At 52.3% G+C, this 69780-nt stretch overlaps 12 protein-coding genes across 12 annotated transcripts; 4 read left to right on the top strand and 8 right to left on the bottom strand.

Annotated features, from left to right (window-relative positions):
* Positions 1-7441: 7441 nt before the first annotated feature.
* On the bottom strand, positions 7442-8760 carry MIND_00405400 (uncharacterized protein; the record flags this gene model as incomplete). Its single annotated transcript, XM_037360878.1, has 2 exons — positions 7442-8355; positions 8412-8760. 2 exons carry the CDS (start codon positions 8758-8760, stop codon positions 7442-7444), a joined length of 1263 nt encoding a protein of 420 aa, XP_037223763.1.
* Positions 8761-10965: 2205 nt separating this feature from the next.
* On the top strand, positions 10966-12202 carry MIND_00405500 (uncharacterized protein; the record flags this gene model as incomplete). The annotated part of the gene is made up of 6 exons (XM_037360879.1): positions 10966-10991; positions 11044-11270; positions 11323-11539; positions 11592-11786; positions 11835-12043; positions 12090-12202. The coding sequence occupies 6 exons, from the start codon at positions 10966-10968 to the stop codon at positions 12200-12202; spliced, it is 987 nt and encodes a 328-aa protein (XP_037223764.1).
* A 7497-nt stretch (positions 12203-19699) lies between these two features.
* MIND_00405600 (uncharacterized protein) lies at positions 19700-20786 on the top strand (the record flags this gene model as incomplete). Its single annotated transcript, XM_037360880.1, has 3 exons — positions 19700-19854; positions 19905-20695; positions 20749-20786. Exons 1-3 carry the CDS (start codon positions 19718-19720, stop codon positions 20784-20786), a joined length of 966 nt encoding a protein of 321 aa, XP_037223765.1. The 5' UTR covers positions 19700-19717.
* A 192-nt stretch (positions 20787-20978) lies between these two features.
* On the bottom strand, positions 20979-21793 carry MIND_00405700 (uncharacterized protein; the record flags this gene model as incomplete). Its single annotated transcript, XM_037360881.1, has 6 exons — positions 20979-21000; positions 21048-21122; positions 21176-21431; positions 21488-21501; positions 21559-21587; positions 21641-21793. 6 exons carry the CDS (start codon positions 21791-21793, stop codon positions 20979-20981), a joined length of 549 nt encoding a protein of 182 aa, XP_037223766.1.
* Positions 21794-23022: 1229 nt separating this feature from the next.
* MIND_00405800 (Peptidylprolyl isomerase) lies at positions 23023-23635 on the top strand (the record flags this gene model as incomplete). The annotated part of the gene is made up of 2 exons (XM_037360882.1): positions 23023-23141; positions 23191-23635. The coding sequence occupies 2 exons, from the start codon at positions 23023-23025 to the stop codon at positions 23633-23635; spliced, it is 564 nt and encodes a 187-aa protein (XP_037223767.1).
* Positions 23636-27526: 3891 nt separating this feature from the next.
* Positions 27527-28429, bottom strand: MIND_00405900 (HTH CENPB-type domain-containing protein; the record flags this gene model as incomplete). The annotated part of the gene is made up of 2 exons (XM_037360883.1): positions 27527-27974; positions 28416-28429. 2 exons carry the CDS (start codon positions 28427-28429, stop codon positions 27527-27529), a joined length of 462 nt encoding a protein of 153 aa, XP_037223768.1.
* A 1954-nt stretch (positions 28430-30383) lies between these two features.
* MIND_00406000 (HTH CENPB-type domain-containing protein) lies at positions 30384-30833 on the bottom strand (the record flags this gene model as incomplete). The annotated part of the gene is made up of 1 exon (XM_037360884.1): positions 30384-30833. One exon carries the CDS (start codon positions 30831-30833, stop codon positions 30384-30386), a length of 450 nt encoding a protein of 149 aa, XP_037223769.1.
* Positions 30834-35438: 4605 nt separating this feature from the next.
* MIND_00406100 (uncharacterized protein) lies at positions 35439-36321 on the bottom strand (the record flags this gene model as incomplete). The annotated part of the gene is made up of 2 exons (XM_037360885.1): positions 35439-36106; positions 36156-36321. The coding sequence occupies 2 exons, from the start codon at positions 36319-36321 to the stop codon at positions 35439-35441; spliced, it is 834 nt and encodes a 277-aa protein (XP_037223770.1).
* A 575-nt stretch (positions 36322-36896) lies between these two features.
* MIND_00406200 (uncharacterized protein) lies at positions 36897-38181 on the bottom strand (the record flags this gene model as incomplete). Its single annotated transcript, XM_037360886.1, has 3 exons — positions 36897-37091; positions 37140-37805; positions 37852-38181. The coding sequence occupies 3 exons, from the start codon at positions 38179-38181 to the stop codon at positions 36897-36899; spliced, it is 1191 nt and encodes a 396-aa protein (XP_037223771.1).
* A 4645-nt stretch (positions 38182-42826) lies between these two features.
* Positions 42827-44520, bottom strand: MIND_00406300 (DUF3533 domain-containing protein; the record flags this gene model as incomplete). The annotated part of the gene is made up of 6 exons (XM_037360887.1): positions 42827-42957; positions 43018-43502; positions 43552-43734; positions 43788-43902; positions 43954-44122; positions 44173-44520. 6 exons carry the CDS (start codon positions 44518-44520, stop codon positions 42827-42829), a joined length of 1431 nt encoding a protein of 476 aa, XP_037223772.1.
* Positions 44521-47434: 2914 nt separating this feature from the next.
* MIND_00406400 (uncharacterized protein) lies at positions 47435-47888 on the bottom strand (the record flags this gene model as incomplete). The annotated part of the gene is made up of 3 exons (XM_037360888.1): positions 47753-47888; positions 47607-47694; positions 47435-47555 (listed from the first exon to the last, which is right to left on the bottom strand). Exons 1-3 carry the CDS (start codon positions 47841-47843, stop codon positions 47435-47437), a joined length of 300 nt encoding a protein of 99 aa, XP_037223773.1. The 5' UTR covers positions 47844-47888.
* A 13677-nt stretch (positions 47889-61565) lies between these two features.
* MIND_00406500 (uncharacterized protein) lies at positions 61566-62410 on the top strand (the record flags this gene model as incomplete). Its single annotated transcript, XM_037360889.1, has 3 exons — positions 61566-61761; positions 61811-62139; positions 62189-62410. The coding sequence occupies 3 exons, from the start codon at positions 61566-61568 to the stop codon at positions 62408-62410; spliced, it is 747 nt and encodes a 248-aa protein (XP_037223774.1).
* Between the last annotated feature and the right edge of the window lie 7370 nt (positions 62411-69780).

Raw genomic sequence — 69780 nt, forward strand, 5'->3', positions numbered from 1 at the left:
TGTGGGTGCTGGCGGGTGGACGGTGGGAGACAACTGCTCACCCATTCGGGCTGAAGCTTTCACCGTTGGGGAGCGACACATTGTTTGCGCTCGATGCTGTGGTTTAGCGTGAAACTGGCTGTGGGTGGGCGGGGAAGTCGACAGGTTGCGGAAAGCCCATATGGCGTGTGACCTTTCTTTACACAACCTTTGTACTCATCCCAAACACCTCACAACACACGACAAAGAAGAATGCGACCCGGGAACTTGTGTAGCACTGAAGCTAAGTATTTTTTTTAAACAGAGCTGCACAAGGAGGCAGCTGCCGTGGTTGTGGACGACCTGCTGTCCGATTTAGCTCAGTTCAGCAGTGTGTTAACTGGTTGAAATCCAAGGGCGACGCGCAATGCATTCATGACAAGCACAATAGGGCTTGATTTTATAAAGATTTTGGCCTTAACAAACGGTTTGTAAAAAAATCTCCCCAAAACCCTGTTTATAAACCGGTTTTTAGGTTTTATAATAAACTTCAGGCTAAGCAGCCCAACTGTGTGTTACGCCATATCATTTTCATATGTTTGTCAAGGTGAAATACCACTAATAGTGGTGCCAGGTGAGGCTTAGAAGTTTCCCTTCAATATCCACTATCTCAGCTAAATTTGATAGTGTAGGATACTTTTGATGGCAGAGATGTCACACTTTGGCTGACTGTCACACTACTGTCACATTGTTTACAAACACCCTCTTCCCAGAATGCCTGTTTATAAACAAATAAAACAGGGGTGTTTATAAACCAGTTTACAAACATCCCTATAAACCAAGCCCTAAAGCACAAGGTTCAACTACATATATGTACAGCCTGTATCTCTATTGTTTGCCATGAATCATTTTTTCATTATTTGCTGCTCATTGATACTGTGTGAGCTTACTATAGATAGCCTTGTGATTAAGCCTTGTAGGCCCCCCTGTCTACGACCTCTCCAGAGCTAATGATGTATGGTGCTGGCAAAAGCAGTTGGACTTAAGGGTCACAACAACGCAGATAGGGATGCCACCCGTTGCCGTTACGGCAATGGCCGTCGATTCAACGGGTGGCCTACGGCGATGGCCGTCTGTTTTACGGCCGTCAAAGGTCTTTCCCAGGCCCCCGACGGTACGGGACGGTCAACGGGACGGCCGTAACGGTTACGGGAAGGCCGTCAGACTGATATGCCCAAACTTCGGCAGTCAACTGGTGTTTTCGGTGGGATTCACATCAGAAGAGGTTCATTAACAGGAAAATTGTCGCTCGTACCGGGAACTGCAACCTGATGGCCCCGAAAACTGCCCAGCCTAACGGAGCCTGACAAAATTACAGTGTGTCATCGCTTCGGCACCGGGCTGATGGTGACTACAGTGCTAAATGCTGATGCCCAGGTCGCCCAGAAATGCTTCGGCGCAAGGCAGGCCGATGTTTGTGTGGTGGATCAGCGGCTAACGGCGTGATTTGATCGTAATTCACCCAGCAACCCGTTGACCCATAACGACGGCCGTCGCGGCCGTAATCCGGCGGTTGTTACGGCTCGGACCCGACCCGTAACCGTCCCATTGGAACGCCAAACAAAGTGTCCAACAGCACGGTAATGGGTGCCCGTCGACGGGTGCCGTCAAGCCGTCGCTACGGGCCCGGGCGGCATCCCTAAACGCAGAACAGATAGGGATCCTTGCACAACACTATTCCAAACATCCTGCAAAAAAAAAAGAATGTGTGTCATACGATGTAATCATTGACGACTAAGCCAACCGGCCGATTGTCTTCCTTTTTGGGGTGACAGCGGAAATGAGGAAACTGTGAAACTGTGTTTTTGCCTGAAGAATTCAAAACACTGTTTTGTAACAGTTGTTGTGAAACAGGGATTCAATCCAAAGTTAAATCCTGCACCCTATTCCAAACTCCTTTGCGACATCTGGGACGCCCTTTCCGGACCCCAGTAAGCCTGACCTGGAGGAAGTTGAACTCCGAGGAACCTGTCACACTAGTGGCCTGGCAACTCCTTAAGGTCCCAAGTCAGGCTCATAGAGTTGCTTCTCTTTGGATCTTCCCCTGCTCAGACCTTGATCTCAGGCCTCCAGGGTTGCCCTTACAGCCTCTGGGTTTACCTTTAAATTTTACAGCTTTTCTCACCAAATTAGGGCTCAAAACAATGGAAATATGAAGTAAATAAATTGATAAAGCTGGGATCAAATATCTCCATACATCCACATGACATCTGCTTAATATATAAGAGTAATAATAATTTCGGTGTTCACAACTCAATCAAATATAAACAGTGAGGAGAGCCACATATAAAGACAGGAAAATGAGGAGAAGGTGAGGATCTTTTAGATTATGAAGGGGCAGCCTAGATTTCTGATTTACCGCCGGTTGTGTGGCTGTGTACAGAGCTGAGGATCATAAAAGTATCCTTGTCCCAGGCAGCCCCGACAGGTCTTCCAGCCTGAATTGCACACCTGGATATTACCATTACTGAGGTCCGCCTGCTGCCCGCACCAGCGGGTGAGCTGGTTGGCGCGATTGAAGGTGCAGTTTGTACATTTAAGGTACTAATATAGTATTTAGCAGAGCTCAGGGGATGAGGAAAGAGAGAGAAAAAGCAAAAGGTAGATGTTGGTTGATTGTGGTCAGCTTTTCCTGACAAATTTTGGTGTGGCATGGTAGGAGTTGTCATCGACACTGCCCTGGCCTCCAGGAAAGGGGTGGAAAAAGGATGAATGGAGAATACAAAGTAAAAACTCACCCGAGAACCATTACAGGTTGAGCACATTTTGGTCAAGATTGTTCCCGGAGGTCCGCTCTGGGGCTGACGGCAGAAAAGACAGTCAGGCATGGCGGTGGCAGGCAAGCTGGGTAGGTTGGTCGAGGTTTCTGGAGCTTGGGATGAAGGATGGGAGAAGAATTGCAGTGGGCAGATGTAGATGAAATAGCAAATTAGCTGATGTGATGCTGGGAGAGAAGATGAAGATTGGTTGGACTTTTTCAGGTCTAGAGCGGAAACAATGATATGGTCAGCACCCAGCGCCAGATGCAGCGGCTAGCAGGTAGTGCAATGATGCGTTTTCACGATCTAACTCCGACCCACGCTCCCAGGCCCGTCCAAGTACCACAGCAAACCAGTGCTTGGCTCGTGACGATGACTAGTAAAACGGTGTCGCCGTGTTGGCTGTCCATTAGTTTGCAAGCAGGAATGCAGAAGGAGGACACCGTCTAGGCCGAATAAGTATCAAACGATGAGGGGCTAATGCACATTTCCTCCTCCGTCCGGCTTATCTACCGAAGAAGTGCGATCTGGCACTCGATCTTGGCGTCCTCGTCTTCGATTTCCCAGCGGGAAGAGAAATAGACCAATCAGACACTGTGGCGGGGTTATCGACGCCCACGGTTATTTCCGGCATGGGGGAGTTCACTGAGTCCGCCGCTTGTCAGTTGGGAAGGCTTCAAATGAATCAAATCAGCTGGCGATGAGAGGTGTCAAGCATTTTTAACGCACACCAAAAAAGGATGTGAGCCATCGTGTATTCATAAATATTGTGTACTTGGGATTCATCACCACTCGGACAATGTAAAGGGCAGATTTTGCCTTCCACTGACTGCTGTCCCGCCGTCCCGTTCCGCGCTCCACGAATCGCCAAACGTGATCTGCACCTGCAGCCCCCGCGGCACGGGAGCGCTCGAGCAAGTCTGGGCTGACTAACGGTCGTCGCGGATTCGGCCCCACGCGATAAATATTCATCTGGAAGCAACGAAAGGGTGTCTGCTGCTCGACGTGCCTGCTAAGGAAGCCTGTGAGGAGGGCGGGGGGAGGCGCGACATTGCAGAGGGCGATGCGGAGGTGGGTTAAATTTGGACAGAGCCGGTTGTTAGTGGACGCGGAGTCGGTAGCGTCGGCTGGAGTGGGGGTCAGGATGCGGAGGAGGGTATATATGGTGTTGGGGAACGGCTCATCCGTTAACTCCAGCGATACGAGGTTCGGAACCACAACAAGAATGCGGCGGAGGGCCGTGCCGACGTCCCCGCGCCACTGAGGATTGAGATTGAGGTTTGGAGGCAGTGGGAGAGCCAGCGAACGGAGCGCAGGCATGCGGCGAAGGAAGTTCTCTATCTCGGTGACTGGATCCATTGTGGGCGTTAGGCTCCGACTAATCGATAAACACTCGATGTCTGGCGCCGGGGGAAGGTGGCTCCAGAAGCTGGACCGGTCGACTTCGTCAATAGTGTCGTCGTTGCCCTCAGAACTAAGGAGCCTATGCAGACGCGGCAAGGTACGGCGATGAAGAGCTTCAAGGACTTTGGCCCAGTTGTGTGTCGAAGTAGCACTAGCACGACGAGGGGACCAGCGGAAGTCCTCGAGTTGCGGACATTTCATAAGGATTTCGAGGGCGTCGGGAAGTGACAGACCCATTGTTCCACTTGTTTTTCGATTCATGCTCGTACTAGTAGAAATGTCATATCCGAGGTTCAGATGGGTGAGTGCTTCCAAATTTGTGGGCAGTATTCGCAGTGGGTCGGTATGATTGGACGAAAAGTTGGGAAGAGACAAAGTGGTTAGGTTTTGCGCGACGAGAGATGTCCCCGCAATCATGTCGAATGTCTCCACTTCATTGCTATCACGATACTCTTCGAGCTCAAAAGACTCGAGCAGCGGCATTTCCGCAGCCAGGATCGCCTTCACCTCTGTCGGCGACGCCTGGACAATTTGTAGACGGCGCACGCGCTGCGCATGCTGCGCCAGGATCTGCCAGTGCACCGTAGTTTGCCGCAAGTCTGGACCAAGCCGGAGCGCTATCCAGGATTTCGGGCCGTTACGGCTTCCGCGAATAGAGAGCGAAATGGGGCAGGTGCCCGAGCGCTCCAGCCACTCTCGCAAAAGGTCGGTCCTGTCGACTAGCCCGACGAAGAACGGAAGCGGGACATGCAGACTGGCCCATAGTTGTGGAGTACTCAGCGCTATGGCGCGCCATGCGGAGTTGACTTGGGTTAGAAGGAGCGGGGCCTCTGTTATGTCCACCGCTGCATTCGTGTGGCGGGGAAGACAAGCCTGGAATATGATTTCCAAGACAGAGCGCGGGAGGCGTCGGGAAGAGAAGAGTAAGGCCGTATGTGGATCGACATATGCGCTCAGCGCTTCGCGGCGCGCGGAGAGAACGCGAATTTGTTGGTCGATATCCTGGAGCTCTAGCAGATGGGGGACAATGGCCTGGCGAATGGTGGCGGCTTCTTGGGCGGAAGGAACGTAGTTCGTATGCAACTTTTCTGCAAATGGAGATTGCATGGGGGATGAAGGCAAGAGTGGAGACGCTCCGAGTCATGTTTTACTTGACTCGGAGCACTCTATATAGTGTATTTTTGTGTGTCGTCCGACGTCGTCATAATGATGCCGCAGCCCCGTCTACAAGGCCATACCGAGGAGAGGGAAAACTTGAGCTGGAGAGTATGCCTGTGTCTTGAAGCCGAATAGAAAGCCGGGCATTTGATCGTCGTCGAGTTGCTGAAGATTTGTTGACATGAACAATTGTTGTTTGTTGAGAGGAGTGGTCCGAGTGGAGCTTTCCTGGTGGCGTACAATTAGAAAGGGCTATATATAGCCGTTGCAGCGAGAAGATACAGTCTGTTTGGGCGTGTGTGCTAGACTGGACGTTGAGGATATTGTTGTTGCAAGGAGAAACGCGATGACAGGCTGATCACGTTTCTCTCCTCTCTTTTCTACTCGACCACCATCACCATGCGACCGCACCAGCTCAGTCTTCCGTGCGTCGTCTTATACTTGTGCGTGTGCGGTATACTGACATGCATCCCCTCTAGACTGGCCACCGTCACTATTCAGGGACCATTTTGACCTCCGGTGGAGCTAGCTGCCAGGCTGCGAATCCTTACTTGCCGAGCTTCCAATCACAATATACACGTCTTTCGTCTACTGGGAGGGAGTCGAAGGAGCCAAATAAGAGGGTTGAGATAAATATGAGGCAACGACGGTGCGTGCTACCCGGTTCTTTTTGATTCTTGTCGCACGACTGAAGCAAATCTCGTTTATAGTGGTGTTTTTGGGTTGTCCTCATTCCGCGAGGCGGTCTTACTCGTCATTTGGTCGACGTCTTGTGCTACACTGAACGACTAGAAGGGAGGAAAAGATTGGGCAACGACGAATGACCCATTTTGCAGGAAAACTTGACGACGCGAAATGATACTTCGTTGCGTCCGCGAATCAACAAATGTGGCCAATATCGGAATGCGCTGTATACCTGGGTCTCGTAATACAACTGCTCGTTGTCAAAAATGGGCATTTACATCGCCATATTTCGTGTCCGCATCGTCTCGATTCTCGACATTGCCTTCCCTCCCTCTCCATTAGCTCTCACTTATACCTCCATCTGGATCAACATTCTCATCACCAATACTCTCAGCGAAAAGATGGACTTGGCGGCCATTTAGATGGATTTTGGGACACCATAGATGAAAGGGGGCTCCGCGAGATGAGGGTCGGCGGGGCTTGGGACTTTTGAAGCGATAATTCTCTCGCTTGGACACACTCGGTGCACCTTCGCAGTGCCATCTGCAGGTCAAATACGCTCAGCCATCATACCCTAAAACTCCCTCCCCCTTCAAATTTGCATCGACACTTTCGAAATTCTATAGCAAGGTCCCGTATTCCGTCCCAGCACTTCTCGGCTCGTACTATATATTATTCTCAGCACTGGCCACGCCTCCCGCCACGGTTTTTGTCGTGGTTTTTGTCAATCCGCCGATGCCCGAAGTCGTCGGTTCTTACCCGATTTGGAGAACTCTTCAAAACCCCGTTCAACGATTGGGTCAACATCCCCTGTAGTCCCTCGGACATTATACATCTCGAATCCTCCGTCTCCCCCAAATAACAGCCGATGAGGGGGATTCTCTGCCATGCAATTCGCCGTTGAAGGCAAAAGTCATGTTCTGCTCCCCATCCTCTCATGTGGCCGCTCTCGCTTCCAAAAACCCCATTCAATCTGTCCTATTGCTCCACTCCACCGCCTCCCGGACTTGTTAGCTTCGTATTCTCCCTATTCCAAATCGTCGTTGCTGTGGTGGCTGTGCTATCGAAAAAAAACGGGTGTCGTTGCCGCAATGCAGCCCATATGTACTATTACTGGCGCGAGCCCTCTTCTATAGGTACCAATTCGTCCCCTTTTTGATCGGTATCCTGTTCAGATAGCTTTTGCTCCTAATATAAGTACCCCGACTTTTTGCAAGAACAGTCGCTTAACTTGAAAAAGAATCCACAAGTATGAACATTGTACAGGGCTATTGTGACTCAGGCTGCTAACATGTATATGTGTACCGAGTTTACTGAGTTTACTGTAATTGTCGAGCTACTTTTCAAGTTCAATATTCAGACCGTACTTGTCTTGCTTAAAGATTGACTAGGATTTACAAGTATGTAACAGCAAAATACTACAAATGAGGAATATAAATACTCCAGTTGACATCGATGAAATCTCCGCCCGTGAGTCCGCGCAAGGCGGCAAATGGTAAAACCAGAGGAAGCAGTCGAATGGGGACATAAAGGAGGACGATGACCCACATCATCGTCCGATTCTTGTGGGACAAGGACATGCGAGAGAGAAACATAGCTGCTAATGGCGCGCCGGTCAGAAAGATTGACGAGATGCGCCAAAGCCATTTCTCCGCGCCGGAGAGGAAGATCGAGTTCCAGGCGGCGCAATGGATCGCGCCGAAGATGCAGGCGATGCCAAGCTCCCCGAGTACGCAGAGAGTTTCCATCTCTGCAGGAGTGTCCGACCAGGTGGCAAACCAGAATGTGGGGACACTGAATTCGGTTTCAGGGCTCCAGGCATCCTTCGTGTGGGCCAAGCCCATGAGTCGCACAAATCCGGTGACAAAGGCGTTCGCCTTGTCGGGGGGCCCATCTCGTGGGTAGGGCTCCGAGACTTCTGGGCCCGCTGTTATGACAAGCGGCTCTTGAACATCCAGTGGTTTGTCCCACCACAATACCCAGGTGAATATGTTGACGACTGCGAAGGCGAGCGTGGCGACTTCGAGCTGCGTGAAGGGGAGGTGTTGTACCAAACGTGCAATGCATTGCGCAATGAACCAGGCGCCCTGACTGAAGGCCACGGCTTTGGTGACCACGTCGCCTTTGCTTTTATCCATAATAAAGCTGCGGGTTGTTTGCTTGATGGCAAGAAGTGTAGGGGGTGCATCCCTTTGCAAAATATGTGGTTTCGGCACGCGATAGAAGCCCGAGGCACCTGTAATCTGACCCCAGGTAACAATTGGATGCCGTCCTTCGTCCACGAAGCCACCCATGCAGATGAAGAACCCGTGTGTTCTGGAGACCAAAAGTTCTTGGCAGTGAGATGTCAATAATATAGCGACTTTTCCGAGCAGCAAGTACACTTACTCTGAGAGAAATTCCCTGCCATCACCCGCTGCCTCAACGCAAAGCCCGCTATCAGCTCCGGGGCCAGCAATCCCACTAGCATGAGCTTCATTCGGGCTCGGAAGGCATATGTTCCCTCCACCAGCAACCATCGCCATCGCACCCAAAACGAGTCGCCGTCGTCCGGCTGTTGCCCTGACGGCCGCGCAGGGAGGTTTGGGTGGACCGATACCCACACGCAGGCAAAGATCGTAATGAGACAGCCCCAGATGATGTCGTACTGGGTTCGACAGTTAGCACCAGTTTCGCAGCCGTCGTTGCTAGAGCTCATGGCCGCAGGAAGTGAGAGGAGGGGAAGCCTTGAGGCCATTCGCACCGACAGCAGTGGCACAGCTATTCAGAGCTATTCCGAGCGATTGACGGGCGTCTAAAGAATGTCTGAAGGCATGCATGCAGGTATGCAGTCCGAAGACATGGTAAATGCTGATGCGCCAAACTCATTTGCAAGAGTGGCAGACCCCGAGTGGCACCGGGCTAATATGGGAAGCTCATTGGGGAGAAGCGGATGTAGTTTGCAGAACGAATAAGTAGGAGAATGAGGAGGCGAAACATGATGAGGTGAAGTAGTGATGTCACTACTTGCTTCAGCGAGGACCTCAATTGGAGGAGTCAATGTCGGACTACGGTCCAATCGAACCCGTTTGAGGGGCGGGCTCGATACATTGTACTTTGCCCGACCCATCGCAATCTTGGGAGTCACTGCGCCTTTCCGGACTGAAGCAACGGTAGAAGTCTGAAACGAGGGTCACAGCGAAGTCGCATGCCCAAAGAAAACCGCTCACAGTAGCTTCCGCATCTGGCTGGGACTTAGAAGATGACAGCTCGTCGTTATCGTCATCCGAATCTTCAGTGTCCGCCTCATCCGACTCGGATTCCGAGCAGCTATACCGCGCGCGTTTGTGTGCCTGGGGAGCCTAATCATCTATGCGTAAGTCCAGGAAGGACGGAAACAGATGACTCGGCGCTTCAAGCTTTCAACGTACACGGTAGTTCTCGTCGTTTGGGTCGTCTTCCAACGGAATCCCTTCGAAATCCTTTCGTTTGGCCATACGTTAAATCGCCCATACTTAGCTTAACGGTGGATGACGACTATGGCGGAAGACACCCACATGAGCACGGCCGGCAATAGTGGTTTTCGGTATGAGTGCGATGGAGTTTAAGCCGATGTTAGCGTCGACGTCGATTTTGCTTTTGCGCTGAGCTCGCTGTACTCGATACACCTGTTGAGCAAATCAGACTTCGAGGGACGACCACTCACCTGAACTTGGATACGTCCACTATTCTTAAGATTGGATGGGTGGTCACGGTGGTGCTTCTTGGGGACGGCCCGGGAGTCAGACAACTCACTCAACGAGGAGAGCGACGCCTGTGCAGTGTGTATGAGTTGTATGGGTGGGGGGTATGGACGTTTTGCGACGCACATGTCTGCTCAGGGTTGTCCCTGGCCATGCAGATGTTCCCGTCGTCTGCTGCTTGTAGATGCCACTGCCAGTGAACGTCCTCGGGTCGCGGCACATGGTCGACGTCGTCGAGGAAGAAGAACCGATGGACAGTGAATAAGCTCAAGCTTCCGTAGTCTTCCGTGCAGGCGGCATGCGCTGTGGATGATGCGCAGGCTTCTTTGATTTCAATCTTCCTCGGACTTTCCTCGGACTACGCAATGCGGAAGTTAGACTAAGTACTCTGTGAAGGTCAATTGAGTTGATAAACGTAGATGTTGCTGACCCAAAAGAGGAGAGTGACACTGGCACGTCAAGTGCATGGTGGTGAGGGCTCGGATTCCTAGCGGCGTCGTGAGTGGGTCGAGCTGCTGCCTCGAGCAAGATGGATGACGGAGGAGAAAGTCCGTGGCTTGGCAGCCCGCGCACGGACCACCCATACTGCACGTGCTCAAATTGGCGGCTAAGCGATCATAGTCACCGCGTGACACGCCTTCTTCCACCCTCCCACGTCGATCCTAGCGTCAACACATTTTAGCGAGGGGTCCTAGGCCGTTGGGCAGGAAGGATATGGGGGAAACATACCCAGCGGGTGGGCCTTGGCGCGCCGCGCTGCTGATGGTGGGGGTGGGACAAAATGGTAGCTCTCTGGGGTAGGAGGTACCACAGTTCACCACAACGCGGGCAAGCGGGGCAATGGTGCGTTTCGTGCGTCCTTCATCTATTCCCTGCGCTGATTGAAAGTGCCTGATCCAGGCCCTCCGCCGACGCCCTCTTACGCTTGACGGCTGGGGAATCGCCAAAAATCTCACCACCACGCGCCGGGCCGCAGCGAACGCCATGCACATGTCATCCTACTATGCGGTTTGACCCGCCCGCCGCTGCTGAGGGAGAGTCCGGGGCAAGGTCATCATCGACATGCGCTGGGAATCCATGGGATCAACCGCGTCATCCGGCTGACGAAGTCCAGCTGGAAGAAGCGCTCCTGCACGTGAGTTGCGACCTGGAGCGATGAGCACGTTGCAGGGGGTATAAATGTCGTGCCCACTTCCTGATCGCCCACTTCTTCGACTGCCATGTCGTTTATGGCAAACGTGTACCAGTGCGTCCCTTACCACCATCCACTATCCACGCATGCTAATCTGACAATGCAGGATGCTCACTGTCGATGACACCCATGTCCGAGGACTCATCGCCTGGGGCCACACTGCCGATGATTCTGCGCGGCCTGCGATTGTCATTCCGGACCCGGAGCGGTTTGCGGTCGAGGTCCTGCGTGCGGGGCAGCACCTCGCGAGGCCTATCCTACCCGCTTCGTTTGCTCGTACACTAAGCGCATATGGCTTCTCCCGCCGGACGCGGGGGGTTGCGGAGGATTGGGGTTCGTGTCAGATGACTATACCACGTGCGGATTGGAGCTGAGTACAGTCTAGTGCATCCAACGCTAAGGAAGACATCGACACGCGCGGACTGGCTGGCAGTGCGCCCGCATCCGCGAACGGGAAACCGGAAGAGTGGCAGGAGGCGCGTGGTCGCGGTCCAGGGATCGCCTAGCGAACCAGATTTGTCTTCAGACTCGGAATGGGCGGCGTCTGCTCGTTTTTGCTCGTCTAGATCAAGCTCGTCAAGCGAGGCCTCTGAGCAGATGAGGTGCGTAACCAACAGACGTTTATGCCCCGTTCTCGCGTCCATGTTTGTGCAGCACATACTCCCCCGGTCGCCAAGTTCAACCAACTTCTCAATCTTCCTTGACATCGAGCGAGCCTTTCGACATACCGCAGCCGAGCCCCATTGATGTCCTGCCGTCCCCGCCTGTCAGGACTGACGCTGACGCCGACTCTACACCGCCCTGGCTGTGCTCGATTCCTGAGTTCGGTTTCCTCCCCAAGCTGTACCAGTGCGGGTTCTCTCCTCATATTGCACACTGTGATTGATTCCCTAACAGGATGGCCCGTGAGCGCGACAATGCGCAAACCCTCGTCTGGACGGCCCGCGGCATTCTTGTACGCGACCCCGCCGCCCTATCTGCGCTGCTGGCCGCGACATTCGGCGCGGTCCGCGGGTTCTTCGCGAAGCTCCGCGCGCACGGCTTCCAAATGACGCCGGTGAGTTATGTCAACACAACGGGTGAGCGGCGGTATGTTATGCTCTGGAGTGTGTTTGTATTTTCCGTTTTCGCGTTTTGCTGACCCCGTGCCAGACAATCCGGGCCTCAAGCGCGAGCCCTCGATGCCTGTGGAGAACCTGTGGTGGACCGATGCCGCATGGGCGGCTGCGCGGGCGACGTCCGGGCCGGCGCGCGTAGATCCTTAATTATATGCAATAAACCGCGCTCTGTGTTTGGGCCTTTCAAAAATCGCCTGTGGATCCTGTAAGCACGCTGTCTTCTTTTCCTCCTCCTCCCAGGGTCCCACGACCGGCACACATAGTGACACGCGGTTTCCATCAACATCTCTGCCCACGGGCACGCCACACCGGCTGCTCATATATGGCACTCCGGCACGACGATCGGACGAACGTGTCTGCGCACTGCCCGCACCCCGGTCCTGGCCCTCCCCCACCATTGATGATGTTCCGTGTTCACTTGGTGACATCGGTGGTAGCGGGCGGCTAACCATCGCACTGCATGGGCAGCGCTCAATCAACCAGACAGCTTATAGATGCTCATGCCATCTCGCGGTTATTGCGCATCACCTTGTAAGGTGCCGCGCCGGCATCCCGCACCAGCGCAGCGGGCGCGGGATTGTCATGGCTAGTCCACACTGTCCACATTCACTTTTTGGTATTGTAGATTGCTCCCGACCTACAGAAACGGAACTGAATCACCGTTGCTCAGGTCCATCAATTTCAAGTTTCCTTGCTGCATAGCACGGGCTGCATTGCTTTGAAATTTCAGGCTCTGCAGCACCTCCTTTGTTTCACCCAGCAACAGCATGATGCCTAATAATGCGTCATGACTGCTCTTCCGCATAGCTGCACTATCACAGTGGCACCGCACATATGCGGGTCAGTATGTAACATTTGACAGATACCTACCCTCCAACTGCTACCGCAGAAAGTAATTAAGGTTAACAAGCCAGCACACACATCTCATGCATGCTCTTCCCCTCCTCCTTGCTACTGCTGTGGTGAGGGTGACCTCACAGTCCGAATCACTGGACTCAGCATGGCGTGTTCGTGCATAATACATTCCTCTAGATCATTGTTGACCATATCAACTACAGAAACCCAACATCACCACCTTACGCAAAGACAGAATCAGCCTTGCTCAAGGGGCAATATCGCAGGCAGTCTCGCAGTTTAACAGCATCAACTCGATGTTTCCTAACCCTGGTAATACCTTCTTCACTCTTTGTAGAACTTGAAAAGTTTTACCAGTTCAGGTGATACATATGGCCTCTCGGGCGCACTGTACTCTCAACTCGCAGAATTTGACCAACTCACAAATCAGTCAAACTATGCTGCTGATCTTGCAAAATACTATGCATCAGCAAAGACTGTGCTTGAGGCATCTGGAATGACAAATTTCTCAGGTCAATTTGTAGTCAGTGAAGAACCATAATAAGACTTATTTTGGATAATCTGATTAAATTATAGTGTCATTGGCTAAAAGTAGACTGATAGTAAATGATCACATGGGATTTTAGCTTAACTCTGGGCTGTACGCGAAATTGTATCTCCTATACTCTGCAAAGGCTTACTTCTTTATAGGAATTTTGGACATGGGGCCATTGTTGCCTACAAGACCTATACGGTCCCTGTGTTCCTTCAATATGCAATTCAATCATGGTGGGCAGCAGTACCATATACTATCAGTCAGGCAGAACTCCTGGCGGGAAAGATGCCTTCCAAGAACTTTAATTTGAGTGCTTCATGTCAACAAGGTATAGACCCTCTATGTCATCAAGTTCCTTTTGCTGATGCTGCCAACCAAGTTACTCTGGCAGGTGGGGCATTTTGGGTTACTATCCTTTTATGAGGAATTGTTATTTTATCTGAAACAAGCATAGAGTAAGGACCCACAAGATTCATCCATCTATGTGACTGCAACTGGGTATGTCATTATAGCCACAGAATAGTTCTATTAAACTTACATCTGCCATAGGGGATTCTTCATGTCTGTTCCCTCAGTTCTGGTTTCAAATATACACATATCTCATAGTTCCCATTGCCAGCTTATCTGCCTTGCTTGCTGAGGCAACCTCAGACCCTGTCTACCTTACAGCTGCTGTTCAGTCCATGGCATTTATCCATTCACACCTCTACAACACACAAGGTCTTATAGAAAATGATGTTTCTGCTCGTGCTGGAGACAACTGTGCCATAACTGTTCCAGACCTCCTACCCTACAATTCGGGCCTGGTGATGGAGGGCCTGGCCATCTTGTATGGCATATCACAGAATAGGTCTTATGTTGACATGTAAGATTTTGTCTTCGGTTGGCTTTTATATCCAGTTGATATATGTAGGCTCAACCAACTTGTTTCTGCATCACTTTTGACAAATGCTTGGCAAGACAGTACAGGAATTATCCAGTCCGGAAGTGTGTCTATGCTATATTTCCTTTTTCTTGTCTGTGACTAAGCTGCATCATAGGTGGCAAAACAGGAGATGGATCAATCCCTCGTGGACTGGCTGCTGTATATATACGCAATGCAACAAGTCCATCTGTGCGGTTAGCCATTGCATCATATCTTGCTGTTCAGGTATGTTTGTAGTTAGTCTCCCAAAACGGCCATGTTTACCAAAGGAAATCCAGTATAATGCTGTTGCTGACCTTGCAAAGCAGAATAGCAGTGATATTTATGGAGGGTCTTGGCAAGGGCCTGCAGGCACTACATTTGATGCCGAAAGCCAAATCAATGCTATTCAAGCATTGATTAGCTCACTTGCTCTTGATGATCCAGTGCCTTTATTCCCATCCTTGCCCACCAACTCAGCCACTCCCATTCTGAATGCCAGAGCCAAGGTGTGGATTGGTGCTATTACAGGTGGAATTATTGGTGGACTCACTCTCCTCGCACTGATAATTAGTTTGGTGCTTTGTCAAAGGCAGAAGCTCAGACAGCATTGGTTGCAGACACCTTTCCTTGAGTCACAACATACTGCTATGCCTATGGGGAAAATATCTTCAAGCTATGGCATTGATAGTCAGCCAGTGACAGTAGATTGCCAACCAGCATCTTATAGCTCAAAACAGAGAGTGCTGCCATACTCATCCAGCATGCCCCCTCAAGATTTAGGCAGTAGTGGCACCACTGGCAGAACTCCCTTAAGTTCTCACCTTCTGGCCCAACAGGAATCTGCACCTGAGCCAGTATTTTCAGGGCAGCAACCATCCATGCAAGAGCTGGTACGGATGCTCTATAACCGGGTCAATGGAGAGAGTATGAATATTTATGAGGAGGCATTGCCTGAGTATCGTCCAGTCTAAGTGATCTATTCTGCAACACACATGATCTGCAGCTAATTTATACCCTTTATGTACAGATATGTATTTTTTTTACTTGATGAGGTTATTATAAGGACTGGTAGAATTTGTTAGAACAATAAACGACTGACATGCTGGGACACATCACACATACTATATGACATGTCACCCATACCATATGGACCTGCCTGCATTACAATCTTTTCCAATGAAATGCAGGAAATTAGAGGGATGGTAAGAGAAACACAAAACGAAAATGAAAGTTATAAAACCAACATATCACTTACACCTAGTACTAATAGATCAATTACTGTACTATTTAGACCTTAAGTTCAGGAGTTCAGAGATGTGATTTTTTCCACAGGGTCACACATTCCCAAAAAAAAAGCCATTTATGCTCCCATGATTCCAACACTTGTCTCGTGATACCTGCCTTGTCCCGCCCTTCTAGTCAAAAATTTGGGTGTGGCAGAACATTATGATCATGTATTCTGATACTAATTAGAATAATAAAACAGTGTGCTTCTTGCATATTCTACAGGGATTGACAGCTGATTCTGTGGCACCTGCCACAGAAGCTGTGCAGGGGCGGGATTGCGCCTCCACCAGCATAGGGGTCCAATCCCCAAGTCGTGAGAACACTTCTACCCACAACCCATGCTGTGCGCCCGCTCTGCCACGCACATCTCCGGGTTTTCCAAGGCTCCAATGGACAGATTGCTGTAATGTAGCTGCCACTGTCTTGTAAGACAGCACTGTCACAGCAGGTGCCACATCTGCCACACACTGTGTCAGTCATATATCCAGTATCCAGGGGCCTGGGGCAGGTGCGGGACCAGGACTGGAAGCATGGATAGGTGATGGGGACGTGACAGTGCTGGCAGGCCGGGAGTGGGTGCCTGGGGTGAAGGTGGCATTTGTCACTCAGGCTTATGCGGTTGCGGCCGTGAAGAAGGTGTGGGTGGATGGGATAGGTTTGGTGATGCAGAATCTGCTTGTGTGGTGGTCATAAGGTGACAGGCAGTGTTGGGAAGGTGGTGGAGGGAGTCAGGAAAAACTGGTGGCAGGCATGAAAATGCACAGAAACATCCCACGACAGCAGTTGGTGCAAATAATTATGCCCAAAAGCTCATTTGGGCATAATTATTTACACCAAAAGTGCTTAAAAGGGCAATGGTAACACACCCTTGAGGGGGCACAGTCCTATGGGGTATTACCCAATTTAGATACACGTGACCCTGCGGAAAGATCAAGAGCTGGAGTTCAGCCAGCAGTCTGCCTGCCAGAACCAGTCCAAACAAGTTCAAAGTCCGAACCAAAGAGAACCTCCCCTTCAGCCCATTGCACCCCCATCCTATGAGATCCCAAACTGGACTAAAGAGTTCCAAGATGTCTTCAACAAAGAGTCCTTTGACACGCTACTGGAACAGAGAGCCTGGGACTATGCCATTGAGCAACCCAGATGCCGTCACTTGATCCCATCAAGCACCGGGTCTTCCTGACACTCTCCCTCCACTACCTCCACTACATCGCCTATTCAGTGATCCCCAGTTTTTGACTCCCTGGCCAGCCCTTTCTGGGAGTCTCCCTAGAGTCACCACCAGGGATCACTAATGCCATCAGAGACCTCTCTGGATGTGGATGTACCATTTTCCTCTGAGATGTTGAGTTTATAGCTTTCTAGCCTCTCTGGGCCATCACTCATCAAGGTCTCCCCGTGATCTCTATCCGTTGAACCTCTTGGGTATCCCCAACCTATGTCAGCGTCCAGGCTTACATTCGGATGGCTGAGCCTTGCCATGGCCCCGCTCTCCACTCCGCCACCATGGCCCTCGTCATCAGGTCTTGCTTTGGGTGAGGCCCAATGCCATTAAGGCTCGTGCGTACTGCAGCGCCCCTGGCTGCACACCCTCACATCTCCACCTCTCTGGTGACGTCCGGGGACGTCTCCAAGTAACCCCGCCTATGGCTACCCTGCAGTGGTCATGGCTGGCTGCTATTCCCATTGGTCTTCTCCAATACTCCCCAGCCGGGCCCCTTGGGCTAGACCAGACTCCTTCCCTCTTCCGGTTGTCACAGTCACGGTCACAAGCGGAGATGCCCAGAGGCAGCCTGGAGTCTGGACCTCCCGAAGTCCTTCCTGGGTCTTCTAAGGATGCCTGGGCTCCTCCCTTGGCATCACAGTTGCCAACCTGCCTCTCCAGAGCTTCGAGGGCTACGTGACACTCAGCTAGGGTCTATTAGTGACACCTGACTCCTCCCATCCATCATTCGTCACTATGCAGTCACTCTATCATTACTCTGATCACTGATATATAGTAGTACACCTGGGCGGAGGGCTCCTTGGCTTATTCTCTAAGCATTCCCCCTCTGCTCAGGTGAGTGTGTAACATCCCTTCCTGTTGTAGTAGTTCACTAAGGATTCCCCCTCTGCTCAGGACTCTGATATCGAGCCTTGCCAGGTTGCCCTTACATTGATGGGCTGGATTTGCCTCTCCAAGTCTTGATGGCGTCTTTGGTCTTCCTTGTCAAAAAGAAGGCTGGTGGACTCTGCTTCATCTGGGACTACCGGGCTTTAATTGTCAAAAACTGGTATCCCAGGTCAAGGAAGGTGAGGAATGAAAAGCAGCTTTCTAGACCAACCAAGGCCTGTTCAAGCCCTTAGTGATGTATTTAGGCCTGACCAACTCTTCTGCAATGTTCCAGACCATAATGAATGACATTTTGCAGGACCTCATTCTCTCTAGTGACATCATGATCTACCTCAACGTCATTCTGATTGGTCCTATAACAACCCTGAGAGCACAAGCTTTACCTTCGGGCAGAAAAGTGCGAGTTTGAAAAATCATCAAGTGAATAGCAAATAAATCATTAGGAAAAAACAGCTTCCCAGATTGTGGCAAAAAAGCTTGCCTGTAGGGTAAGAAATGGAACTTTTTTAATCACAAAAAGCCTTTTTGTATTATAATATTAACTGTTTTTTTTCTGACAAGATTGCTATTCTATTTATTGGGTCTTTTTCCCCAACAAAGAGAGGTGTCCCTTTTTTGGCCAATTATTACCCTCATTAAAATTTTTAAAAATCCTCCAGTTTTCTTCTGAATCCTCAGGGTGAGTCACTCTGATCGTGTCCAAGGCCCTCTGATGCAAGATCAGCAGTGGGACTTAGCCTCTGTGGTGGGCAGCCTGCGGCAGCATGGGGCCCTGGTCAGGGTCCAATCTTGTGAAAATACCCTTGATTAAGCCTGCAAAATCAGGGAAAGAACAAGAAAAGCTCTGCGCAGCAGGCCATGTGGCCCGGCGCCACAAGCCGTTGATGGAAGACAACAATATTGGTTGGGTTGTCATTGTTAATATACACTGATGTCGTTATTTCTTGAGCACGGAATAAAGATGCCCATCAATACCGTTTTGGGACGTGATCTGCTGAGATATCACGACATGATGTGGGGTCCAGACTCAGGTCCCGCATCAACATCCAGCCGTCCCACAATTAAGTCCATCAACTCAGTCAAAGGCGGTGTGAGGGAAATTTATTATCTAGGGTAATGTCACGGATAAGACCCGGCCCGTCTGCTCCAGCGCTGGTGTCAGGCCATTGCGGGCCCGTAGCACCCAGCATGTGACAACAGGGAACACGCGCCCCAGTAGGAGGAATGCACACGTGGGAAGCACATGACCGAGAATGACATGTCGAGCCATTGCCGAGCCCAACTCGACACCAGGGAACTGGGGAGGAGTGCTAGGAGGTTAGGAGTAGTGCCTGGCCTGCAAGGGATGTACGATCGTCCCCTCTGTGGCCAGGAACAGGGGCGAGGAGGAGTAGGAGAGGCCAGAGTGTCCGATTGCCTCTTTGCGGGGCTTCGTATATAATGCGCGATAGCGTACCATGGACTCTATTGCTTAGATCGTCTAAAGAACCACCTTTCTCCGTGCAAAGAGGTACTGTTGACTCATCGGGCCCGACACGACCCGATTCGAACCTTTGACTACTAACAGCAGCAAGGGACCGAGTTAACAGGCCCTTTCGGTTTCGATCTACCCCACTCGCCGTACTTGCGGGCCCGACGATCTGTCTGTTCTGTTCCGGGCACGCATTCTTAGAAGGAGACCTTGCACGGCCCGACCCGCAGCCTGACAGGTAAGGACTCAGGAGTATCGAAACTATCGATATCTTCTACAACTGCTTTTTCCCTTTCTTTTCGGCAGAGCGGCCCTCGGATTTGCATTGGCCACGGTGTACCCTGGAGAGCGGAGCCAGCTTGAATATGACGAGCTCGCGGCACTCCGTCAGTCGCCTTCTGTGCGAGCTCGTCGATCAGCGGGCATTGATTGCCGCGTAACGCGTGACAGCCAGTGACTCAATTCTGCTTCCGACCACCATCTCTGCGGCGATCATGCAAGAATCCATCTCTTCTCCACCAATCGTGAGTCTGCCTGTGGAGATGGAGCTGACAATATTCGAGCTTGCGGCGCTGTTCCTGCCGAAGGATATCCCCAAACTAGTCTTGGTAGCAAAGCGGGTCCGAGAGTGGTGTGTGGCACCGGTTTTGCGGATGATGCGGATGTTGACGTGTCTTTCAGGGTCGAGCCTCTCCTGTACCGCACACTGGTTTTTACTTCTGAGGACTGCCCGGCATTGGCTGAGCTGCCGAGCTGCGACTGGGACGAGTTCACAGAGATGGTCGCGACAAAGGGGCGCGACTTCCTCGGGCGGGCGGTGCGGAATGTGCTAGCGCCGCGCTTTACGGATGCGGATGTGCGCGCCGTTGTGGATGCGTGTTCCGGGCTGGAGAACTTGTACCTCATCTGGGGAAGCTTCTGGCAACACTGCCTTGTCCGCACCCATGCCCCTAATGAGAGTCACGCATCGCTACCGTCACCACGGCCTGTCCTCAAACTCCGCCGGCTGTACGGCCAGCTGGAGTACCTCGTGGACGTCGACCGCACGGACTTTGCTACCACGCCGTTGTTTGCACATGTGACCCACCTCGAGCTCTTCAGTGATCCATTCGAGTCCGATACCTTGGACGACGCTGTCCGCGGATACGAACGTGTTCTCGCCATGCCCGCGCTGACTCATCTCGCCATCGGCAGCAATGGCGACGACTTCAGGGCAGGCGTCTACGAGGAGCTACTTGGCGGCAGCGCGTCGACCCAGCTGTGTCTGTTCGTTGTACTCCTCGACGGCGTCGCGCTGATCGAGTCCATAACTCCGCCACGTGCCCTCACGAGGGACCCCCGCTTTGTGGTTAACCGTCCAACGGATGTGCGCAAGTCCGCGGCGGATTGGCAGTATGGCTGTTTACGAGCCGAGGACTACTGGGCACGGGCGGAGCGTTTTGTTGCGCAGCGACGAGCGGGAGAGATTCCTGGTACGTGGCCCTATATTCGTCCCTAGTTGTCTTTGACCAACCCGCACTGGCAGAGAACGAGTACTTTCTGCCGAGTTCCTCAAGTCACTAGCACCCCCGGACCCCACGTTGCTTAGGCTGGGCGGCGTTTGTCCAGCGGGCCGAGCGCATCGAAGGTATCACGCCACCTGGGTGAATATTCACACCGCACTCTTTGTATTCACAAGAGACATTAGCCTTGTTTCGCCCAAATACATAAACCCCGAGCTCGCGCTAAGATTCTTCAATCTCCATATTAACGTGCTCAGCTGAGGTCCAAGGAGTATCTGCACATGAAAATGAGCGCACTTCTGGTGAGCCAAATCCAACCTACGTTGTGGGCACGCTCGCCTGCTTCAGACCGGTGATCTGGAGAGGCGTGCCGCCAAATCCCAGGATAGTCAGAGCGCTATGATCACTATTAATGCGGCCCGCGACAAGCCTAGGCAACAGTCTACGCACCGCACGTTGACGTCCACGTTGATGAGATCGAGCACGCCGAACGGGACGATCGCGAGCGACTTGTCTACGCCTTGCGTGAGGAGCACATTGGTGATGTTGCCGGAGTTCTTCGTGCCGCCGAAGCCGGGCACGACGACCGGTTTAAGACTGGCGCCGCCGGAGAAGGTGTGATTGAATGCGGCGAAGACGGTGCCGTTAAGACCTGCGGAAACGCTGATCGAGTCGATAGTCAGTTCGAAGGGGAGGACGTTCTTCACTGGACGGAGATGTTTGTGAGTTGGACCAACGGAGCCAGAAATGGGTATGGCATACCGTCGAAGTTGATACTTGGTGCCGCATGTTACTTCAGATATAGCTAGACTCGTGAAATAAGCTGTACGCACGAGACGAGATTGTTTGTCAGGGTAGCCAGCTCAACGACGGCTCAGCAAGGAAGAAATGTCTGGTGCCCAAGGGAAAACTCACCGTCAAAAAGACCTTGTTGTCCGAGACCAGTCCGAGGTTCAGAGCATCGATGACTTGCCCGAGCAGATTGCGCTCCTGGAGTTTGCTTGGCGCAGGAGATGAGAATGCGGTGCCGACGAGAGCAGCGGCGCAGACAAGCGACCTGAAGAGCATGGTGGTGCCCAGCGAAGCCCAAGCCGCGCGGGGGTTTATATTCGCGGAAGTGCGGGGGAACTCCCATTCAATCGGTAAGCAGTCGTGGGATGACGCGGACACGAGAAGCGGCGACAAGCACGCGCGTGGGGGGCAGGTGACGCGGCGCGTGAGCTATTCCAGGCGATGGAATGTTGGCCCTGCGATAGACATTCGAGGTGTTACGCGGCCTATGTTTGCGCTGCCACGGAGGCCGTCGCGTCATTGGTCAAGCAGATGAGTCGGCTGGTGAGATGCGTGGAAAATGGCCACGCGGTAGGATATTTGTGGGAAGAGGACTATATATTCGTTCACAGCATCCAGTGAGTGTGTGATTCGAACGAAACTTGAAGGAGGACAAGGCGGTAGCAATCAGCGCCAAAGATGAGCCTCAGAGCCTGGCATCACGTTAATTGGGCCCCGGTTGCTTGGGGCTTGGGAGCAGCGGACTGTACGGTGCAGAGCATGCGGAGTAGGTGATTTGTCGCAATGAGCGAACGCCGAAAGCCAGCTTCTTTTTGCCGGAACGAGGGCATCTAGCCGCAGCCATACGCATCAGCGCCGGCAGAAGTGGCCAACGTACCGGCCCCCACTCTAGATAGCTCCGCAAGTGTTCCAGCGAGCGCCCGCGAAGCGCGTGCTGCCTGCACATGGACGTAGCGGACAAGTGTCGTTGCTTACGTGGCGCCTCGGCTAATACGTCACGGGTGTGACCCGCTTTCTTCCGCTCCGCCATGTCCATGAGCACAGATGGCTGGCTGCGTCCGATTCAGAATCGGCGCCGAGCTATGATCTTCTCTACGTGGCGAAGTAGTGCCAGCCTGAGACGTCCTGCTGAACGTACGCCTGCGCGTTCAAGTTGCTTGCAGTGTTGTGGGCTACGTTCGTACAGGATTTCGGTGGAAAATGACCCTCGCTGCGGTAGTCGGAGCTCACTGAGACCAACTCTAGGGGTCCTGTCTCAGAGTCGCAAACAGCACAAATTAGCTTCAGCACTGGCGGCGAAAGAAAGGCGGCGACTATTGGTTATTGTAAAGGTGCGTCCGCCGTCAGTCTAAACGAAACGTACATGCATTCATGAGTCAGTCCAGGTGCTTCCTCTGGCCTCCATCGCTCCATGACTCGCAGAAGGTTCCATATCGAGCGTGTCAACTTGAGTACAAGGGCACTGATATCAATCGCTAAAAACCGCTTCTTTCTTCTTGACCACCATGTCCATCGAGCCACGCCTTCCCATCGACTTGGAGCGGCACATCTTCATGCTTGCGGCGGCCGCGGATCCTCTCAGCACGTATACCCTGATGCAAGTTGCGTGGCGGGTGAAGGAATGGTGCGTGGCAATGCCTTCGTCGCCCTTTGGCGCTCATGACAATGGCCAGGGTGGAACCTGTGCTCTACCGCTCAGTGATAATCGACGCCCCGGACTGCTCCTCGCCGCCGGCACTTCTCACGATTTCCCGTCACGACGTACCCCAGTTTCTTACGTCCGATGGCCACCATCTGGAGGCCACTCAAAATTTACTGCTGTGCCCCGTGCGCTTATCTGGCATCGAGATCATGAACGTCCTCCGGGCGTGTACTAACGTTCAGGACCTCACGATCACCAGCGAATTCTTCATCAACGGTGCACTAGACCTGCTGCAGCCTGGCCAGCTCCGACGATTCCGCGGGGGAGTTGTCGACCCTGTTCGAGTCGTACCATCGCCTGTCGCGGGAGCCGCGCCTCTCCCGGCTAACCCACCTGTATCTATCGTGCTGCGCAGAGAAAAACTTCCCGTGGACCGACATTCTCCGCTTGCCTGCCCTCACACGTCTCGCAATTGACAACTACTACGCGCTGAATCCTGGCGCTCCGACTGTCGACGCCATCGTCCGCGCGCTATCGGCGAAGCTCGAGCTGTACCTCGTTGTCTGTTATGGCGCGGAGATCGCACGCCAGGCGGATGAACGGTTCGCGATGGAAGCGCGCTTTGTATGCGCTTGCTGGCCGTGGGAGTATACTACTCGTATGCGTCATGATGCCGATATGGGGAAGTGGACGCCGGATTGGGGGCGGGGCGTGTTGGGCGGGGTGGATATTTGGGCCCGCGCGGAGGGGCTGGTGAGGAGGCGAAGTAGAGGAGAGGCTCTTCGTGAGTTTTTCTTGTAGACTGTTGGCGAATAGGGCTTTTGACCGCTGCGACAGCTGACAAATACATCTTGCAATTGGAGCCGCGGGGGACAAGAAATACCGGCGATACATAGAGGTTGCGGGACAGTTTCCAGTGGTAGCACAGCCAACTTTTAGATTGGACAACGTCGGGCGGCGAACGCCGAAAGATGTAAACCACAACTATCCCACTGATTAGGGGAAGAAGTTCGGAGACCTAAAGACGGCGGTAGAGGCTGCTAACCCGGAAGAGGGGAGCAACCGTCGACTCAGCACAGGAATGGGAAGAACTTGCCAGTGGCATTTCAAGACGCCATTGCTGTAGTGGGGAGTTGAGGAGGAGAAAGCCTGTGTCACGTGTATGGCTTGGAAACCGGCGCATGGACCACTCATGCTGCACGTGCTCGACTTGACGGAAATTGCTTCCGTCACTTGAACAGCTCTCTTCTTCACCTTTCATAAAATTTGCATTCAAAAATGGGGAAAATGGCTCCAAAAACATCATTGTGCCAATATCCATGGAGCCGAGGCCTGATACGATAATAATTATGCTTGTTTGTTATTCAAAAAACAGATATACCATCTCAGAAGAGTTTTAGGGGCCTTATTATATTGGCATCTATGACTATATGCAATAAGGCTTCTAACGAGTGTCATAGATAAATTACCTGGAGGTAATTTGGGCTTTAAAACCAACAAGTATAATTGTCTGTGCCTGTGGCATGGACTACAATAATAAAAAAGAATTTGCAGCACCCACATGGTACAGTCGGCGGGAAATCTATGGTTAATTTTGGTTTGTAGTTGTGCTTTGTAGGACAGGGGGAAAAAAGCATGATTCATTTATATGTACTTCAACTCAGAGACTACTCTACCCCAAAGCACTTACAGAAGAATAAACTTCTTCCAACTGCAGCCCCTGACGAAGTCTTTGCCCATCCTTAACAGTTCGACCTCAAGAAATGTGGCACTGGTATTCCTAATGAAGTTATCTAAGATTGTCAGGGGAACCTCCCTTTCAGCCCGGAATCGGGGCTCCGGTGATCGCATCACCACCATCAATTGTAGTGCTGGCCAAATACCGAATACGATACGCCATTTGGCGTATCATATCATATCCATATCATATCGGGAGCCTGTATCGTGTATCGTATTCATATTCTTGACTTTGAACTGCATCGGGATGGCTCCTAGATAATGTTGGTAGGTCTACACCCCTCTATAGTTTGTGTTAGGCACTTACAGGATCCAGAAATCCACACCACAACTGCAAATAAAACTTTTTTCCTCCATCAAACCGATACAGATACGATACGCACATCAAAATGGTGTATCGTATTCGTACTTTCAACGATATATTGAAAATATATTCTTCGTATCGTATCGGTGGCCAGCACTAATCAATTGCATCACCGCCTCCGCCTGGCAATCCCCCTGGGACCTGGCCTGCGACATGGCGCAGGCATACTGCACGGAGCAATGATCAAACTTGGCGTGTCAAAAGTGCAGTATATAGTTCCACTACCTAGCAGGCAGACCCTTAGAGTTTCTCCTCTTTGGATCCTCCCCTGCTAGGTCAGCTTCCTTTGCATTTGCTTACTGTTATTCACTCCTTTGGATCCTCCCCTGCTAGGACCTTGACCTTAGGCCTCCAGGGTTGCCCTTACAAAGATCTACATGAGCAACTGCTGTTGACTCACAAACATGTTATGCAATAGGTTCCTGATAATTTTGATAAAATAGCAAAGGCTGTTTATGCGGAGGTTGGAAAACCGAAGCTTCGTTATAGCAGGGGATGGGGAATCTATTAGGAAATGCCTCTTATCATTCAAGACCTATAAAGTGACAAAAAAAAATAAACCAATATGAAGAGTTTGTTGTGTTAGGCAGCAAGACAGTCATTTTTGTTGCTTGTGGTGTTACTAGTAGAGAATGTCTTGAGTATGTAGATAAGGTGGACAATAACCCATAGCCTACTGGTCAGCATCTGGCAGTTGATGTTGTTGTTGCTGTATTGACTCGAATGCATATTGCTAGTATCCCTACTGTGCAACTGCATACTGCCTCACAGCCTCCCTACTCCAGTGACCACTCATGAAGTGGGTCCTCCATGGTAGAGGTTGGTTCGCGCTGGTAGTTGATAATGTCTGAGTGTGCGAGTGTGCGTGTGTCACGTGCACGTAACTTCCACACACACGCACCTATGCAAAGCAGCTTTGAATACTTTAGATATATAGGTAGCATACAGGCAAAGCACAACTACAAAACGAAAATCAACCATAGACTTCCCGCCAACTGTACACACAGCCGCTTGCCGTATGCAAAAGGGGGTGGTCACATGAATTTCATGTGCCATCAATCAAAATGCATGACTTTTTGTGTGACTTTCTGTCAATGCCAGCACTGTTGTGTTTTAATATTATAGATACCTGCATTTGCAGCATCTGTGAGAAACAGGTACCTGTACGAGGGATCCATAGGTATTTGTCATATATTCAGGTATATTTCAAGATTGAGAAGATTGTGGTCTTTCAGAGGTCATACCTGTACTCTTGGCATCCATAGGAAACCGATACCTGTATCCGCGGATGTTTAACAATAACCTTTTTTTGCGGCTTTAATCAATATGCAATAAAAGTTGCAAAAATTGTATCTGATTTACAAAAAATTGAGTTCCATATTGGGGATATATTGTGACTACCCCCTTCCTGACCATGTTTTGCAGACAATAAGTGCAGCTCATTCCAGCCCAAATATTTATATATAAAAATGGTGTCCCAATTTATCATATAGAAGGGTGATTTGTTATATATGATGGCAATTTGTCAAAACATATCAGGTACACTTTGGTACTGTCCCTAATTTTTGATATATGGTAGCTGTTTTGAGGTCTTCGAATCATGTGGGCAGGACATTACAAAGTTTCAGACATCAGACGGTACTTTTGTAAGTGGGCCTTTTCCAAACCACTCAACCTAACAACACATTTAAGCGTTTTGCGGTTCAGTATCAGGCCTTTACTCCAGATGTGGATGAGGAGCTCTGTGTAAATCATGCAGAGGTTGGAGAGTATGCAAATGTGAAGAAGAGAGGGTTAGCAAGACACAGGCTGTCGGAAATATGAAGCTACTTGGTAATCGTCTCGCATCTGGTGGTGCACCTGGTGAGGGTATGGCAGCTATGCCTGCCAGAGTGCCAGAACTCCTCAGGCTGCAACAACATATTTGAACGCTGCTCAGGTTTGTTTCGTATTTGTTTTATACAGTCATAGACGGCCCAATGAAACAGTGGAACAGCTGAATTGATGGGATTTAAAATATCTTTGCGCAACATGAGAATTGTGGTTGCTATGTACTGTCTGGGACTGCTAGTACTTCCCACAGAAGAATATTAATTTTTAGCCGACATTGAGTAGTATTTTGTGCGTTAGGGTTTTTCGGGTGTGACACCTGCCTAATTTGGTAAGTACCCCTAACCAGAACACTCGTAAAGCCTGATGCTAGTAGCTGAAATTCGGTCTAATTATGATCTATTTATCATCATCAAGCTCTTCCTCTTCGTCCGAGTCAGATGCAGTCTCCCGAGTCAGATTCAGACTCTTCCGAGTCTGAACTCGAGTCAACAATCACAGGCTCCGACTGATCTGATGGGCCTTGGCGTGCTGCAACCTGGGCCACGACTTTTGGCTTGGGAATGGCGGGCATGAGCTTGCCCTTCGTCAAGGGCTTCTTCCACGGTGGATTCTTCCCTCCCAACCTCACTTTCTCCGCTGTCCATTTCGCCACTGCCTCTGCGACATCAGCTTTCAATTGCTCGTTCCACACTGTCTGAACTGCGTTGACCTCGGCCCACTCGTCCATTAAACGCTTCCGCGTAGCCATCACCTCTCTCCGTGCTGCTGTGTCGGCCTCCTTTGCCTTTGCAGCCTTGTGTTGGGCGGTTACTCGTCGCACAAAAACTTTCCCTGTCAAGAGACGCGGCAATCTGTCAGGGTTCGGGTCGGGCCAACGGGCCCTATACGGCCCATCGGACCCTCACCACCCTTAGAGCCCTAGGGCTTGACAAGCCCTCATAATTCACAAGCTCAAAGCAATGAGCAACAACACTAATATCCCAGAGAAGGGACATAATCACGGATCGCGCTTTAGTCAGCCATCAAGCCATCATGACCCGCCATCAGGGATCATGATGCGCCGCCGGACGCCCTTGACAGCGGGCCCAATCGGCCCTAGACAACCACAGGGTCCAGGAGGGAGCTCCTTACTGTTGCATTGTCAAACACTCCTTAGTGTCGACATTGGCATGGCTCCTTTCCAGAGGAATGGTCCCTGGGCTCCTAGCGGAGCGACCAGGGACCACCAGAGACATCCCCTGCTCCCTTCTGATCGACCCTCAGCGGGCCCGATCGGCCCCTAGCGCCCACAGTATATAAAGACTAGAGTATTACTCCTGTACCTTAGGTTTAGCATTGAAGTCTCTTCCTTTGAACCCTACTCCGGCCTGGTCCCCTAGAGCGGGGTTGCTGCGACCATACCCCCGGGGAAAGGGGCGTCTAGACGACTTCCAACACTCCAGGCTAGCTTGCCTCATTGACCTGAGCCCTTGGTTGGGCTGGACAGCCCAGGCTCTTGTCTCTTATGTTCACCCTTGTCCTAGCCACTTCTTCTTGCTCTCTGGCCTCAAGCTCTGGGTTCCCCTGGTACGGGGCGATGGGAGGGTGCGGGCCCGATCGGGCCCGCATGTCACGCGTCACACCGCGCAGTCACGCGGTGTCTAGGAGCCACAGGGACTCGTTTCTCCAGGAAAGGAGATATGTCGCCCCTTGGACTGGCAACCCTTCTCAAGCGCTCCAGGGGTCTCGGGCCCGCAGCCCCTGCTGGGGGCGACTCCCCTCGACCCCCGAACCGTCGGGCGTGACCGCGTTACGTCACGCCCCGCCCGAACGGCTTGTTCAACTGGCCCCGCCTATGCCTTGCCCTATGTCTTGGGCACCGACTCTACTAGGCAGCACTCTTTGGCTATGGACTCGTTCCCTTCAGCAGGGGTAGGACACTCTAGACGACTACTCGTATCCTGTGACATCGCTGTCACACAACGTGACAGCGGGGCGTCTCGAGTCGCCCCGAGCTGTCCCTACCCTGCTCTCTATTGCAGCAGTGGCACCATCTACGCTGCCTGGTTGCCGACCACCCAGCTATGGGGGTTGAACCATCTTTCCCACACTTGTCAGACTGGCAGGAGACCGTCACGTGGGCCCGGGCCGGCCCTGTTCCTGACACAATCCATCGCCCACCAAACACGTCTTCTTCTTCTTCGACCTCTCCTTCGTTGCCTCATGCGCCGCTAGCTGTCTACGGACAATGTCCACATAGACCCCGTTCAAGACCATGCTGGACTGCATTTGCACAAGGGCCGATTTTTTATCTTCATTCTTGTCAATGAGTTCTCGAATGGCCTGCTGCATGTCGATTTCCATCGATGTTTGTAGGTGGGCTGCTAGCAGGGCAGCATATGTCTGCTTCTGTGCATTTTGCAGAGAGATCGTGGTCGTAACAAAACGGGGAGGTGACGACGAGGCCCGGATTGGGGAAGAGGATATGATGAATGTCGACGAGCTTTCTTGAAGGGTATTCAGAGTCTCGTTCAGGTACGACGGTAACACGGAGCTGTCCTCTTCGCCATCATCTGTATGTCATCTCTTTGCCCGGTGAATATCGCTGATCAATGTCGTGACTGTGCGAATAGGTGTATTTGGCGCAACGGGCAGATGCCCGCGAATGGAGGTTTCCAAGCTCGAGGCCATCATATCCTCCGTGATAACACTACGGTCGAATGGCCACACTCCCGTCTTGCGGAACGCCGCCTTGATGTTGCACTCGGTTACTGCTCGGCGATGCGCACGAGCATAGATGCACAGGAAGTTGTTTTTCTTGATGTTCTCTCCAGTATTGCGACGGAAGGCAAGTTTCTCTTCTGTCCAATATCGCTTCAACGGCCCGAAAATAACCACGTCCAGACCTTGATAGACATGTGTGCCATGTGCTGGATAACAAAGGACGTGAATCCGATGCTTGCGCACGAAGCGGAGAAACTTCGAGGCCGTAATGGGAGTTGTGACCGTCAACCAGGAGCACCCGAACCTGACCAGCTGCACGCTCTTTAGTCTGCTCATGAAAATCCTTCAAGAAGCACAGCCCAATCTCCGTGTCTGTCCAACCCTTTGCTTGATATGTGATGCTGACGATAATTCAGATCCATATATCAGTTCAGTCCCAAGACCACATACGAGCAGTTGAGTGGATTATCTTGCAGCCAGTCTGTTTGAAATGACTTTCCCTTATAGATCACAACAGGCACTGTCGAGTCGCCGCTGGCAGAAACACTGAACAGAACAGTTGTGTTCTCGCGCCCTCCATCGCTGTCTTAGTGTTGCATCTTGGCTCCTGCCACACCAATAACCCATGTACGAGTGTTGCTGGCCGCCATGAAGCCACTCTTGTCTGCGCCATACAGGTTCTCGGGAAGAATAGCGACTGGCTCTTGACGTTGCGCCAGTTCTTCATTGTCGTCATCATCCGAGTTGGGTAGCTTGTCTGCTGCATCCGCCAAACCAAACATATTGACGTCGCCATCAACATCTGTCGATGCTGTTGCAGGAATTGGGATAGACTCAACAGGCTGGGGCTGCACCATATCGAGGTCATCCGAGGCACCGTTCAAGTTGCCAACGGCAATTTGGTCTTTGTCATCGCCGAAGTCCGAGAACGCATCCTCCTCGACGTCGCCCGTGTCTCGCGCTTCACCTAGTACCGGCAGCCCAAACTCGAAATCCATTTCTCCCGCCAGCGTTGCCTCGAGAAGGTCCAACCACATCTTGTTGGTTGTAGGGTTTTACAGCACGGCCCTGTTTATGCTTGCGGGCGCTGGTCCAGTGTGTTTTGAGGCGGTCAGAGTGCTTTTCGACAAATCGCTGGGTCCATTTCTTGCCGACCCCTTCTTCAGGAAACTTGTTGCCCAATCTAGCGCGACAGATTCCATCAACGACCTCCTTTAATTGCTGGTGAGTCAATAGGAACCCTCGACGCGAGAATTTTACACCGAGGGAAATGGCACCATATCAAGACCGTGAGCTGTCCATCAGCTCAGCTGTTCCATTGACCCATCCTGTTCCATTGGGCTGTCTATGACTGTATCTGTTCTGAAATTTCCATACTAGGTAAACGACTATATGCTAGCTGCTGCAAAAGGTATAGCACCACATATAGTCAGGGAAATAAATGCAGTAGGTAAGGATTTGAACTCGTTTGGTAAAAGCAGTATGAATGCTTTTTACTGCTGGGAATATGGAGCGCCACTGCACCCAGATAGCGATGCTACCTGGTCTCTATGTTGTCAACTTAAGAAGCCAGCAGCAGACGATGAGTTTAATTTTGCTTATGCTATCTGGGATGTTATCATCCGAATGGAGGAAAATGCTTTCTGGGTCGTTTTGTTTGAATAATAGCTGATATTGAAATGGTCTGTAGGATATTCCGACCTGACGAGCTTCATGGGACAGTACTACCTAGGGCATCTAGCTATGCTAAGTGTCGCTCTGGAGGAATCCATACAACTATCCGGACAAAGGACTTTAATGCAGCCAAGATGCGGGAGTCGGCATGTAGAAGTTATGTTTCATGGACACAGTATTGGAATACACTTAGTTAATAGATCAACTATCTTTATGGAGGTACCGATTGAGATGGTTCTATATGTGAAGCTAACCACATAGCCTTTGCATGCTCCACATCAATTAGAAAAGGCTGGTTGCCTTTGCGCTCGAGTTCTCTAGGAAACCATTCGTTGCGCAAGTAGACCATTTCATCTAGGAAAAAATTGAATCTAGTAATGATAATGAAGTTTTGAATAATAAGAAAAGGAAGATAATACTTACCTTGCCATGGACATCTCTCTAGTAATTGCCTAGAATGCTCCATACCAGACATTGGTTTGCTCTGCTATAGATGAATTGAGCATCTATGAACCATCAGTTAAACGCAGTTCAGGACAGAGTGCTGGATTGGTGTTCTGGTTGCAAAAGGTATCTCCGTCTTCTTGATGATGATGACATGCATGGAAAACATCTACAACAAACCGAACATGATCAAATGAGTGGTCATTCTGAGCTTGTATATGCTGAAGTAGACCACATGCATGATCATAGAAGATGTGAGAAGGCTGCAGCCATGGGTGAGGAAAGATCCCTTTTAAGAAATCCTACAAACTCTTAAATATAAAAAGATATCATATAGACTTTGTCTACGCACCTTGACAGTAGATACTCCTTCACTGTGAAACATAGTCGCAGGGGCCACAATAATACCACAGGGCAGAACAGCAAGTTGGTCATGGTGGGTATTGTTACACGTCAGGTCAAGCTTGAGACCACCTCCCGTTTTCTTGTCGTTATTTCTGTGTAAACTAGACAATGATGTTGCTTGCTTGCGTGGGGAGTGGGTTGATACACCGCCATTCACAAGGCGGCGTTGCAGATCCAACAGTGCAGGTTCCATAGATTTGCTATGCTCCTCCTCCTTCACACAATGAGAGGGATTTCCACACATAATATGACCAACTTCTGCTTTGTCAGTACATGTCCGCACAAGACACCGATCAATCAGATCAGCATGATCTGGACAGAATTTATCTTTGATTGATGCCAGAGGAACTTGACACTTGACAACATGGCAACAGGGATGACCAATGGTGACGCCATCAGTAACCACACCATGAATACACTCTAGAAAGATAGGAAGAGAACTGATGGATAGCTAAGATAACAGACATACGAGCAGTGCCATTGGCAGAGTCTTCTGGCGGGATGATTTTGAAACACCCATGACATCTATGATGACACTGTGGCTGACCAGTTGCTGCCATTAGAGTATTGAAGCTATGCAGTGTATCATCAAAGCGATGATCTTGCTCTCCATAGTGTGAGGTCACCAATTGGATTCCATTCATGCGGGCTCTTCTCAGAAGAGCATGAAGGTAGAAGGCATCTAATACTGCACTTTGAAGTATTTGTGGAGACAGATGGGTTTGGAGAACAGTGTCTGTAATTCCAAGGCTAGAGTTATAAGATCTTGTCAGATTAGTCGTAGAGACACTGTATAGAGTTGAGTGGTAATATAAAAATATATAAATTTATTAGACTCACTGGGAGGAGCACATAAGATCTTCAAAGAAGACACAGAGTGTTAAGTGCCGTGCAAGAACTGAAAGGAAGTAACGGAAAGTCCAAAGTAGAACCGAGTGGCTATCACAACACTATATCGCAGTGAGCGACTACACGTCTTGCAGGCCGAAAGCAAGTCTGAACAAATACATGAACTCCTGCGGATTCGTTTGGAGAAGCCGAAGGCGATAAGGCTTAGAACGCGGGGAGGAGTCGGACGAGAGCGGAGAGCGAGGCAAGAAACGTTAATAACGAAACTGAAGTACAGGAGTGTAGAGTACGAGTATTTATACTAAGTGGTAAACATAAGGCATATGACCTCACAGGAAGATCCGATGTGGTCCGCAGGATCTCCCTTGACGTGCTTGCTTGCCAAAAGACAAACAAGGACTAAGTGTGCAAGTGCCTTCAGAGCTAACAAACTCCTCAGGAAACTCAACACCAAGAACTCAAGAACTCAAGAGAGAACTCAAACTCAGAAGGGAAAGGGGAGGAAAACACTGGGGAGGATGATGCTAACTACTAGCTATGGACAGGCCTTTATAGACTACATAAATAAGGGCTAAATGAAATAGAAACTAAAATCAAATGGAAAATGAGCAACAAAGTCAGGAAAGATAGGGAATGGAAACTAAGGTAGGAAATGGCAACTAGAAAAGGAAGTGGAAACTAAAATAGGAAATCAAACTGGGTGACAAAGTGTGACTTGTGACGAGCAGGCTCGTCACCCTGCGGGTTAAGTACAAAGGCATAGTAAGTAAGGGGAACGAGAAGACATACACGAGGCAAAGGAAACAAGGCGAACGCCTAAAGGATATAAGTAAACAAACACAAGTCCAAATGGGTAAAGATCCGAGTTGATGGGCGGAGAGTCTGAACAGGTCCGAGAGAGTCTGCGTGCAGATTAACTGCTTGAAGGGAAACGCTCAGATACCTTCATTGCGTAAAAACCCTGTTGCGCTCCAAGGATAACCTCGGAGCGTCCGAAGATGCACGGGATATAACACAGAGCTTATCTTCAACAAATGAGGTGGTTTGAGAATAGATATAGTGTTTGTAGTCCTCATACTAGTTTCTCTGAGAGCTGCCATCTATTGCCTGAGAGACTGAGTATGCATATCTGTAGCGGGTATGACAGTCTATAGGTTGGTTTAGAAATATGGCTGCAGCTAGATAGAATACCCACATCTACAGTAGAGGGCAACATCATAGACAGGAAGAACTCCATTGTGAAGTGTATACAATTGGCAAAGGACCTTGTAGGTATTTCCTAATTTGGCACCTTGATGATCGCAAACTGCATTTTGGCACGTCCGATATGGGGGTAATAGCATATAAGCACCTGAGAAGTTTAGTTATCCTATCAATGAAAAGATATATAATGTACCTAAGTCATGCTCAGGGCCATTCTGTCTTAAGAGCTCATTAATCTCCGTATCCAGATTAACCCCCTTCCACTCTATAATATGGTCTCTGAGTATCTCCCAGAGTTGTTGAACTTCAGCTTCCTTGTTGAGACCATCTGCAGGGAGAATGTGCAAGGCAAGAAAGGAAATAACATTTTGTGGTAAGGGTAAAGGCTCCCCATGGTAGCTCGGAACATGCATCAGCTTGATGTAGTCCCAGAGATGTCGAACAACTGAGATATAGAGCAGCACAGTATGCTGGAGTACTGGAGCAGCCACAGTATTTCTGGCCATGTTAGCAAGTGGGCTGGCCATAGTTGTAAGAATGAAGGCAAAGATAGTGGATGAGATCAAGATTGTAGCGGTCTCTCTGATCAGATTGTCACATAATAATGTAACCTGTAGGATACATAATTCTATCCTGAAGGATAAATGAGAGCCAACCATCCTGCAGGATAGCTGTTTCAATTATCCTGCAGGATGGTCCTTTCATGTATCCTGCAGGATGGGTCTCCTTTATCCTGTAGGATAGGTGTATCTATCCTGTAGGATAGGTATATTACCATCCTGTAGGACAGATAGGATAGCTATCCTATAGGATTGGTATAAGTATCCTACAGGACATATTCATACTACAGGACAGATATCTGCTACATATGCTATAGAGAACCGTTCCTACAGGACTGGTTGGTTAACCTGTAGGATAGATGTTCAAGCATCCTGTAGGATAAGTCCACCTATCCTACATCAGGAAATTCACCAAATCTTTTGGAGGACTTGCAAAAGATCTTTTTGAACTTCTGTGCCTTTTGGTCCTTTTCTGCCTTTCAGAAGGATTTTCCAAAGATCTTTTATTTAATATATGATTTCATGTGCATGGTAATCAGCTAATTTACTAACATAGAATGCCTCAAATGCATTCAGTGAATCTGTTGCATCAAAGTTTTCTTCCGGAACAGTGGCGCGACCAAACACAGGCATAAGGTGAACAGCTCGGAGAATTGTGTCGACATGGATGACCACAAGTTCTGGCTGTCGCCCTCGATTCCCGTGTGTCCAGTCAGGGGTGACGATCCACATGCCAGTATCTCCATCAGGCTCGTCACCGTGAAGAGAAAACCAATGTACAAGAGCACATGGATAGAGGGTGCCACCAGTCTTGAAGGAGAAGAAGAGCCGGACTCGAGCAACATGCATCCCCTGCATGCCAGGAGCATCACGATCATGAACAACAAGCACACAGTCATACCGTGCACCACCGCCAAACCATGACTTGGTTGCCCGAATATACTCGCGGCGCATGCCGCCAATTCCACAGATGTCGCTTGGGGCATGGAAGATAGAACGAGCGGAGTTGTAGGTGTAAAAGCGTGTGGTGGACAAGTCTGGCAGCTCGTCCAAACTCTCGGGAAGCTCCATATCTGGATGTAGCTGTTCATAGAGGAACTGGCGGACCAGCAATGGAAATCGTGGCTGTCGTATATAGGCTGCAAGGGGCTCCAGATGCCGAGGAACACGTCGGACTACTCATGTGTTAGTGAAATAGTAATTGTAAACCTATTAAGATCGTACCGTAAGTGCGGGCAAGAGTCACTTCACCATCAATTTGTGGACCATCAACAGCACCACCATCGGAATCTTCATCGTCAGACCTGTCACCTATCTGTTGTGGCTGTGGCACTGGAAGCGGTGGGATTGCAAGCGCAGGAAGGAGGGGAATTAATGGTCCAGTAAGCATACCACGTTCAGTGAAATCCACACGAGCTGCCTATAGCTTGTCGAGGCGTTGATTTGTGAGAAGCATTTGACCGAGTGGCTGATTTCGGCTTGAGCGACGGTAGGGCTTCTTTACCGCTTTGGACTCTGTTATTGACGAGCATAGGCCATTTGGGACTCCAAATTTGCGGATACCCGCCGGGTAATGGGGCATAGAATGTTGGCAAGGGAGTGAAAAGCCGTCAGGACGCACAATTCGAAATGATTCACGTGCATGGTGAAATTTGTTGATTGCTCTTTCAATGGCATCCAGGTCGTCTTCGTCAATAACAGACCGTCGCACCAAGTAACAGAACTTGGTAAAGGCGGCAACAGCTTGTACCATCGGGCCCAGTACACGGCCTGCAATTGCTGGCAAAAATACCTAGATATACTTGAGAAAACTAATTCACAATTATCAGCATTGGAGTATTTACCTTCATTAACCCCTTTGAGTCATCACCAGTCCATTGTTTGAAGTTTCGTCCTTTGGGAAAGTTCCGTAGCCCAGTGAAAGGGGCATAACCGCAATTCTAGGTCTAAATAAGCACCGTTTCATCAAGAAAATGCGAGGTACCGGCGGTCTATGTCAGCCAATATTTCCCTTGCTTCTTGGGCATCATGGACGGTTTCGATATATTCAACAACCCAGTCCACTAGATGATCCTTGAAGGTCCCTGTGATGAGTTGGTGAAGCAAGTCGACACTGATCAACTCATGGATATCGGCACGAGGGAAATCATCAGTAAATGGCTGCGCGTTTATGAGTGCGGATTTGTTGTACTGAGTTATTATACTTACGACAATGTCACCAACAATGCCGAACTCATCCCAGAGCTCCTTCAGGGTATAACCTGCATCCAGAAGCATCTGCGTATGTTCCTTGCACCGATGGGCGCTATGTCTATCGAGATCCTCAGGTGGAGACAGACATCTGAAGCGTTGAGCCATACTATGAGAAGTCGGAACGAGACACGAACATTGGACACCAACCCTGTACAATACAGGTATATAATGCCTGCTCAGGATAGTCGGAAATGACGGGTCCAATCTCGTAGATTGCCCGCCCGGTAATGGCGATCGGCACATCGCGTTACTTTGGGTTTCTTCATGTGTGGCTTCAGCACGCTGAGGATGCGCACAATCGAGGCATGAAAGAGTTGACGCCGAAACTTGCGAAACGCTGCGCTTTGAGCATATTGTCGGGTAGCTGCAGGTGCCAAGTAAGTTCTGAAATCGCTGGTCTAACAATTGTGTCAACTCACTTTTCGGTATCGCGAGAAATCCCAAGAGTGAAATTCCTTCCCGATGTGCTCGGCGAGCGGCATTGTATAGATTGGCTATCCCTCCATACATTGGATAAAACTCCGTATGGCCAGTGCCGACGGATGTGCAAGTCTTATCACTTCCAATAATGACGGGGACAATCATAGCGCCGTGGTTTTCTGGATCTTTCGCCAGTTCGTCCTAAAAACTGATTGAGTAATGAATTATCATAACTAAGAGGACGTACCGCCTTGCGCCAGACCCAATTTCCAGAAAACACGTCCGTATATTGCCGTTTACCATCCCGGTATACACGCTTTGGCGCCCAGTCCATCTCGTCTTTGAAGTCCGGGTTACCCAGCTGCTTCTCGAATATGTCCAACGGGGAACGAAACCAGACTTCATATGTGTCGGTCATCCACGTTGGCGGGTCATCAGGCAGCTCTCCCGTGTATTTGACCGAGAAAGATTGCCACGGTATATCGCCGAGTGGAATGGAGTCGATAGTCGCATACAGGTCTTCGTCATTCGCAAACGGAGGATGATTCTCGGGGTACAAAGCGGCAAGTAGCTGCATAAGATGTGCGATATGGTTACCGGACATTTGGTCTTGTGTATACAGGAAGTCTCCAAACTCGAACGCAGGCCGGTCAGCAAAAGGACCATAATCATCTGGATCCCGCTATCCATCTTGATCGCAAGGAGTACCTAAGGACAGTGAGACAGGGAAGGATAGCTGTTACAACGGCGCACCATCAAGGACTGGATGGGTTTCTATACGCACACCCTCTCCCGATCCGGGAGCATCGTTGAGAGGCGGAGATTCTGGCGGTGGAGATTCCGGAGGCCCGAAGTTTCCCGGCAGAAGCGATGGTGAGCGTGGAGGTGGTGGGACGCTGACTGAAGGCGAAGAGTGGGTATGGGCAGCGTGAATGTGCTGAGTTCGTCCGCCAAAAGTGGTAAACAAGGACGGGCAGTGAGAACAAGGGATATTCCTCTCCCTGAATGGAGCCATAACAAGCGGCCGTGGTCGTGGAGCGAAAGGGAGAGAGGAACGGGAAGGCCATCGATAAGGTCAGCGGGACAGACTTCTGCGCATGCGCAGTGATCTGCGGTGGGCCGTTTTTCCGCACAGTGACGCGTCATCTTTTTTTTTCACCGAAGTCCCTTTCTTGTCTTCTCCCCCTCGCATTTGCGTCTGCCCTTCCTTCCCATGTCCAGTCGACGAAAGCCTGGCCCTCCAAAGGCCACTGCAAACAAAGGATCGAACAAAGCACCCGCCACAAAGAAGAAGCGTACGCAGGAAGAGGAGGAGGCCCCGGTAGTACCTGTCTACGTCGGGACAATGCCTATGGGGCTGCGTGGCCAGCGAGCAAACGAACCTGGGCGACCAGACATGCCTGGCAGCCGTCGCTCCTCGGCGCAGGTTGCTTCTGAGAAGAAGAAAGCCCAGGCTGATGCGAAGGCTCTTCACGACCGCCACGAGCAAGGGCTTTGGGATGTCGCGGCTCTTGAGCGAAAGTCCCTGCAAGAGAATGCCCGACGTGCCGCCACGGACGACCATCCACCAGCAAGTGAGATGGAGAAGGTGCCTCACCGACGTCCTGTACCTGCAGCTGAAGATGAGGGTGAGTTTTCGCCCTTCTCAAAGACCAACTCACAGCACCTTTTAGAGCATTTATCCCGCGCTCACGCTCATCATCATCAGCATGCCGATTCCAACTCCAGCGAAAGCGACAACTATCAACCGCGGGCCGACGAGCAGGGACGAGTCGGATTCCTCTGACGAGGAGGAAGATGTTGTCATGGACGCATCCGACGAGGGACGACCACAAGAAGGGGAAGCGCAAGCCGAAGAAGAAGAAAGGCCACATCCGAGACCGTGTCATCGAGATGCGGGATAGCGAGGGAGTCGTGCAGCCGTTGAAGAGAAAGGCATCCGATGACAGGTGTGTCTGTACCTAGTTGTTTCCAGTTTCTGCTGATTTGTGGCTTTAGTGTCCGGAAGGAAGCAAAGAAAAAGAGCAAGAAGGTCGGCGGCCTCATGGATGGCTGGGACCGTGGTCGACATGCTACTCCAGCTTTCGTCTACGACGATGACGCGGCACTCGAATACTTGCCCAGTCGCTCGCCCAGTCGCAGCTCAGCTCGATCCGTGCCAGTATCTGAAGCAGGCTTCATGGACTCTAGTGGATTCATTGAGGCAGGGATGGTGGAGTCTGACGAAGACGATATCGAGGAGAGAGAGTATGCGAGTCACACGGACGTGAAGGCTGCTCGACAGACGGTGAGAAATTCTCGGCCCGATCTCGGATGCTGACGCGTCCTTCCTTCAGACATCGTCCATTGCTGGCATCGTCGAAACCCAGCTCCCGGAGCTTGTGCTTGTCCGTCCCCGCACCAAACTCGGCGTCAGGAAGCGTGACATCCGGGTTGAGCATCTCGAGGACCTGTTGGTTATCGAAACCTTCCATTTTCACTTCAGAAGCCTGCTGGCAAGCGTTGTCGGCACGCTACAGCCTTGGGAGAAGCTGTCTGACGAGAAGATCATCGAGCTCTACAACGACCAGTACCCCGACCAAGCCCTGGCTCGCAGCGACTTGTTTCTCCGCACTGTCATGTTAAAATTGGTGTGTCGTCGACCATTCACTGTCAATACAGAGCTGACCTGTCCTTGCAGGCAGATGACCGGCTCTCCGGTCTTTGGACCAAGATTGGCTCATCAGCCATTGCTCTCGTCACACAACACTACTCCAAGATGGAACCGAAGGAGATTGCGACGGATGTAGCAAAGCTCTTGGCTATCTATCCATCGGACAACGTCACCGAATATCGAGTGTTCTACTTCAAAACTGTGGATGAGGCAGTCGTGGTCGACGCGCAGGGTGCGGAGACCCACGAGTACAGCAACGCCAAGGTACGCTATCAGTTGACATGGTTCCCTTATTCACTTGGCTATCAGAGCGTGTTCATGCATCCGCTCGTCATTGGTACCCTCGCAACATTCTGCAAGCACACGCGGGATCTCTCGAAGCAAATGGGCCCATGTGATGAGGCAACTCGGGGCAAGTTTCCGAGTGGGGCATTGGTCCTTGTTGTCCAAGCGGTACGCACTCGCGCGCTCACCTTCATGTTTGCTCGCTAACACCCAGTTAGATTGCACGCACATTGAAGCTCTATACGACAGGCGTCAAGTCGGCAACACCCCCACCTACTTTCTCGAAAGATAACTTCGGTAATCGACCTGATTGCAATACCGCCAACATGATTTACGAAGTCACAAAGCTATTAACCGAACAGCGCTGGGAGAAAATCTTGACTGCTGCGCGGGAGGTTGCGGCGAAGGGGCCAGCACAACCTGCACCAGTTATTGTTCCTGTCAGTGTCCCAGTCGCTCGTGTTGGACTGCTCGGTGATGAGTCGGACTAACATAAGTAGTTATTGGTTGATTATATAAATATATGAAAAATACTATAATGTTATTCCTAAATTGCTATAATTGACTGTTTTGAGGCGACTTCTAGTGGCCTTGTGGTTGCCTTCACTCTGCCTTTTTGTGTCCTTTCAAGCCAAAAGACCTTTTGAAAGGAGGGGGCCTAACTTTCAAAAGGCCTGAAAGACCTTTTGCCTTCTAGGGACTTTTTCTGACCTTTTAGTCCTTTTAGGCCTTTCAAAAGGCCTGAAAGTGCCCAAAAGGAGTTTGGTGAATTTCCTGATGTATAGGATATATAGAGCTATCCTGTAGGTTATGCCCACATCAAATCACCATGGGAAAATACCCATGGGCATGTGCACAGGATTGGGCGCATTCTGCATCAGTGGCGTGCACGCTGGCATTTGGCGGGTGCATGCCATTCAGCCATGCCACTATGCGAGCTCTGGTAATCTTACCAAGTTTCATACTAAGAAAGGTACTCCCCAACCTCACAAAGATTGGCTGTTCAGCACGAAACGAAAGATGTCTTAAAAATCCTGGTAAAAATTTCCAAATTAATGAAATACATAATCGATGGTTGACATTGATAAATTCAATACTTAAACGTGATAGAATCTTGACAAACAAAAACAAATTTGATAAATTAGCTATTGACCACCAAGTAGTACTAAATACTTGGAATGGACTTCTGCTGGATGAAGACTCCTTGCCTGAGAACTGGATATATGAAAAGGAGGTTTAGTGGGTGTTCCACCCTTGAAGAATGTTGGATAAATCACACTATTGTAGGAGTCCCACACTGGTTTTACAACGTGTATAAAAGCATTTCCCCCTGAGATTACTTCCCTGCATTTTACTGGAAATCTCCAGTGTACACAGCAGGTGTTCTTTGGAATGCTTCTGCAGACTGAAGTCCATTACTACAAATGCTACAAAAAAAAACAGCTCTTGCTCGAAGTCAATCGCGAGCACTGCCTCGGATTTTCCGGGTTTTTCGTCAAGTTGTCGTGCATTTATTGAAATCCTGCTATCAACACCATTTCACCATTACTCTGCTCGATGATAATGTACTCGAGTCTGTCTACGCTGCGGTACTCTGGTGGACCTGCTCAAGACGATGTCAGTCATTCAGCACCCAATCAGCCAGAAGAGACGCACCACACTGGCAGGCAGCACGGGAAGCTCCAGCTCGTCCTCCTTCGAGCTGGCGGGTTCATAGGTATACCCTTTCGCGGCATCATCTGGCGGCTGCGCATTCCGCTGCTTGCCCCCGCGCCTGCACCGTAGTTTGCCAAAGAACGCCTTGCTGCGCTCCTTCACCCGATGGCGCTGCAGCCACGCGGTCACGACGCAGAACAGGATGCCGAGGAAGACGACTGGCGCAGCGGTCAGCCCCGCCCACGAAAAGGATACCGACTCTACTCACGGCCGGCAACTGCGAACACCGCGTAGCGCTCGCCCTTCGTCAGTGGGCGGGAGGGGCGGTCCGAGTGGTGGTGGTGGCCCGAGTGCCAGCCCCAGCCGTGGCTCGAGGAGGAGGAGAACAACGACGGCATTGTGCTATTAGGACTCGCAGAGGGATGCGCGGTCTTTAAAGCAGCCCCGCTCGAACTCCTGTTGGTGATCGAATCTAGACATCGCTTTCAGGTCGCCCAGCGCTGTGCTTAGTTAGGAGTATTTGATTGCTACTATTGGATGGTCATTCTAGTGCGGTAGGGTAGTATGCGGTACAGACAAAAATAATAGATAGTTCCTCCCTTTCCATTAGTCGTATTGTAGGTAGTGTTCACAACTTTTCGCCCCGCTGCGCGTTGGCGGCAGCGCGAGCAGCGCCTCTCCGTGCCCACCACTGGAAGATCGGGATCGAGATAAAGGAGATTAGCGTCCACACGAAGAGGACCGCGAAGTTAACGCCCACTGCAAAACATCGTCAATACTCTATAACTTAATTCGAGGCGGAAAAATAGATAAACTTACACTGATTCTTGGTGCCAAACACAATGGACCTTACGGCGCGCGCGATGTTGTAGAACGGGAAGACATAGCCGTAGCGATATATATGCGGGAGAGTGGCGATTGGGAACACACACGTGGAGACGTTGCAGATGATCCAAAAGATGAGGAAGAACGGGACAAAGTGGATGGTGAGCAGCGTCAGCGCGGCTTCCAGCGCGAGCCCGCACGCGAGCATGCCAATGAAGTTGAGCATCCAGAAGATGACAAAGCCCGCGCGGCCGTAGTGCCGGTCGAACGGGAGCTGGAAGGCCCGGCTGAGGAGTGTGTAGAATAATGCCACGAAGAAGTACGCGAAGACGGAGGTCATGAGGCGCACGGTAACGAGCGAGCGCAGGGTGAGCGTATTCTCGAGGGTGGACACTTGGCGGGCGGCGGCGGAGACGTTGACAATAAAGAAGGCGAGAATGAGGAGGTAGATGAGGCCCACGAAGGTCACGGCACTCGCGCTATGAGGTCTAATTAGACGACGATGTTGCAATTGGATTGCGGACATACACGGGGACATCGAATGGCCGAAGGTTGACGGAGGTGAAGTATACTGGGCGACTGACGAGTGCGGGGGCAGTGGAAAGGAGTTGGGGTAGGTTGTTGGCGGAGGACATGTTTCTGAGGAAGCCGAGGTTGAACTGGAATGTGATTGCATCTAGTTGTGCAGTGACCACCCGGTAGTGGATGCGGCTGACAGGTTTTTTAGCGGACCGTCGCTTGTGGAGAGGAACGGGCACACGCACTAAATGTTCTCATTCCGCGCTTCCGACCCGAAGAACGTTATGGCACTAGACGAGTTGTAGGCCGCATCGACGGCAGCAACGGCAGCAGAGAGGTTGGTAGTCGCTCCACGATTGACTATGAAGCCTATGAGCTACATGGAGGAGAAAGTCTCACAGAGCCACGCACTTGTAACAGCGTACCACGCCTTCTCATCCACTATCTCGTCCTGCAGCTGCGCGATACCGCCCGGGAACCGACTCGCGGGCACGACTGTCCACCTCACACCTCCTCTGCCCGACGGAATCGCCCCTAGCGCATTTGACACCGCTTGACCCACCGCTCCTCCGTCAAAGTCCTATTCCACCACTCGTCAATGTCCATCCCAAGAGAAGCAGCAGCACGCACCACAACCCAGCCCAGCAATGGGTGGCGAGGCGTTCGCCACACGGAGCCCCAGTATATCGAGAACACCACGAAGATGACAAGGCAGATGGCAAACATCCCGCCAAATACCGTCCGAATGTACACCTTCCGCGCTTCCGCTGCAGCAGGCGTCTTGTCGCGGAAGCGCCCACTAAACGGCCTCGGGGCGGGCTCGTCGTCGACAACGGCGGTGGTCGCATGGGAGACAGAGTCGTGCTCGCCGGCTTGCACAGCCTCATGGGAGCTTTTCTTCGCCAACGACATGGGCGGAATAGGGAGAAGGGATGAGGGGCGGCGGCAAGATGTGCGCGCAATATACTTATGGAACATTGGAAGGGCCCGTTCAGCCGGCCTACGCGCTTCCCCTGACCCAATTGTAACCGACGGAAAATCGGTCGTCTTACTCGATCAGGGCGCTGACGTACGCTGAGTGTGTCAGCACAAGTAAGCGGACCCACCCTGCACCGTTAGTTCGCGGAGACTCAACGCACGCCGGCGGAGCAACATGGGGCTCAGCGCTCGTTGGTTGCGATATTGCGGTGGCCATGGCCGACAATTGGCTATCCACAGTAACCGTGCTCGAAGACGTCAACGTCGGCACTCAGCTCGACATCGACATCGCAACAACGCGCTGGTGCTCCCGTCTGCAGCCGTCTGCGGGAGGAACCGGGAATCATGGACAGGCCGAATTGCTTCCGCTGCCGCGCGTCGCCATCATGATCACCATTGCAGAGGGGACGTGCCCGCGAATCTGATAAGGCCAACCCGTTTAGCCTGCGCCAGGGTCTACTGGGAGGGTTCGCGGTGGGTCAGTGTGCGCGACGGAGACGATCTCCGACAACGTCATAGTAGCTGCGAGCGATTGTAACTTGCCCAATGACCAGTAAGAGAAGCACATAATCGGCGCGCATGGACTGTTATAGTTTAGTTCGTGAATCACGGAAAAACTCCGGGTAGACGATGACATATGGCAAACTTTGGTCAAGCCTCGACGGGAGAACGGAGTACAAAGCTTGATTCTCACCGTTTTATTCTGGCGTCCAGTGGATGCGTTACCAGCCTCACAGAACGCAGCCGATAGGACGAGCACACGAGGCAGCATAAGTTGAGAGAACCGGCAGCTGTGTTGAAGACAAGTATGGGTGAAATCAAGAACACGTTGTCTAAGTCGGAGGTCGACTGTGAATCCACAGCTACAGCGGCCGGGAGGGGCTTGTTATCTGCATCGTAGAAAGTATCTGTCAAGATGGCTGTGAGAGAGGTCCCCCTTTCAGTCGCAATGTGCAGCATACCAACACCCTGCCTCCTTCCATGCCCACCATACCCATCGCTGCGCGCGGCTCGCACTACCACGACGATGACGAGGACGGACGGCCGCTGACGAAGGCAGAGAAATACGCGATCATGGGCGTCATCATCTGTGAGCACATTATGACCCCGGGCCATGGATCAGGTCGACGCTGAACCCCTGCAGTCTTCGTGCTCACGTTCGCGCTCTGCAGCGCCATCTGCTGCGTCCAGAGCTGCCGCATGCGCCGCCAGATCAAGGCGCTCTTCGCCAAGTCGGAGAACCATGGGAAGGGTAAGAGGAGAGGCGACAATTGCAAACGCGGCTCCCGCCCGCCACAAATAGCGGCGCTGCCCGTCCCCGCTGCTGCGTCGCGGGCATACAAATACGCGGCGGCGAGCTCAAAGGAGGAGGAGGACCTGGAGCTGCCGGTTCTGCCCGCGGTGAGTTCTATGCACCGTTTCCCCCCCCCTTTCATCGAGCTCGTAGGGCCTGCCTGGACCCTAACGCCTATTCGACCCACTCCCCCGTTGACGCGAGCGCCCTAGCCAAGGCGGCGGACACAGATGCGCCTCCACTTTACACCCCCGGGTGAGCTACCGCTAGTGTACTGTACTGGGAGGCGGAGAGGGGCATGTAACGACATCAGTATGTGGCTATTGGCGAGGCAGAAGAGAAATGGAGGGTGGAGACTGCGGTAGTAAGATTGTATTGTATAATAGGTGGGAAGTATTGACGTTGGTTATCCAAAGTACGTGACGGGAAGAATAGCTACATGTGAACGAAAATTGTCAGAGTATCGGTATTTGTCTCGATAGTGGATAGCCTACCTCACGGTCAAGAGTAATAGAACTGCTAGACGTAATAAGTCGGGTGTGTTCCTCATAACAAGAAGATCGACTTACTCTCCACGTCTCCGAGAATATCAGCTCCAAACCCCAAAACGCAAAGACCCGTTGCAATTCTGAAGAAAGGTGAATGACCAGGGGAGACATAACATGGTAGAGCAGCATACCGTTGAGCAAGAGGGACAAAACTTGGAATGTTTGAGCTGGAAACGGCCAGGCGAGCAAGCGAGGACAAAAATTTGGTCGCAGCACAGCCACCATATAGGTCGTTTAAAGGAATAGAGATAGGGAGTTAATGAAGTTGGGGAGACACTTGAGTGGTCGGATTAGATATGCTGTATGTGGTTTCCGGGACACTGCAAGGCGGAAGGGGCGAGCAACCAGCGAAATATTGATTTTCCCCTTGATGACTGACAATTTGTCATTGAAGTAGAATGTAAGAGTCCGCCGTCGGTCATGGAACAGCGGAGTAGTCTCTATTGAGAGAACATGCGGAGGCTGAATAGGACACCAGACCGACTTTGGGAGGATGGTCCAAAATTGGGTGATAACCGATGACTTCGGACAAGAAACGCGACATAAACGGTGGCGGAGTTTGAGGGTATTCATTTAGATGCGATGAAGGATAGACCGGGGAAGGGGAATATCCAAAGTCTCGAAAAGTACAAGACAGTGCCTTGGCTGAGGATATGAAGAAAAGCGAGATTTCTGAAGGACGATGTAGAGCCATTCGATACAGACCGTGGTGGAGTTGTGGCCACCACGTTCCGTATTGCGGTGGATAACAGCGGGAGAGGGGCGATGAAAAGCTGTCGTGAGTTACGGTGGCGGGCATGAAGGACAGCGCATTTGTCTAACAACTCGGGACAGCAGCCCGTTTTGCCTGGGACCTCCGTTTTGCAACCGTTTTGTCGAACAGAAAAGTTGTAGTTTTATGCGAGGATGTCGACGTGGAAGAGAGCTCGATCTTTCTCCAGGCGTGGCATATACCGGGGACAAACGGCAGTGCAAAGCCGCTCGCGGCGCTCGCAGGTGGGGATAGATAGCGTTGCAGTGGCTGAATGGGAAGATGTGCGCGTGGGGAAGCGGCAGGGAAGAGGAGTAGTTTTTAGCGGTGAATGTCAGAGGAACGATTCCTGAGCCATCCTGGCCCACTCAGTCTCGATTCCGCATCTTGGAAGCGGGATGGGGCGCAACACCAGCCGCAAATTGAGGTGTGGAAGAAGTTCCTTTTGTAGAGTGGGTTGAAACGAAACTGAGAAAGCATCTTCTGGACGCACTTTTCCTCATAGACACTCATCCCCCAGTGCTCTTCTTGGCTTTCAGCTCCCCCCGTCCCAAGATAAGTCTGGTTATTCGAGTACAGGCCTAATGGTGGCCAACTGGGTTAGCAAGCTGCGGATGGTTCGTGCGTGGCAAGACATACACGAGATCCTCGCTACCGTCGTCCACAGGCCGACACTACCGGGACTCGGTGTGGACGAGTACAAGAGGGAGGAGGAAGCGCGACGACGCATCGTTCCCGGGGAGACCGTGAAGGGGACATCGTGGAGAGCGAAAAAGTGGAGGCTGTGTCACATCACAGATTTTCCTCTGCCTCTTCACTCTGTTCATGCTCTCATTCGGTAAGGGATATAAAAGCAGTCCCCAGCAGTCCGAGCGCTTAGACCGGGAGGCGACGCCTTGCTATAAGTAGTAGCCTGGTGCAGCATACTTATCTATCAGGCACCGTGTCTACTATGAATATGTTGCTGGCAAAGTTGCTGCCAGGTATAATTCTGCACTGCTTAGCGCCGCTGGCTGACCCCTTCATCAGACGTTACACCACACGCGTAGGCGCCGATAATAATCCCAATGCTTTTCCTCTTCGCCCTCTATGGAAGGCACCATCCACCCACCGCGTGCCGTGGACGCCGGGCCCTGCGACACAGGCGGCAGCTGTCGGACGGAGTACGACATCATTTGGGGCTGTCTCGTGACTCGTCACCGTCTTTGCTTGCGTGTGGGCACCCCAATGTGCCGCCACCGCCGTCGAGCCCCCGGCCACCAGGAGGACACTGGCAATCGGCTTGGGCGGTCGCTAACCGAAGGAACCCGCGCTCTCCGTGCGCGCCTCACGCTGATGCTGGTCGGGCTGCCGGCGCCGGAGCCCATTGCCGGCTTCGCCCTGCGGCAGCGGATCATGGCCGGCCATTTCTCCAAAAGTGCGCCGATTACGCGCGTATCTCTCGCCTGACCATCTGCAGAGCTGTGCGTGTCCAAAACCCATGGCTTCTTCATCTCCATGGGCGGCTTCATCGACAGGGACGGCCACCCGCTCGTCGGGTTTGGGCAGATCACCGGCGCCTGGGGGATCTACGCCCCGCGCGTGGGTCGCCCGCACATGTGCGAGAATCCGCCCCCCAGTCTGCGCGCAATCCAGAGCGTCTCGCCGAGCTTCATCATGGACAAAAGCCAAGGCGACGTGGGTGCAGCACCGCCCCTCACCCAGCTCGAGGTCGCCACACTTGCATTTGCGGCCGTCAATCCGTTCACGTGCATCCTGTGGCGGGATAAACCGCTGGATGTGCAGGAACCGCTGGTCGTCATGCAAGGTCCCGAAGTTACCGCACGACATCCGCGGGACCCGCTGCATGAAAAGCCCGCCCAGCTGGGCATAAAACAGAATAAAGCCCTCGCGTGGTCTATCCGGCTCCTCGGACTGGCCTACACGACCGACACCTTCCGCGCCGCCTCCGGATCCAGCGTGCCGACCTTCTGGTTCGCCGCCTGGCGCGACACGCCCTCGGACATGGAGACCATCTGCCAGTGCATCATCGGCGAAATGGGCATCGCGTGCATATTCGGTGCGATCCACTGTGCCGCATGGAATTCGACGTTCCTCTCGGCTCCCGAGCAGTGGCTGTGGCGCAGCTCCTCAATATTCTTGACGGGGGCGCCGATGGTGGGCATCCTGCTCTCCGGCGCGTCCTTGACCTACAAGAACAGGGCTGTGATGTGGTTCGTCATCCTGTTCTATGTCCCGATCCGACTTATTCAGTTGGTTCTGCCGTTTGCTGCCTTGCGTACAGTGTCCCATTCAGACTTGGTCGACGTAAATTGGAGTATTTACATTCCGCATCTATAATTCGCAGGATGTGCAGGCCACAGGGTACATACTTACCATACTTCTTGAATCTTAATCAGTTTTAGCTGGAGCGCGTGTGGCCCTAGGCCTCTTCTGGCTGATTGGGTGCTGAATAACCAAAATCACCTTGAACAGAGTACCGCAGCGTAGGCAGACTTGAGTACATAGAGCCGAGTAATGGGGTCGCAGAAATGTTTTCCAGGTGGTTAAATCGTTGATTTCGACGACTCAGGAGTGATGGTGAAGTATTATAACGGCAGTAATCCCGATAATTGGAAGAAAACTTTGCAAGAAGAAGAAAATACTTGATGCGACGCAGGATCGACAAGAAAATCAAGGCAGTACTCGCGATCGAATCCGAGCGAAAGCTGTAACGCCCCTAAACCAACTCTCATCTCTCCCTCTCCCATGCCCATCACACTCAACGCAGCGCGCGGCTCACTCCGGAGTTTAGTGTGATTTTTCCTCCTAAAAGTTGAAAAAAGTACTACTTTTTGCACAAAAATCATTTTTACAGGAAACAAATGGTTTCTGCAAAGGGAAACCACTTTAACCAGTTTGTATCAAATTTTCCCTTTGCGGAAACTATTTGTTTTCTGTAAAAATATTTTTTGCACAAAAATTAGTCCTTTTTGAATCAACTTTTGGGAGGCAGAATCACGGTAAACTCCGGAGTGGCTGGCACTACGACGACGACGACGGCGCAGACGGGCGCCCGATGCCGAAAGCCGTGCAGTACGTGATCCTGGGCAGCGTCGGCCGTGAGTGGCCACCTTCGCACTGGCACGCCGGATCCCGACGCTGACGCTGAGTCCCCGCAGTCTCCATGCTCATGATCGCGCTCTGCTGTGTGTTCGGCTGCTTCCACGGCCGCAAGCTGCGCCGCCGCGTCACACTCACAGCGCCCTTCGCAAGCTCCGCGCAGCACGCGTACGCGCGGGGCACCGGCAAGCACACCCGCCTGCCTCCCGCCCTCGTACATGCGCCGTACCCGCGCCCACCAGCGGCGTACCGGGGATACCATTACACCGCCGCGAACGCGAAGGACACTGCGCTGGAGCTCCCAGCGCGGTCTGCCGCGCGTCCCGGTTCCTCCCGAATCTCCCCCTATGAGCCCCAGGGCCTGGACCACTCTGTCGACCATGGAGCCGATCGCAAGTCTGCCAAGATCGCTAGCGCCGACCTCGATGCGCCTCCGCGCTACACGCCCGGATGACCCGGCGGCAGGCTCTAGGTGGATATAGGTACAATATCGAGGAGGGAAGGGGAAACGCGATGCGAGGTCGTGTAAGTAAGCTACTTGTAATAGTATGTACTGTAAATAATGTAGGTAGGCAGAACAGGAAAGGGAGGATAGCAGCAGTAACTCGAAGGTGGCTTGTATGATATCAATAATCTAGGCCAGGGTATCCAGGAAGCAGAACAGATATGAACGATGGCAAACAACAACAACAACTTGGAAATAATGAATGATAGCAAAACACGAGAGCCAACACGGGATAACGACGAAATGTGCCAAGGAGACGCGATATGGACTTCGAAATGCAGGCAGTCAATCGTCTTGAAAGTTGAAGTGTGTTGGTCGTCTTCATCGAACAACTACTGAACACAATCAGTCGAAGAACTTTCACAAATAAGACATGCACTCACTCTCAGATCGTCGACAATGTCGAGCCGCATTGCGCAAAGCCAGTCCTCGTCATTCCAATGACTATGCACAAGAAAAGTTAACAACACGCCAAAGCAAGCGGACGAGGAGCAACATACGACTCGAAAGCAAGCGGCATAGACCTCTAAGCCGCAAACGGGCCACGTAAACACGCGTGAGCGAGAAAACAAGGCGATTTGCTGGCTGCACAGCCACGGGAGGAAGGTCGGTGTGAAGGGAAGGTCGGTGTGAAGGACAAGAGGTGAGCAGCTGATGAAGTCCGGGAGACGATGAATAGAGGGGAACAGATGGGATTTATGCGATTTCTCGAGGCTCGGTCGGCGGAAGGAGCGAGTAGGGCGTGGAACACTGAATTCGCCCTCGACTCCCCATTGCATATCATAGAAAGGAGATTGCTCCTCGATTCCGGTGCTGAAGCATGCGAATGGTGCATCGTCTCAGACGAGAAGCGATGCATATGAAGAATAGAGCTCCAGACCGAGTTCTTTCGCGGATTGTCCAAATCGGGGAGGAACCGGCGACCGCGGCCAAGGGTAGGTGGTCCCAAAACGCAATGGAATCGGCAGCTAGGCGTGAGGGAGCTGAGTTCGAGGGAATGGAGCAAGAACCGAGATGGACGATGACGTCGGTTGGGTGGGAGACCCGAATCTCCAAAACGCTGCTGGGAAGGAGGATCCCAGAGATTCTCGACCCATAGGAGACCGGCGCCACGATGAAGATTGGCCCTACGTCGCCGTAAGATACGAATGTCGCGACTCTCCAACGAGAAACCCCGTTCAAGCCCAGAAGGATGCAAGTGTGAAAAAGTGTCGAATGGGTGCATTTCCGTCGACGAGGACAGGAAGATGACGGGAGGACGATAAGATGACGGGACATCATGGTATCAAGTCGATAGAGGCGGTGGTCGCGTGTGTGTGGAGTTGTCGGCCTTGCTATCGGTAGGACACTGCCACAACTTGACGAGAAAAAAACGACTTCGGGGATGGAAACGGGGAGGGAAGACGAAGCTGTGTCATAAGCCATTGGGTAGGAGGTGAAGGACAGCGACTGCACGGAAAGCTTGGGATAGCAGCTCGTTCATAACGCTTCCTGACGAGTCTTCGATTTCGCTTCTTGTTGTAGGACATGGTATTGCGGACATGAAACCGCAAGCAGCGACTTTCCTCAGCTTCCGGCCGATAGCTTCGCGAGCACATGGCTATATTTCGGGTGCCATTTGGTGTATATCGATGGCGGTCGGGTTGATGGATATGTATTCGGGGAGGTCGAAGTAGAAAAAAGTTCGTCTTCCTCTCCGAGTAGTGTACAGGGCAAAGGCAACACAGAGAGTTGCCCACAGGAGAGGAGCAATAGCATTGGGGTTGCCGCATGGGGAGATATGGGTGGGGAAGAGTAGCAGGTTGATGGGTACTGGTGACGGGGGCGGGGGCGTCGTTTGGCGGGAGTCAACCAATACTAGCATTTTGACTGCGCTGCTTCAGCCAGAAATGTGGCGCAACGCAAGGGTCAAGCCAAAACGAGGGAAACGTTCTTTTAGTCGAGTGAGCAACAACGAAAAAAAAGCCAAGCAAGCAAACGCACTTTGCTTGAAAGAACCGGACACAAACAGCACCACTCCTTCACAGCTGCCCTAGTAGGCCCCCAAAGCTGCACGTGTGCAAGCTACCAGCAAACCAGTCGGCCGGGACTACATTCCAAGAATCTAGAGTGGCTTTAAAAAGTTGCAGATTGATCGTAGCGGGACGTACGCGAGGCGTTGTGGACTGGGACTTCACGGTCAAGTCCTACCGGGTATCGAGGAAGACGAGTATGGAAGCAAGAAAGGAGCGCGACCGCATCGTTTTCGGGCACATCGTGGAGGACGAAAGAGAGTAAGCGTTAGTAACAACATCTCCCTGAAACTCGACGAAGGCGAAGACGAAGATACTTTCCTTCATATGGGTAATCGTGAGGAAAGCCAGCGGCCATTTTCCAACGTGAATCATGCACCAAGTACTGTGCCAGTGGGTTTAACCAATTCCTCAATCACAGCTCGTTGCTCATGAATCTTTTAGGAGCCCAACGTTGGAGTCGCTCTCCCGACAGGGGAGATTCCTGTCCAGAAACGTCAGATTCCCGTGGGACATGCAGCGTCTATGGAGCCCCACGACAATACAAATACATCGGCAGTGCTCGCTCGCTCCACCCCTCCCTGTAATGTGTTCGCTGAGACATTACCAGTTGAGACGGATGATCTGGTGGCGCAGCCGCCGCAGCGGGCGATCGGAGAAGCGGTAAAACCTGACACAGAGATCACAGCTGAGACAGACAGTCTGAACGTGTTCCTCCTCGACAAGCTCCACGTGCCGGCCGTACAGCTCGCTGCGCGTGAGGAGGCGCTTGTACACTATGGCTTCACCCGTTCCCGCATCCACGCAATCGCGCATTGGTCCCGTCACGAACAGGAGGAGATTCTTTCGCGATTGCGTCAGAGCAAGGCCTTGTCTCACATGCAGTACTCGCGCCTCCTGGTTGCTCTCCGCGCCATGCAGCACGACACGGTATGTAGTCCCCCATCTGAGCGGGCCAATCATGATTCATTTTGATAATCTAGGCCACCGTCCCGCTTCAGCCGTCAGCAGCCTCGATCGGCGCGTTTCTGCAGAACGTAATGGGCTTCGACCTCCGTCTGTTCACCCCGCTGTTCGACAAGTACGAGATATCACTCGAGGAGATGGTCTCCGGCTCTGACGACGACTTCCCGGTCTTTGAAGGGATGCTACTCAAAGGCGCTGAGCAATCGGGCTTGGAACAAGGGGAAGGCATGTGCCTACTGGAGGTCGTTGCGGTGTGGCTCGCAGTCCGTCGACTACGCGCACTTGAAGAAAGCACTATGGCTTGAGCCTTGACACGATACAACTTGAATTTAGTGCGACATTGTGGTGATTGAATGAACTGTTGAACAGCCATATTTGATTCGAAAATTTATGCTAGATCTAAACACGATATGTTATGAGAACTATGGGTCGACTATGACCAAGGAAAGAGTGACGTCGGATCATCCGCCAGCGTCAACACCAACTCACGGTCGTGTTCCACGCCCGCGAAGCCCTCCTGCATCGGGGTTACTACCTGGGTGCGAAAAGCCTCTTCAGCGACACACATCGCGGCGTGATCCTCCCCACGTCCGGCCCCACAATCCTCACTCTCGTCGTGCGCGCCGTAGTGACCCGGCGCGAGGCGGCCCGTGCTCGGCTCGAAGACGTGCCCGGGGCAGTACACGTTGAAGCGCACGGTCCGCAGGCGCGGGCACGCTTTCGCGAGTCGCGTGCCGTATGCGATGATGCGCTTGCGGCGGCGGCCCATCGGACCGAGCGCGGTGGCGTACGCCACCGCAGAGATCGGCCCGGGGAAGTCGATCGTGTACGTCTCAAGCGTCGGCCCGAAGCCCACTTCCCGAAGGTATGCCGGCATCTGCGCGATAAACCAATGCATGCAGGCCATGACGCTCAGCGGGCCTTCCACGCGGAGCTCGCGCAACGCAGTGTTGTGCGGGAGCGAGATGCGGCCGAGTTGATCTGTAGCAGGGTGAGTTAGCGCGAGGTGAAGATTGGAAGCTTGCCGCATCTTCCGAGGCGGAGATGAAGTCCCGTGACGTGCGTGCCGAGCCGGCGCATATATCCCATAAACGCATCAAGATTCGGCTCAGGCTCATTGTGCAGAGTAACCTGCACACGGGTTGCCCGCGGCCAGCAAGTGCCTGTTTGCAACCACTGGAGGAAGTATGCTTGACTATTGAACCCCGCTTCCGGCGGCCAGATGTCGCATTCGAAGGTGTCGAGTGCAAGTGCGTGCGGGCCGTGGACCGCGTCCGGAGCCACCGGGGGCGGCCCGGAGAAACTCAACCGCGTTGCTGCCAGCGCTCGGAGTTGAGGAAGGGCAGTAAGTATCTCCGTGAACTGTAGAAATGCATCAAAGTGAACGCCGCGGAGCTGCAGCGTGGTGATGTCGGCCAATCGTACAACCCCATCGGCCGGCCCGAATGCCGGCGCCGGGATGTGATACGAAAAGGATGCGTCGACGAGCAGCAACTGCCGCAAGGCGCGGAAGCGCGGTAGGAGCGTTATGAGATTCCGAAGTTGGTGGGCGTTCGCCGGCGCCGTTACCGTGAGTGCACGGAGGTCATTTAGGAGTGATGTCTGCGTATCCTTCTGGAGGTGCTGAACGAGTATCGGGAGTGTGTCTGCGCTGACGGTGTAGCGGCAGGGAAGGTGGAGTCGGCTCCGAACTCGCCAAGCGTGGCATACAAGGGAACATGCCTGGAGAGTGTGAACACTCGTCGAGGGAGGGCACGACGAGAAGTATATCTCGTCGATAATAAGGTCGAGCAGGGCTTGTGGGAGAGTCATTCAGCTCTTGAAAGAGCGAGGCGCGGTGTTTAAAGTCGGGTCGAGGTATGCATCTTCCCGAACAGTGAGGCGCTGCGGGAGGAGAACCATTCTGCGCTGCCGTGGCAACACTCGCCGTCCAATCAGCGCCCGTACCATGAGAGCCGAAGTACTAGTATACTTGGTACCGGTGCTTGAACGCGGGCTCCAGTGAGTGCACCATGTTTGGCGTGGTGGCCGGCCTGCAGGAGGCTGATGAAGGTGAAGGAAAAGAACAGGGACGGCCATCATGATCCGAGTCAGGATGACGGAATGATGTGAGTCAGTATGACGGGCAATCAACAATCCCACGTCATGATCATACTTTTTTCTCTTCCTCTCCACCAGGACACCTTCCCAGTGCTCAGCCCGGTCCCGCGCGAGCCCGGCGTTTCACCTGTGGATGTCGGTGAAACGCGATGCCGCGATGATGGACGTGCTAATGCGTTGTCGTCCCGCACTGTGGCACTGGTATGCATCTGTTCGGGGAAACACTGGCAAGACAAGATTGGACCAGTCTTTTATACAACACTCACTGGTGGCACAGCCCGATGGCTCCTCTCCTCGATGCTGCCCTCCCACAGAAGACCTTTGACCGAATCGTTGACGAGATATACCTTTCGTCCGTCCCTCACGACATCAGCTTTCCCACGTTGCGCGCATGTGCGCTCGTCTCCCGCCGTTGGCGAATAAGGAGCCGCATGTATCTTCCCTGTCGCTACGCCCTCTCCGCCGACACACTCCCTCTGTTTGTGGAACACCTCGCAGCACCCCAGCCGCATACCACCCAATTGACACTGTTTGACGATGTCCGCGCAATAGAAGTCCAATCTCCGGCGAGCGGTTACGCTCTGGAGGCTCTCGTGCGGCTCCTCCCTCGCTTCAGGGCCTTATCCGAACTCCATCTCCTCAATGCCTCCTTTGCCTGCGACCTGCCGGCCTTGTCACCTGACTGTGCCGCGCCGCTCGCGGGCATCACGAGCCTTAAGCTGCACAATGTTCACTTCGATGCCTTCGATCAGCTCACCCGGCTGCTCGCCGGCCTCCCCCGGCTACGCGCGCTCACGATGACGCGGCTGAGCTTCTCCGGGCCGAGAGTGCCGCACGTCCGCGCCGCCGCCATCGCGATCCCGCTCGACAGGTTTGAATTCGACATCTGGGAGGGAAGCGCGGGCTTCGGCACACATGCTTCCTTTCTCCAGTGGCTCAAGACGGGGAATTACTGGCCGCGGGCGACGCGCGTGCTGGCGACGCTGCACGTGGATAATGTTGATGCTTTTGCGGGGTACATGCGGCGGCTCGGCCCACACGTCACGGGGCTCCATCTTCGGCTTGCTAGGTTCGGTACGGCTTATCTCTCCTTTGTGTACAGCTAACCCTTTTGCAGATCAGCTTGACCGGATCACCCTCCCTGCCAACTCCGCTCTGCGCGACTTCCGCGTCGAGGGCCCGGCGTCACTCGAGACTGCGCTCTTCTGGTCAGATCACCTCATCGCGCGGATGCCGGCCCACCTCCGCCGAATGAGCATCGCTCCGACCCTCGAAACGTACACAATTGACCTCCCCGGCCCGACCTCCGCCACCCAGTACGCATGCACCGGCTATGCGCTGCCCGATGGCGAGGCTTCCCTGTCGAGCGTGCACGGCGCTCAGCTCGCCAAGGCGTGCCCGCGCCTGCGCACTGTGCGCTTGAACGTCTTCTGCGATGAGCACGTGTTCCTGCCGAGCACGGGCCGCCTTGGGCCTGGCCACTACGCTTCGGGCACACACAGCGCCGGCGGCGAGTCTACGCCGGGTGCGGAATCCATGTGTGAGGCCGAGCGGATTTTCCGCACGCGTGTACTGCGGCCGATGGAAATGGGCATCGGGGGACCGCGACACGATCTATCTTTCGTGCTGACGCTAGCGCAGGACCCGAGCTCGCTCTTGGATGGGTAGCTCTCGAGAAGGCCAGAAACGAGTAGCACCATCAACCGCGTGCGTCTCGTACGTTCAGAAATCGGTGGTAGTCTAAAGTCAAAAAGCCTTAGACGTTCGGCCGAAACCCATCACATGAGTGATGATACTTTGACTCCTTGGAAGAGGAAAGGCATCCTGTACGAACTACGATATAATGAAGATATAGAAGAGAATGCAATGCAAATGGCTGTGCTAGGCATCAGAAGGCGGGCGAAGGGAGCAGGTGGCGAAATGCATCAAGTAATGGACGGGGATTGCGGGAGACGTTCTGACTGAATCCGTCCCCACCCGAAATACCAAGGGATCCATGTTTGCACTGCGAAAACGAGTTTGGCCGAGGCGAGGACGAAGGGCACATCGGTATCAAGGTCTAGAAGGACCGTCGGTGGTGGTGATATGATGTTAAGTAAAGACGGGGAAGTGGTTTGGGGGATGGAGAAGAACCGACACGAGAGGAATGGACATATGTGTAGAAAACGGACAAATTGTCCCCAAATACGGCGTCGCTATCAGGCGGGCCGCGGAAGCGAGATGAGCGAGATGGGATATGTGCTGATCTTCAGCCGCCGAGCACCCGAGACCCTTAACAGCCTTAGGCAGGCTTCGTAAAATTGGCGTGATGGGAGAGGAGGACGGGCAAAGTCATTGCAGAAATGCAGCTGCAGAATCCTTCTACAACGGCGGGAGACACTGGCAATGAAGGGAGTTGAATGGGTGTCGGGGAAGTTGTTAGCAGAAGGCAAAAATCTTCCGAAGGAAGAAGACGGACGTGCAGGGTGGCGTTAACGATAGTAACCGCAACAAGACGATCGAAGTGCATATTGTTGGGGGGTGTGCGCGATGAAAACAGAGCCCGTTTGTGTGGCCGCTCCTGTGTAGTTTGTGGCCGAAAGAAGTAAGACAACGCCACAATCGGTCCTTACGTCTGAGCAGTGAGGACCAGAAATGAGCATAAGAAAAACGAGGAAAACGCGACACGAACACACCTCGCACTGCAAAAAATGCCTCTCCAACATCGCTATGCGCCGAATATCCACCAAGTAACTTCCCACCACCCGCTTCATGGACAATCCACAGAATCTCGTCCATCCATCATACCAGCCAACTTATACCAGCCGAATTCCCAAATCGCCCTAAATAGCGCCACAAAGAGCGCCACAAAGAGCGCCATGTAGCGTCGCAAGACCATTGACGGCGAAGGTTATGGTGACAATGTCTCGACATGAAACAATTTTTGTATGGCGGTCAAAGTGGGGAAGTATTAATTTTACATACACTTTGTAAAAAATTGAGTTTTCCGCAACATTTTGAAGAAAAAACCATTTTCCGCAACTTTATTTTCTAAACTTGACAAAAAGTTGCGGATCACAGCTGTTCCCAAAATCCGCGAGATATTTTCAAAAGTATATGTTTTCCGCAACATTTATTTCTCGCAAGACTTTTCACGACCTTACCTCAGCACAACATTTTCCTCCGGAACTCCGCCGGCGACTCCACTTGCAGCACGACGGGGAGCGCCGGGACGCGCCGAACGCGCCTGAACACGTCCCATGAGACTGTCCTGACGTGTCCGGCGCAGGCCGAGAGCGATTCCGGCCCAAACTGCGAGTTTTTGCCCAAACCGGGCAAACTCGGGCTCTGCGATGGCCGCCAAGGCCACGCGATCGCGTCGTGGGGGGTATGAGCGTAGGTGAGTGCTCTATCGCTGGAAATACCTCCGCTCAGCATTGATATCCAGAAACAGCCTGAATGCACTCACCGGGAGAAGATGGGGGTTGTGAAACAACGACGGCGTCCTCTCGCGCAAGATTCGCTGGAGTTGGAGGTGCGTATGGGCCCTACGTGGGGAGCCGTAGCTGTAAATATTTGAAAAATGTCCCCGGATATAACCAGGGGGTAACGTTTTCACAGGACCTGGATACAACCAGGCCGTGGTTCTGTCCAGCACAAATGCCCGTGCTGTCCGACCCTCGGCCTTCGTCGGCATTACCGCTGATCCATCATGATCACATGCGTTGATCATCGGAGGAGCCGTTGCTCACCCGTTGCTCACCCGCCATACTTCCCACCCATCACACATCTGCCAAGCGCCACCGCGCCCGTTGTCCCCCAGCCACCATTGATGGCGCATCAATATGACATAAGCGCTGCTTGTTGCGCCTGCCCTGCTGCTGCAATGCATATATACTATGAAAGTATTAGTATTATCTACTAGGTTCCTTTGTAGATTAGGCTTAGCAGATATATTTTAGACACACATGTTGCAAGTACAAGCACAATAGGTAAAGATGATGCAATATGCAGGTTTTACCACTCAATTCTCAGCTAAATGAATACCAGTGTAGGGTAAGAGTAACAGGAGCATGCAAGATGACATATAGTGCTAGAAAGGCACTCAGGAACAGGTGGGACTCAGCATTGAGTGTGTATTGATGCAGGATAACACAGTCACATGATCTGTATTCCAAGCGTGTTTCTACCTGTATGTGGGGGGCTTACCACCACTGTGAGGAAGTAATATGCATATGAAGGTATTTGAAAATGGATTGTACGGTTTGCTTGGCCCATAGCAGACCAGACCTTCCAGTGGCCTGTACAATATTCTGTTTATTCTCCCCTTGTATACACTGGGAGGATGCCTCTTGATACCTTAGGAATGACATAAAGTGGAGGGGTACTGCATAGTACTCTATCTCAAACTCAAATTTGATCCCAAATACCAGTCAAGAGGCTGCAAGGAAAGCATAGTATGTTCTCCTGATGGCTCATCAAAATACTTCTCTTTCCTTCATTCTGGCTTGCCATAGTCCAAATTTATGTTGGGAGACTATAGTCAGGTGTTCCTGTCCATAGAACCCAAAAGCAATGAAATTTATTGGTGGGACATAAATTGTAGCAAGTGAAAAGTGTCGGGCCATACATGTTTTTGAACTTCTTGCCTGCTTTTCACAACCTTGCAAATTACTTCTTCCCTCTTGCCTGTAAAAATCCAGGAAAAATTGGTGAGCATCCAAACACAGTCACTAACAAGCAGTACTCATTTCTGGGATAATTAGGACAACGGGAGTGTCATTACAGTCGATTTAGTGGCTCCCACTTTTGGAGGCGAGTTCGCGACCTTTTGAGGCGAGTTCGCGACCACCCTTCGGCGCTGATTTCCGCGGTCCGAACACCGTCAATCAGAGATGCAGAATTAATCTGACATTGACATCTATTCAAATGTGGCCTAATGTCAACATGTACTCGACAGATCCCACATTTCCCTGTTCTCCGACTCGTCTCTGATTTACGGCGATTGCTTCCCCAGCCCGGGAGCCGGCACAGCAGCCAGCGAATGGTTGGTGCGGACGGGAGGGCGGCACCGCAGCCCGGGTTTGAATCTGGAAGCACTCTTGCAATGCCAAGGGGTGGTGAGCTGTGGTGAGCAAGCGGCGTTGGCGCGGTACGCACACGGCCCGGGGAGGGTGACGCAAGTGTGTAGCTGTCGCGCGGGCACCGTGAACCGGGAAGCGAGAAGCAGGACGGCGGGACGGCGGGCAGCTGCAGGCCAGCGACCAGTCGGATGGTCGGGCGGATGGCCTGCTTCCGATGCGTGGGCACGTGGACTCGGAGCTGGCCACGCTCGCAATATGGAGCGCTGAGGGAGCTATGAGGGCGGGCGGAGGCGGGAGTCAAGAATGCGGTGGCGAGGAGAGCGCCAGCACCATTGCCAAGGCCGCCGGGTTCGTGTAAAAGTAGTCGGGGAGGAGCACGAGTGTGCGACACGTAAGACGCGCCGAAGCGCCGAACCAGCTGTTATGCTGCTTATAACCAGAACAACCAGCGCCTGGTTAGAACCAGCCTTTTGCGAAGGCGGCGGCGTGTCTGGGCACCACTCATCATCCGTGATGGTTGTGTCATTGGCCGGATGGCCGATCGTCGCCTGATGATGGTGCTGGTGATGCAGATCAGCTGTGTCGCGTGGGTGCCTGGCGACGCCAAGTGGATACAACCGTCGCCTGGTTGTATCCGGGTTCCGTGAAAACGTTACCCCCTGGTTGTATCCAGGACATTTTCCAAAGGTGTCCAGCCACGGGTGATGTGGGCGCGCGCTTTCACGACGAACGCGCTGCAGACGGGCCGGGACGCCGCTGGTCGCCAAAACCAGAGCCTGGTCCGCGCAGCGCCAACGGCCAGCGGTGCTAGTCCCAAAACTTGCAGATCCGAGTCTGCAGATCTGGGATGCCCATGCGACACGACCGTCGTCGAAGCACTGGCATTCGGGGAGATATCGAGTATGCATGGTGCTGGCGTCCGTGGCCTCGAAGCTGACCGCGTTCGCAGTCTCGGGCTCTTCGGAGCGTGTTGATTCTGACTACCTCTCTGCCTCTCCTGCGGGCTCACGGCCATCAACTGGCCACTCTGTCTATATCAGTAGTCTCGCTGCACGTTACACCAGCGTCTTCTCTGGGTTTCCGCACAGACACACCGGCACACAACCCGTCTGCCTTGTTTTTGAGACATCCTCGTTCTACCCCGCACTGCCTCGACCTCCGATGTATAAGCCGGGCGGCCCTTGCGGTATTCAGTTTTACCGTGCTCAACAGACGACGACTGGAACAGCTGCACAATGCAACAAGACTTCATCAAATCCGCGAGCGCGTCCAAGTTTGGTAAGTTTATCGCCTGATGTCGCTGGTAAACCTGACGTATATGGGTCAGCCGTCAACCTACCGCTTGCACCATCCGTATCCAGCCCACCTTGCCCGCCTCAGCGGTCGATGTGGGGAGTCCCGGGCGCTGCAGCACGCGCAAGCCATCTACATTGCGGTGCCGTCTGCAAGTGGCCGAAAAGCGACCGGCCGGTCACTGGCGTTGTCTCGGATCGCGTCCGCCGCCGAGGAGATGAGCCGCAGTGGCTATAGGATTTACCTTAGTGCTTAACATACATGGAATAATATTTGGCTGCGAGAACTTGAAGCAGATAAGTAGTGGGAATGACTGGTATTGAAGATAATGTTGTGCAAAAAAAAAGTTGTGCAAAAAAAAGTTGCGGAAATTATGCACGTCGAAAATATTTCGCGGATTTTGGGAACAGCTGTGATCCGCAACTTTTGTCAAGTTTAGAAAATAAAGTTGCGGAAAATGGTTTTTTCTTCAAAATGTTGCGGAAAACTCAATTTTTTACAATGTGTATGTAAAATTAATACTTCCCCACTTTGACCGCCATAATTTTTGAACTCGATAGAGCCCTTCCTTGGCGCTTCCCGTGGCGGATTTAGACGGCATAATGGCCGCAATACGAGCAAATCAGCGAGGTTGAAGCTCCGTGAGAGCAAGCCGCGAGATGTCGATGAAATGTCAAAAAGCTCGTCGACCGCATATTCAGCCTCGCTCTTGGGCGGAAGTCATATGAATAGGGCCAAATATGCGTCTTCGTTTCGTGTCTGAACTCTCCGGGCTGTTGACAGGCTTGAGAAGAAGTTGTAAAATGGGGGTGATGGGGGAGGAGGAAGGACAGAGTTGTTGTAGGAACGGAGCCATAGAATCGCTCGAAAATGGCGGGGGACAATGAAGGGGTGTCGATGGATGCCGGGGAAGTGATTTGTTGAGGGCGAAAGACTTTTGCGGGGGAGGAGACGCGCAGGGTGGTGTTGATGATCTAGCGGGTACCAAGAACACGGGCCACTCCCTGCCGTGTTCTTCGTGTGACCAGAGCGGATGAAGGAGGTTATTCTGGGAATCCATATGTGATTTGGGCGTGAAAGGAGGTTCAGACAAGGCAGAATTGGCGCCGGTCTGAAGAGTGACAAGAGATGAGGAAAAAGGAAAGAAATGTGCAAGAAGAACGCACCCAGCCCGGGCCAGCCGACCCAGACCCCCGTCATATAACATCTTCGAGTGCCGAATATTGGCTCGAAGAACATGGGGCATGTTAAACCAAATGTGCCGACCCTCCTTGCGGTGCTCCTCGAATAACCCAAGGAAACTCGGCCATGCATACTCCAGTCGGCGTTATACGCGTCCCCGTACTGCTGTAGTCGGGGTGTATACAATAATTCGCCTTGACAGAGCGTGTTGAAGGCGATAGAGGCGCTCGATATCAGGGAGGGCTATGGCAACGACTATGATTGAGATTAGTATTAGGCAGGTCTGAGAGGCCTAAACGCACCATCCAGGTTGTCCAAAAGCACACCGAGGTGTCCAAAGTAGCTTTCGCCACAGCTTTGTCTTCCACTATCCACCTTTCGCATCCGACCCCTTTCGCATCCGACCACCGATTGACTCAGATTCTCTGATTCTTGACCTGCCACGTCATCCCATTTGGACCCCGAATCAACCTGTTCCATGCCGTGTGGTCTTGTCGTCGAGGTTAGAGAAGGGCTTGGTGCTCGAGTATAGTGTTGGGCAGCAAGACGACATGGAGGATGAAGAAACGAAGGTCATTTCCTTTTTCGGCCACTGTCTTTTGATTCTCATCTTCGACCAGCGACGAGGCCTTCTCCGTTCTTTCATTGACTATGCATTCTGTCTAATTCGGGCGATGTCTCTGCTTAGCCTACTTTTGTTATTATTGGTTCTTCCTCACCCGCCACTCTATCAGCCCATTTCAAAGCCTGCGCATTCTCCCACCTCCCAGTTGCTTGTCGGAACTCAGCATCTAACGGCGACCCATAGCCAGCGAGCCACACCATCGTCATTTCAAACGGCTTTTCCTTCATCGAAACCCTTCCCTGCAAAAATGCCAAAAACGCACGAGAGCTGAAATCCCCCTTCGACGAGACGATGAGCGTCTGCAAATCTGGCACAACAAAGGCTGAGCTCATTTCAACAAGGAGCTCGTCGTTTCAACAAGGAGCTCGTCGTTGAACACCGCAGGCACCTCATGACGCTTCGCGGCGCTTTACGTAGGCCGAAGGGGCCACCAGAAATTGGCGCTTCACTGCGCCATGCGCCAAAATGTCACGCTTGCGGCGCCAAGCTGTGACATCGGAAGCGCCAGAGGTGTGACGTACATATTCATGTGTCCATCAACTCAGATTGATACAGCGCGGATTGGCCCCCAGAAGGTTTGATAGCTGTAAAAACACATGAGAGTCACTATAGCATGGCAGTCCTCACTATATAGAGGCAATATGTCTCTTTTATAATGAAATATATTGTACCAACTTTCCAAATATCGTCAATACTCTGTATTACAAATTGATTTAGAATAGGTTTATAGCTTTGTTCATCCAATATTCTACCTAATTTGATTGTGGACCTTATAGATAATCTTATATGGCATCCATTTAGGCATTTTCCCCGATACTTAAATCTTTACACTCAGTGTTTTGTCACGCTGCAGCGCCAAAAGTGTGACATGCAGCGTTCGATACCGTGACAGGATGCGCCAATGTTGTGACATGAGACGCCAAAGCAGCGTGACACAAGCGCCAATGCAGTGTCACTGAAGCGCCAAACCTTGCATTGAACACGCAATTCGAATGCCGACTCGAAGTCCAATTTGTGCATATGTAGAGCACTAGTGAGCCCGAGGAAATTCTACCACGTTCATGTCCGATATTTTACTAGTACATGGAAACTCTCATACACTAACATCTCCTGACATCCTAGTCCGCGCAAGTGCTGCCTAAGAGCGAACACTATTCTGCCATCATGATGAAGACTGGTGCGACACAAACAAGTATGAGAGCGCACTGGATTTACAGTTGTCTGAACGCTAGCGAATGTTGTGGTGTGGGTCACAGAGCAAGACACTGTCGTGGGGAAAACTTGCGGGCGACCTGCACAAACGAGGGAAGTTGAGTTTGAGGACGGTAGGAGTATGGGGGAATACGCCGCACCTTCTGAGGCTTGCAGGAGCGCGACCCGAGGGCCACGCAGGCGCTGGTCACCACCCACCAACAGGTTGCCGGCCGCGCCATAGAACGTCATGTCCCGGCGGGAGGAGCGCTCTCGGAGTCGGGACGATGAAGCAGCAGCGCCGCGCCAGCGCCGACAGAAGATGTACGGACATAGGTGAGATGTTAGAGCCCGTTTCCCATTGATGCAACAGATAATTGTGCAATCCGTCGATTGAACTGTGCGCCGACACCAGAGAAAATTCCGCTGGGGCCAGTATAAGCACCCGGAGACACAGCGGTTCGCGTTGTCCGAGCGACAAGACCCTCCGCGCCATTTCTGACACGCTGAAGGCACTAAACGTCCACATCTTGAGACAGTCACGGTTGCCCAGACCAAAGCTCAAGATGACCTCCCGACGATCATGTGGGCTGTCGCCGGCGCGCCGCGTGTGTATGTTGGTCGGCGGTTGAAGCCTGAGACGTCAACGTAGCGAGCAGGGTAGTTCCATCGCGTTAATATACGGCACATCGGCGAGAACACTGGCACTCGATGTTTAGGGCGGGCAAACAAACCGAGTGCAGTGACTGCAATCGCCTTGCTCACTTGCGCTGTCTTGTGGTCGATGTTTGGGTGGCGGGGATAAACTTGAAGACAGGTCTGTCTTGTTAGTTGCAAACGCCAGGGGTCAAGGTTATCGTTCCTGGCTTCGCGAACTTGCTCGAGGGATTGTGGTGTTGCCAAATAGGTCGGCAGGATCACCGGAATACGGGCTTAAATGCGCTTGAAACGCAGTACTGTCGGTGTTATGTATGCAAATTGGATTGACCGCAGCGACCCCGGCCGATTACTAGCACACAGAACCAAGCCATAGTCGAATTCGAGCGGAAACAGCCTACAGGCCAAGAGGGAGCTTTTCGAGACAAAGACATGGCAGACATTGTGATGGGCGTAGGGCGGCGGGAGTCAGCCCTAGCCATTGGTACACCTCCGGAGCAGTGTTTCTGCATGTGGGACTCGGAGGAGCGCCGGTGCTAGGTCAGCGCAGTTACGAGCTGTGGCCAGACTTGCATTGAGCCCCCTTGATTAACAGTCAATGTAGCGTTGTGAGGATGCCAGCGTTTCCAGTGGTGTGAGGCACGACTCGCATTTGAAGATGGTGGTTCAGAGTCAAGAAATTCCGGCGTGACATCAATCTGATGGGTGCGCCAAGATGTCGTAATGCAGCGCCAAGTGCGGGGATTATGCGGTGATGTAGCGCCAAAAGAAGCGCCAGATGCGGTGAATCGCCAATGTATGGTGGCCCAGGCCGAAGCCACCCAGTCGTTGATCTTCAGGCGCGATAATCTCGGCAGAACGGGCAGAACTTCGAGCAACTGTCGCGAGGTGATATGAACTCCCGTAAGATCCAGACTTCGCACCGAACCCCACGTCGTCCGCTGCAGGAACGCAAGTCCCGCGGCATGCGGCCAGAAGAACGGCGCATCACAGCCGGAGAAGCTCAATTTGGAAATGGCCAACTCTGTGAGCTTTGGCAGCACAAAGAAATCGAGGAGTGCTTCCAACATGCGCATGCCTGCGGGCTCCTCGAGCGTGTCCGGGCCGGTGAGGCACACCGAAAAGGGGCCCTGGCAATCTTTGTGAGCGGGCGCGAGGTCCGCTTTCGTGAGCTGTCAATGCGCCATCAACGTCGCATGCGGTAGCGTTAGAAGGCCAAGAGCGAAGGCTGCATTGTCTGGAGATGAGGGAAGCCCACTTGCTCTTTCCCCCACTTTGATCCCATCATCTGAGTTCAAAAATCCATATTTTCAGCGCAAAACTGAGTGTATATTAATGATTTATGTTCTACACAAAATTCCAATAAGGGTATACTGGCTGCCCAACGAGCATCCCCTCCTGTGTCCGGACAACGTACGCTGCGTCCCCGCCTCCATCTGCAATGCGGCTTTCGCACAAGCCCTCCCACTTCCCGAGGCCAGCCGTTTGCGCCCATCGACAGCACGACGCCGAGCGTAACTCCCCCTCGCCGTGCTCCCACGCCCCCGCCTGTGATGCCTGAGGTTCTGCGTATGACGCGGCCTTGACGCCGCGTCACGCCGCAGTCCCGTCTCGGACGGCGCACCAGTCCGTGCCCGGACGTCCGCGCAAGTGTGCTGGCTTCCGGCCGCGGGCACCCCGGGCCCGCACCCTCCCTCTTCTCGTTGTCGCTCAGCGCGGGCGTGCGACGAGGCACGTGGCTGATGCCGATGTGACAGATCGGCGCTGGGAAGCCCGACCGGTCGCCAGGGTAGATGATGGGGGGTAACGGGTAACGACTCTTTACGGTTTGCCTCTGTACTTCGTCTATAGTGCAAGGAGGACAAACTACGACTATCTACGGGTCGGCTCTCGCGTAAGCCAGCAAGGAAGCGGGGTATCTTTAACAAGAAGACCAAGCTTGGATGTGCAGTTGGGAGAGCTGCTGGATGGGGAGATGCGGGAGAAACAGCAAGCTGGCTGCATTGTAGTTAAGGATCCTGAGGCTCGGCGCATCGGAGAAGAATGAGAGTGGCTTGTGCTCCTCGGGCAGGTCGTCCTCCCATGTGTGTAGCACCAGCTCCTCCAAGAGGGGAATGTTGCCTGTGATCGTTGACAGTTGCCAGCGATGGAAAATTCCGCATACTTCCAGCGATGTGAGTGCTGGACCAAAGGTTTTAGGATCTCCAATGGGAATGTCATGTACTCATTGCCCCAGAGCTTGATATGGAGTGGCACGCGGAGTAGAGCACGTTCCAGGTGCCGCGCCAGAATCAACACGAAGTCGTATTCGTCCTCTGCATAGAACTCAAGCCGTCCAGGATCATTGGTGATATCATCGTCAGCGTCATCGGAATCACCATCAGCAGCATCGTCAGAGGCCGCCGCGTCGTCGGATTCCCGGGATTCCTCGGTATCATCTGAGTGAGCATCTTCAGAGTCGGATTCAGAGTCGCCAAAGTCCGCGTGGTGATCGTCAGCTTGAGCATTGTCGGCCATCCAAATGAACATAAAGCAGTGCAGATCCAGATTGAACGTTGTCCAAAGGCTCGGAGTGTGGTATACGATGCGGGCGAATCTTCTGCAAACTTGGCCCAGATTCCGTAGGTCGTAACCCATCACGCTTTGTACGAGTTTGGCCTTTGACAACTGGGTTTTGAGGACACGAGACTGATATTCTGCCCCGCTGAACTTGAAAATGTTCACAATGACTTCAGGCGGAAGGGTGTCGAAAGGGGCGGGCATGGTCGGCGAAGTGGGTAAGAAGGACAATGAGATAGCGTTGATGCTTTATATTAGTACTAGTACTAGTCTTTGTTCCTCATATTACTCGGAAACAAAAGGAGACTTGAAGCTGACAAAGAAGCCTTATCCACGGACTATGACAATGGGCTCTGGTGACAATAGGCTCTGGTCAAAGAAGAAGCAGCGTGGATAAGCTTGGCATAAATGACCCACCTAACAACGGTTTTGCAGTTCCTCGGGACCCCGGCATCTGAGTCATGAATGATGAATCATGTCTATCTCTGGGGAGAGGTGCGAAGACAGAGTGCGGATTACGGGGAAGGGCGGCTCACCACTCTGTGCGGGTGCGGTCCGGGAGAAGAGGGGCTTGACGTGGCACGTGCGGCACGGCTTGGTCCGTGCGCGCCACGTCAATCATGATCACGTGCAGATCTCCCCGGCCACCCACCTACTTATGCTGAATCCCATATGCTGACTCGGAGCCCAACGTTTCGTGGAACACCAGCGCCACTACTTCGATGGGAATAGGTAGGGGGTTGGCAAAGGAAAAGAATAGGTAGGTATATATATACATATATCAGTGTGCATTGAAGCAAAACAAATGAAATGTCCGTCTAGATGATATACCATGCGAGAGAGAGGCCCCCCGATCCTGCATCATGCTGGAAAATCCAAAGACAAGATGACGGACGAGAAAGCGGGCTCAGTAGAGAAAGCGGGCTCAGTAGCGATTGGAGATGCGGAGGTTTCTGCCGACGAAGACGATGCAAAAGACATCAGAAAGGCAGGCGGAGGGGGAAACCATCAGAGAGCCATGCGAAACGATTACCCCCATAGATACTAGGGCTTAGGCAGGACATCATGAATCTCCACCACCGGCTTTGTAATGGAGGAAGTCAACGAAGGTAACTTCTTGGCACGTGGTATGGGAATGTGGAAGGGTTCCGATTTGGATCAATAATCGGTGGGAAACGCTGGTATATACGTTCCTGAGCACTCGGGTGAGTGATATCGAATTCGGTGGTCAGGATAAGAAGCTGAAATCGCATAATGGGCAAAGACAGCGTTGAGCTCGAACACAGTGACGGGAGTCGAAAACGTCTATGACGACAGTATAGGGACCATCTTTCATATCGCGAGGCAGAGCACCCAGAGTTTGAAGTCAATCGGTGATCGCATGCAAAAGTTGTCGACCGACACCGAGGGAG

This window comes from Mycena indigotica (assembly GCF_014461135.1).
Source record: "Mycena indigotica strain 171206Taipei chromosome Unknown Mind.scaff0003, whole genome shotgun sequence".
Classification (NCBI taxonomy): Eukaryota; Fungi; Basidiomycota; class Agaricomycetes; order Agaricales; family Mycenaceae; genus Mycena; species Mycena indigotica.